Below are 72,089 nucleotides of genomic sequence, written 5' to 3'. Positions count from 1 at the left end.
AGGAAGTTTTGCAGATCCTGTATCAGCACCAGTTATATGCGAAATTTTCGAAATGTGAATTTTCACTTGAATCTGTTATGTTCTTGGGTCATGTTGTCTCTAGATAAGGAATTGAGGTTGACTCCCGAAAAATTTCAGCTGTGAAGAATTGGCCTAGACCTACTACTCCAACAGAGATTCGCAGTTTCTTGGGCTCCACTCTTGCCTCTCCGTTGACCAAATTGACGCAGAATGCGGTTAAATTCCAATGGTCAGATGCTTATGAAAGGAGCTTCCAAGAGTTGAAATCAAGATTAACTACGGCACCGGTGTTGACTCAACCAGAGGGTACGGATGCATTTGTGGTATAATGCGATGCTTCAAGGATCGAACTTGGGTGTGTATTAATGCAACATGGCAAGGTGATAGCTTATGCTTCTAGGCAACTCAAGAATCATGAAAAGAACTATCTAACACATGACTTAGAGCTTGCAACGGTGGTCTTTGTGTTGAAGATTTGGCGTAATTATTTGTATGGGGTCCATGTGGATGTATTCACAGACCATAAGAGCCTTCAATATATTTTCAAACCTAAGGAATTGAATTTGAGGTAGAGAAGATGGCTTGAGTTACTCAAGGATTATGACATCGACATCCTGTATCACTCGGGGAAGGCCAATGTTGTGGCGGATGCTCTTAGCCAAAAATCTATGGGCAGTTTGGCTCACTTGGAGGCATATCAAAAGTCGTTGGCCAAGGAGGTTCATCGGTTGGCTAGTTTGGGAATTCGTCTTGCGGACTCTAGTGAAGGAGGGGTGATTGTGCAAAATAGGGATGAATCGTCGCTTGTGGTGGAAGTCAAGGAGATGCAATTCAACGATCCATTGTTGATACAGTTAAAGGAGGGGATTAGAAAATATAAGACCATGGCCTTTTCTCTTGCCGTGGATGATGGTACACTAAGGTACCAAGGGCGACTATGTGTTCCAAATGTGGATGATCTCCAGGAAAGAATCATGACCGAGGCTCACACTTCTAGGTATTCCGTGAACCCGGGCTCTACAAAGATATATTATGATCTTAGAGAAGTCTATTGGTGGAACGATATGAAGAGTAACGTAGCGAACTTTGTGGCAAGATGTCCAAATTGTCAACAAGTGAAGGCTGAACACCAAAAGCTCGGTGGGTTGGCGCAGAACATAAAAATTCCAATGTGGAAGTGGGAAAAGATTAACATGGACTTTGTGGTAGGACTACCTCGCACTCCTCTCAAATTCGACTCGATTTGGGTTATTATGGATCGGCTCACGAAATCAACACACTTCGTGCCGGTTAAATCTACTGACACAGCGGAACAATATGCTCAGTTGTATATTAAGGAAATAGTCGGGTTGCATGGCACTCCAATTTCTATCATTTCGGATCGAGGGGCACAGTTCACGGCTAAGTTTTGGAAAATATTTTAGCAAGGTATGGGTACTCGAATCTTAGTACAGCCTTTCACCCACAGACTGACGGACAGGCAGAGCGCACTATTCAGATGCTTGAGGATATGTTGTGCGCTTGTGTTCTTGACTTCAAGGGTAGCTAAGACGATTATTTTCCACTCATAGAATTTGCCTACAACAACAGTTACCATGCTAGTATTCAGATGGCACCATTCGAGGCTTTATATGGTAGGAGATGTAGATCTCCCATTGGGTGGTTCGAGATTGGAGAAGCGGAATTGATAGGACCAAACCTCGTGCACAGGTTATGGAGAAGGTTAAAGTCATTAAGGATTGGTTGAAAATTGCTCAAAGTCGTCAAAAGTCCTATTCGGACGTTCGTCGCAGAGATTTGGAGTTCAAAGAAGATGATTGGGTATTATTCATGAAGGGTATAATGCGGTTTGGTAAGAAAGAGAAATTGAGTCCGAGGTATGTCGGGCCGTACAAAATCATTCAGAGGATTGATCAGGTGGCGTACAAGATTGAGCTACCACCTGAGATCTCATTAGTGCACCCGGTATTCCATGTGTCTATGTTGAAGAAGGTGGTTAGAGATCCGTCGGTTATTGTGCCAGGAGAGACTATTGAGATTAATGAAGAACTGACCTATGAAGAAATTCCAGTTGCCATTCTTGATAGGCAAGTACGAAAGCTAAGAAATAAAGAAATTGCCTCCGTGAAAGTGTTATGGAAAAACTAGCAGGTTGAAGAGGCCACTTGGGAGGCCGAGGAAAAATAAAAAAAGAAGTACCCTCATTTGTTTGAATAGCTATGTAATAGTTTCTATGAAATTGCTTCCTATGAACTATGTATCACTTGTACAATTTATGCTCAGGATATTTCCTTTCTGGTAATATATTGCTTATGAGGCCACGGTTGGTGTTGTTTCATATTATGTTGCATCGTTGGATTAGTACATGCTGTTAGGATTGGTTTCTGAGATTCTCTGACATGTGGAAAGGCCCAGTTACAAGGGAAACTCTGCCGAAAATTTTGGGAATTTGGGGAGTTAGTCAAAAATTGGGACTGTTAGTTTGTGTGAAGTAATAGTTGGGTCATGTTGAGTACTAATGACAGATTTAGACCCTCATTCGAGGATGAATGATCTTAAGTGGGGGAGGATGTAAGGCCCCAAAAAAATTTCACCTAAAACTTGAGGTTCTGTGGTGGCCGAACAGTGTGCTAGGGAGTTAAAGAAAAATATTGGCAAAAAAGACATTTCTGCGGCCCACTATGCGACTGCAGAATGGCCGCAGAGTGAAGCAGAAACTTGAACAAAATTTGTGGGCCATTATGCGGTCCATTATGCGGCTGCAGAATTACTTTGCGGGCTGCAGATTGCATCGCAGGATCGACATGAGGAATTCCGGGAGGAGATTCTGCGGTCCGCTTTGCGACCGCATAATCGATATGCGGACCACAGAACGGCCGCATACCCAGGCAAAGGTGCCCAGATCCGGAGGGCCATTTCGCGGCCCATTTTACGGACCACAGAAGCATTATGCCATCGCATATGCGACCACAGATTGTGTTTCGGAGCTTCATTTTTTTGATTTTTATAACCCGACCCCATTTCGTTATAGAGACTTTATGGACCATTTCTTAAGTAAGAACCTGACATTTTGAGAGTGAGAAGGTGCTGTAGAGAGGGAGAGAGTTCCTCAACCAATTGTTCCTCAATTCTTACTCAAATCATGGAAGATTAACAAGGAAAACACACTAGGTCTTCATCCTAGAGGTAAGATTCTACACCCTAACCCTCAATTTCAAAATTTAACTAAAAATAGGTAATTAGTAAGGCAGTTATTGGGTATGGGAGTTGTCCATGTTGCATGCATGTGTTATCTAGGGGTGTAGGAAGATTATTGGGCTAAAAATGGTAGATAACGGGTGGATGATGGAATCCACCATAGTAGGGCCTTGAAACCTTAATGCACACCTAGTGTTTGATAAAACGCTCAAATGAGCTGGAACCATGATCATCTTCCTAATTTTTGGTTCAATTTGTTATATTTCTGAAATAGATCGAAGTTGCTAAGATTTTTGTAACATTTTAGAGTTTAAGGAAGCTCAAGTGAGGTATGTTGGCTAAACTCTTCCCTTAGAATTGAACCCCACAATGTCATTGTAAGTCCCAAGTTACTCATTATGAATCGATTATTCCGAATAAACTTTGTGTCAAAAGACTTTTGTGTTCAATATGTATTCTCAATGCTCTTGTTAAGTTGTACTACTATTTGGTAATGTGCTCAAAGTATTGGTTGCTTAGCTAAATGGCTATGGCCTCAAGTTGCGTTTCAAATGATAGCTAATGCCAATTGTGTAAGAAATCTCAATGCATCTAAGACTCTTTTTTGCTTACATGTATGCTTAGTGTCTTGTACGTAAATGCCTTGTTGTTGAAAATCCATGATAATGGTTGAAAGTGAAAAGGTGAGCATGAAATATAAAATATGAAATAAGGCCAACACGCCACACAAAAAGGGGATATTACAATTGTTACCACTAGTGCCAATGAAATAAAAAGATGTGAAAGAGGTATGAAATAGGATGATTGATAGAAAAGGATGATGTCTCGGATGAGGTGGCCTAGCCGGTCGGGTCGTGATCGGACGCCATGTCGCACACATGGTGGTGATTGTGTTGGAAATTGAAATTAAATTTGTGATTGTGGTTGATGTCTCGTATGAGACGGCCTAGCCGATAATGCCGTGATCGGATTCCATGCTGCACACATGGTGGTCACTATGTTGGAAATTATAATCAAAATTGTAAACGGTGGTCTATCGGTATTAAAGGTCTCCCAACTTAAAATATGGAAATCACTTGAAACCTTGTCTTGTTCCTAACTTGATGCTTTGGGTATTGTTTGAAACTCCCATGATTTTACGATTGTTCATTCTTGTTTTATCATTCGTTCTATTGAGAGGGTGCTTAATCATTCATACTAGTACTATCCCACATGTACTAACGTCCCTTTTGCCAGGGGAGCTGCATCTTAAATGGATGCAGGTGGTTCCACAATATGCAGCTTTGATCATTGATAGCGGTACACCCTCTCCCCAGCTGACTTGGTGAGCCCCACCTCATTCGGGGTTGTATATCTTTTGTCCTTATGTATAATGTTTTGAGGTATAGTCGGAGCTTTGTTTCCGGCACTATCATCATACTCTTATGTATCTATTAGAGGCTTCGTACACATTGTGTGGGTGGTATATCGGTGTTGGGAAAGTCAAACTAGTAATTTTGGTAACTGCATTATATATTCCACATCAAACTATAAAAGTGTATGTATTCTGAAACTTATAGATGATGAAACTGCTGATAATGAATTGGTGTTATTGTTCACATGAATCTCCTCACTGTTATAGATCTTCTCTTTATTCATGGGTGAGTTCGGGTATAAGGTATTGTACAGACTTGCTCTGTCAAGTTATCTCGGTTGAGCGCCGGTCGCGCTCCCCGAGGTCGGGGCATGACAGTAAGTCTCTTGCCTAATCTTGTAAGAGAAAATTATCCCTGTAGGTGATTAACTTGTTATTTGTTACTAGTTGTGGGTGCTACATACTCACGATGTGACGAAAGTCCGTACGTAGCCAAAATCATGTTCCTGTCCAGGTGGACTTAGAACTTTATCATGCAATATTTGTATAGTTTTAACTCAGCCTGTTAGTTAAATTACTTACATTTATACTTGAACTGTGATTAGGGATTATGCTAGGTCAAGTTTTCTTACCTTGAGTTTTGGCAGAATACTTGATTATTGGTGAAAATTATGCTTTCTTTGAGTGCCATCCCTGTGCTGTAGTTGCTTGACCTGTAGTTCGAAGAGTTTCTCTATTCATGTGGATCGGGCCGGTATATTTGAGATGTATCCCTGGATCAGTCCGTACGACCTCGATAGTGTATGTACACGATTATTATGGATCAGACCATACGACATTGGCATAACTTGTGCGTAATATCTCTAGGAGTCAGAATATACATGATATTTCCTTCATAACTTGAGATTTGATTTTTTCTTGATGGTTCTTATTTGTTGAAATGGCATGTGATATTTGGGAAGTTTAAATTGATATTTTGCTAAAGGATCACGATATTTACTATTTCTTATTCCATTGTTACTGATGCTTATTTATAATTCTTGGATTTTATTTATTGACCACTAGTAAGTGTTGATGTCGATCCCTAGTTACTAATTTTTCGAGGTTAGACTAGATACTTACTGGGTACATATTGATTTAGGTACCCACGCTACACTTATGCACAAATTGTGCAGGTACTGAGGTAGGTTTATCTGGAGTCCGTTCAGGCGTGCATCCACATTATACGGAGACTTAGTGGTGAGATGCTCCCCCATGCTCCGATCCACAGCACCCGAAGTCTCCTTCCTGTTGCATTTTATATTTCTATCTATTTTATTTTAGACAATAGTTGTAGTGATTTGTATAATCTACTAGATTGCTCGTGCACTTGTGACACCAGATTTTGGGAAGTTAAAGTGGATGTTTATGGTTTTTGCCTAATATTATCACCATTTCATTTTTATTTTTTATTCACGATTTATATCACCATGGATTTCTATACTTAGTTTCTTTATTAAATAAAAATTTATGATTTCAAAAGTAATAAGATGAGCAATTAAATAGAGAGTTCGATGTTGGCTTGCCTAAAGAGTGACGTTGGGCGCCATTACGACCTATCGTGGGAATTGGGGCATGACAAATAGAGAGGTCAACCGGTCGAGGCAACTTGGGAGACCAAGCATGATATGCAGGATGGATATCCTCATCTTTTTGATATCCCAAGTATGATTCTAAACCTGTTCGAGGACGAACATTTATTTAAGAGAGGGAGAATGTAATGATTCGGTGTCGCTTTGTAGATTTGAGCCGTTTTCCCTTTTTGATATTTTTCCTATGTGTACTTGTTGTTGGGTGACTTGCGTGGGTGGTTGGTTTGGTTTCATAAAGGTTTTGGAGTGAATTGGAACACTTAGTTCTATGGTTGGAAGCTTAAGTTATAAGAGTTTATTAAGGTTTGACTTATGCGTAAACGACCTCGAATTAGTATTTTGATAGTTCCAATAGATTCTTGTGGTGATTTTGGACATAGGCGTAATTGGATTTGGAGGTTCCTACGATGTTTTGGCTCTTATTGTCAAAAGTTGAAAAGTTAAATGTTTGAAGGGTTCATAAGTTTGATCGGGAATTGACTTTGATGATATCGGGTTCGGATTGTTGATCTGAAACTTGGAGTAGGTTCATTATATCATTTGGAACTTATAATCAAAGTTTGGTTGCATTCCGAGTTGGTTTGATAGGAATCAGAAGTTTGGTTAGAAACTTAAAAGTTTAAGAATTTAAGAGAAGTTCAATTAATGGTTTAATCATCGATTCATAGATGTGGTGATCTTACATGTGTTTTGAGGCTTTGAATAGTCCGGTTAGTGTTTATGGACTTTTTGATATTTTGGATAGGGTCTCGGGTGAGTTTCGAACCAGTCGGAGCTTGGTTGAATTGCTGATGACTGCTGGTGTCTAGTGTCCTTCGTGATCGCAGAAGCTTATTTGGGTAGCTGTGCTTTTATTTTTCGCATTTGCGAACTGGGTGTTGCATTCGCGAAGTGTTGGGGTCATTGGTCTTCGCATTCGCGAAGAGGAGAGGCTAGTTGGGAGCCGACTGGGGATTAGCTATCGCGTTCGCATGATTAGGGTCGTGTTCGCTTAGACTTAGGTTGGCAGTGCACCGCATTCGCGGGTGGTAGGTCATATTCCCGATGGATCTTTTGAGGCAGGAGTTAGTTTGTGCTTCGCGAACGCAAGACATGGGCCGCATTCGCAAAGAGTATTGCTGGGCAGACTATATGAAGATCTAATTTCGGGGTTTTAGCTCGTTCTCTCATATTTTGAACCCTAGACTTGAAGAGGGGCGATTGTTTTAAGAGTATTTTCACACAAGGCAAGAGTGTAAGTGATTTCTACTTGATTTTGATATTATATCTTGTTTCCCCATTGATTATTATACATAGATTATGGGATTTGAAAGAGAAATATGGGGATTTTAACTATGATTTTGGAGAGTGAAAAAAGGAGATTTGAACCGGATTAGAAGTCAGATTTGGATAAAATTTGTATATTTGGACTCGTATTTGAATGAGTAGTCAGGATTTGTGACTTTTGTCGAGTTCGGGAAAGCGGGGCCGGGTTGACTTTTTGATTGACTTTGTGCAATTTGATAAAGATTGAAGCTTTATTATTTGGAATCAAGTCCTATAGCCTTGTTTGACGTTATTAAGTTATTTTTTACTAGATTTAATTCGTCCGGAGACCGATTTAAGAGGCAAGGGCTTTTTGGAGTACTGATTCTCTCGCTTTGAGGTAAGTATATTGCCTAGGCTTAAGGGTATTTTCCCTATAGACTACGATGCTTGCTATAAGTTAGGGGTGACACACGTACGTGGTGACGAGCTATATGCGTACATTGTGGTTATTCATGATCTGGGTAGACTTTACGTTTTTATGTGCCTTATTTTGCTATCATACCTCCTTATTATTGTGTTTTCTCTACTTGTATGACTACTTGAGCTATTATTCATGCTAGAAATTATGCCTAGACTATGTGCTTATCTGTTTAATACATGATAGGCCTATTTTGCTATGTGGAGATGTTTGTCTTAATTGTAGTCATACTTTTTAGTCATGATATCATATCTGCATGTTATATCACAATCTTTGTATACTTCTTAAATATTATCTCATATATTGTTAGTGTTCTTACTTGTGTGACACGGGTTTGAGTGAATTTGTGGTATGTTGGTATAATTTATATGGTATATTGATTTTTGATACTATAAATATGTTGGCATATTGAGATTTTAGCGGATTAATGACTGAACTTGGGCCATAGAGCCGTATTGATATTGATAGCAAGGTGATGCGTACGCTAGGCCCCATATTTGGTTGAGTGGTATTGATAGTGAGGTGATGCGTACACCAGGCCATTTAGGTTGAGTTATGATGATCGTTGACTTTTCATCCGATCAGCGGTTGAGCTAGGATCCACCCCTCCGGAGCCAGGTGATAACCCATGTTACTTTAGGCCCTATGAGTGCAGGTACTTGGTATGTTCTTAGTGAGAGGCTTTATGCCAAGCACCCATACAGTGCTAAGATTGTGCTTACTTGATGATTTAACTGTGAAGATGTTGCTCTTGGCTTGGATATTTGTCATGCAGGCTTAGAGTCGTATCTTTCTCGTGCTTATTGATACTTCATATCTTGAGATTGATGCCTTAAGTGATTTCTTTGGAAAGCATACCTATTTTCCTGTTAATGTGATTGAGTTTTGCTATTATTGAGATGCCTTACCTTTTGCCATTATTATTATGCTATTAATGTTATTGTTAGTTGTTAAAAGTGAGTAGCGGACTTTTGCTAATCTCGTCACTATCTTCAATCCGAGGTTAGGCTTGCTACTTATAGGGTACATGGGGTCGGTTATACTCATAGTACACTTACACGTTGTGTGCAGATCCAGGTGTTGCTAATAGAGTTGATTGCTAGAGGGCTGTATCAGTACGTCTTGGAGATTTTAAGGTAGCTCTGATGTTCTGTTCGCAGGCTTTGGAGTCCCTTTCCTTACTTCTTGTTATTGATGTTTAAGTTCTTCGGACAGTATTATATCTTTATTCATACCGTTGTACTTACATATTCTATAGAGCTCATGTACTCGCTGACATCAGGTTCTGGAATGGTATTTCAGTTGTATTGCTATTTGGCTACAGCTATTTTTCTTATTCCGCTTTGAGACTATTTCTTACTGTTATTGAAGTTTATTTATGTATATTGATTGTTGACTTGCCTAGCAATCGGTGTCAGATTCCATCACGGCTTCGTTGGAATTTGGATAATCGGTTTGGACATGGGAAGAATTCTATTGTAATTTTAACGTTTTTATTATTATAGTATTTTTGCTTGATAGATACAAAGCTCATGGAAGACACTTCAGAAGTTGGTATTAAAAATCTTTGAACTAACACAACTTAGTGCGAAGGAGTATCTTCTTTTGATAGATATGATTTTCTAACTTAAGTAGAATCTTTATTAGTTTCTGCTTATGAAGAGGAGTGTTAGACATCATTACGTGGAGATCACAAAACTAATTGAGGTTAGATTGTAATCGCAGGTCATAGATGTTTTGTTATGATTTGAAAGGGTATATGTTGCTATTGGATTTCAACTATAACTTGTATCCGATGTAGCATAGAATTCGTTTAATTAAAGTATTTAGTTTCTATCTAATATTACAATTATATCCTTGATTAAATTGTTCCGTGGAAGATACATTTAACTAAAAAGAATAAAATAGTCGATTATTATCTTACGGATATTTTTGACACTCAATATTTAGCTTCTAAATATTCGTGCTTTTATAATTGTATATATAGAGAGAGATTGACTCTTTGTAGCTTATGGTATGAAGCCATGATTCAAGGACGTTTATTTGTTTAAAAAAAGTGTAAAAAATCGTTTGAGTCTTTCTCACTAGAATAAATATTTTAGAGGCCATTCGGTCAAGCTGCCAAAAATTACTTCTTTTGAGAAATGCTTTTGCTTAAAAGTACTTTTGGAGAGTTACAATTTGTGTTTGACCAATTCATTTGAGAAGTACGTTTTACAATATTTGATAGATAAATTGTGTGCCACGACCCAAGTCCCACCATAGGGATCGTGATGACACCTAGTCTTTAAAACTAGGTAAGTCGATCACTAATCAGCATTTTACTCAATAAAAGCATGAATTAATAAAACAGAGCTTAACATAAATGCGGAATAAAGTTAATACAAGCCAAAACAACGATAAGCACAAGTGTATCCCCAAAATTAGGTAGTACAAAGTCATGATCTCTAACTGAATATACAGAAATATTTCAAAATACAATATTGTTCGGATAGACAATTGAAAGTATAAATGTAAAGAAAGGACTCCAAGGGACTGCGACAATCAATGTAGCTTCTACCTTGAATCCTCGCAGTCAAAGAAGCTATCAGTGCGGGGGTCCGCTACCTCCAACACTTGGATCTGCACAAAAATGTGCAGAAACATAATATGAGTACACCACGGTCGGTACCCAGTAAGTAATACAATCACACGATATACCACATAACCCACGTGCTCATAGTAATATCTCCCGACCATAATAGTTGTTAATCTAAACCCGGTACTGGTAATAAACCTTATATCAAATAAACTTTGTTCCAGGCCTTCACAACGTTGCTAGTGATGTAAGAAACACGTGAAAACTCATAACCACTCACCCAATCAACAAATCATGGAGTTCTCTCGCCTGATCAAAATCATTGCCAAACTCTAAGATGATTAATGACATTCTTATCCAAACATATCTCATCCAAGTCCAATCGCACTAATTCTAGGTCCAATGATCTCATCTCACCCAGTACAAGCTATTCGACTGACAAGCCACACCAAATGCCACCTAGTCACATACGATGCAATCCCTGCACTTAACAAGCAACAACTCGAGTATAACCAAAGATGGAAGGAGAACCAAATAAGAGAACCACCCTACCAGTCCCACAAACACCACCACAAGCACAATGCTATGAACCCATCTCACAGGGGAGAAGCAAAGCACACGAAGTAAGCACGAAGAATCATGTCCTATCATGACCCAGTTGCGGCATGTAGCCTAATCCAAACATACTTCAAGTCTCGGACCCATCCAACGCAAGCCCCAAGTTCTATCCATGCGCAAATCCGAGAATCCTTAAACACTACATATAAATCTTGAACTCAACAGAACCTTCTCGACAGTCACTCACCTCGCTCCAATATTTAATACGCAGCGAATACGCACTGAACAACTCGCGCTCCACCAGTACATGAATATTTAAAAGAACTAACCAAGTGATTCCTTTTTCTTGCACACTACATCCACAACAAGTATCAAACCTGAATCATCCCAAGATCCTTACATACCCATAAGGTGCAATACATCATACACCCAACCGATCTCTTGTTCAAAATCATCCTAGAAGTCATCCTTTTCAAGCCATAGCTAACGCACAAGTGTACCTTAGTCCAGAAACTGATATAACACATGATCATGCAATCTGATCATCGATAGCAGACTCTCCCACTTGGTTCGAAGCCATAGAACACATAGTCTATAACCTATAGTACTCTTCCTTTATAGCTGCCCCGATCCTATACTGTTAATTAACTAAATACTTCATAAACTTATGTAACACTGGTCATAAAACATTATAAAGACTTTGCCAAGTGCATATTCACCCTTGTGATAGTCGTGCGAACTTCCTCAAGCCCTCCGAAATAGTAGTAGTATGCATTTTTCTTAATAGAAGCCTCATATGAATTACAAAACCTCAAATCTTCTCGCATGAGATAACCCACCTACTTAGCCCCCCGGCCTATATCTCTCTATGGACCTACTACAGTCACAACCGATATGCACACAATCCTCCTGAGTCTATACTCGTCAACCATATATAAGAAACTGCTTCGTCCCAAAAATGAACAACTGAAGGATCTACTAACACATCTATATCTAAGCCTAGACAACACATCGAGTCGATAATCAAGCATCTATAACCCCCGTAGTGAACAAACAAATACGATAGACACGATCCACCGTAATAGATACCCCAACAGGTATAGACACATAGACAGAAGTATCTAGAGAATCACGAGTCATAACCAAATATGAAGTAAAATAAGACGACACATACGAATATGATCAATATATGTCTACGAGCCAACAATCCAATCAAGACTCGATTTGTCGTCCTAAACAGCATGGACAGTAATTTACGCAATTCTTGAATATCCGGTTGTCCATATGAGAATTTGAGAACTAAATCTTGACTAAATCCTTCTTCCTTTGTGTATTGATCAACTTCATCCCTCGTAAGTTTGATAGTTGGAATTTCATGACTAAAATTAATAGGTTTCTACTTGGTTTTTGTTGATTTTTGGACTGTTTGTGTTATTGTTAGTTGCATAGCATAAGATGCCGGCTAAGGTTTAACTCTCCCACATCCAAAGACTGGGGAGAGGCGTTGGCAGCCATGGCTGCCTAGTTCTCCTCCATGTCACTTAGACGGAGATGAGAGGGCATCTTTGTTTGGTTTTTTTTAGCGTATATGGTATTACTTATTGTTTTTATATACAACAACAACAACAAAATCAGTGAATTCTCACAAGTGTGGTCTGGGGAAGGTAAAGTATACACAGACTTTACCCCTGTCCTAGGAGGGTAGAGAGGCTGTTTCTGATAGACCCTCGGCTAGAGAGCAGATGAAAGTAAGAATAGGCCACAAGCAGTAACAACGACGGAAGGAAATTAATAAAATCAAAGCGAAAGACATCAATCAAATAGTAGGTAAATATAGCAATCTACGAGTAAAAGGGATACCATACTAATACTAATGCTACCGGTCTGAGAAAGAAAGAGCAAAACGCTCGACTACCTACTATCCTTTTACCTTATTTCTCGATTTCCACACCCTCCTATCAAGGGACATGTCCTTCCAGTTGTACCATGTCTTGCCTAATCACCTCTCTCAAATACTTCTTTGGCCTACCTCTACCCCTCATCACACCCCTATGGCCAACCTCTCACACCTTCGAACTGGGGCATCAATGCTTCTCCTCTTTACATGCCCGAACCATCTCCGCGTCGCCTCTCGCATCTTATCCTCCATGGGGCCACTCCCACTTTTTTCTAAATAACTTTATTCCTAATCTTATCAAATCTTGTATGCCTGCACATCCATCTCAACATTCTCATTTCAGCTACTTTTATCTTCTGAACACGAGAGTTCTTGACTGGCCAACACTCTGCCCCATACAACATAGTCAGTCTAACCACCACTTTATAGAACTTACCTTTAAGTGTAAGTGGCACATTCTTATCACACAGAACACCAGAAAGCGAGCCTCCATTTCATACACCCTGCTCCGATACGCTGTGTGACATCCTTATCGATCTCCCTATTTCATTGTATTACTGGCCCAAGGTACCTGAAACTTCCTCTCTTGGGAATGACTTGTGTATCGAGCCTCACCTCTATCTCGTCTTCCATTATTTTATATGATGATTTAAATATTTTTAAAATATTAGTCATTCCGTATAAATTAAAAATCTACTTCGTTTAATCATATGTAAAAGAAGAGATCTATTTATAGTGAGACTATTTAAAAGAAGAATAGGAGAAGGAGAATAAAAATACGATAGAAATAAAATAAATAAATAAAGGATGTTAGAAATAAAAAAGAAAAAAAAAGTTAAATTAATGAAGGATAATTTAGAAAATATAAATTTATAATAAGAATACTTTTTCTTAAAATAATTAATTTCTGCTTCTGCTTTTGCTTCTTGGAAGAAGCTAGAATTTGTAGCTTCTTCCTGATGAAAAATAAGTATAAACTGCTGAAGCAAACGGTCAGCATCACTTTCATATAATATAGACAATAAACAATACATAATCACAAATTTTAATCGAACATAAAATCGGTATTTATCTCTTGAAGCGTGACCGCGATCGCAAAAATACCTTCAAGCATGAGCAAAAATATCCATGAGAACATCCTCCAGTTCTATGGTCTTCTATTGTTACTCAAATAATACTAGAAATTGCGAAATCGTGTGGGCGAATTTTCTTCGTGTAGTAAATTCATAGCCTCCTTATGGAATAAGACCCCTTTATATAGCCACATATTTTAGGGTTTAAAATATTTTCCTAAACATGTTGGGTCTTCCTTTTCCACCAAGATATATGATTCTATTTAATTCCTAATTATTCAGGCACAACAAGGACCATATAAATTTTAATTAATGAGGCTTCCTATTACAGACTTAGTTCGAGATATTTGAATTAATATTACCATAATAAATTACGAATTACTCCACTAAAGATTCGTAATTGCACTCCTCAGTTCAATTTTAAAGTTCTTCCACTAGACCTTATTTAACTCCTCATGTTAAGATTCAGATACTAATCAAATAAATTAAATTACTGACAATTTAATTCATTGATTATTTTCTTTAGACATTTGCTTAACTTATTTCATGTGACAGATGCAAAATATACGTGCAGGATTTACACATTAAAACGTATAAGCTTTCATAAATGTGCATGATCAATCTCTAGTCCGAGACATGAATTTAATCAACTAACTATTACTTCACCAATGCATATGATTATTGTCCAATTTATCAGGCATAGTGACCCACAAAAGAATCTCGCCTTTTAATAAATCAAACAATAAATAATATACACAACTAATAATAATTATATCTGGATTAAGAGTAAAGTACATTTAATAGACTAGAGACTTATTTTATGAAGTCTGTATAGAATACTTGTCTCTACTTGGTCCGTTCGATACATATAAAATAAACTAGCATAAGAAGTCGGAATTATACTATTCCATAATCAAGATAAATTTTATTTAATCTTGTGATACAATCATTCAGATGGTTTGGCCAATTTCATCTTAGATTTTGAATATAACCTTTATACTTATAAGGTGATTTAATCTTTCGTGTATAAGCTAAACTCTATACACTAAATCATTTACTATATAAGTAAAGGACATAGATGAATACATAATCTTTTAAATCTTTATTAAAATTGAATAAATAATTTTTTCATAATAAATAGTATACCCAAATCTATGATTAATTGTATATACCCCAACACTTCCCAAAAACAGAAAAACTGGTAATGGTGCTGCTCAAAAGCACTTCTCCATTTTGGCCAAACATATCAAATTTTCAGAAAAGTATTTTTTCTAACAAAAAAGTACTTTTAACCTCCCAGTAACTCGGCCAAACAGGCTCTTAGATTTGCATTAATATAAAAGCCACATATTTTACAAATCTTGAATGACATTAAGCACCAATCAATTACCAAAAGTGCAATGGAAAATGGCGCGAGGAGTTAGAGAATAAATTGAGTTTTTAGTTTTTCAAATTTGCATAAATTTTAATATTGGTCATTGTGATTTTTGGTTAAACACAATTAATCTTAAATTAATTGATATGTATATTTTATCCCTTAAATGTGTATCTTTACAAATTTAAAGAATTATTAAGTGTTAAATTATTTAATTACTAATATGTTATATTAAATTTATACTATTACTCCTTTTTAAGATCTATATTATTTTAATAAAAGTTTATAATATCACATATTTCCTATATAGAGAGACAAAAAATATTCATTTTATTTATATAAATATTAGTATTTGTTTTTTTTACAGAATTATAGATTAAAAATATACTTAATCAAATATTACAAGGATTGAAATCAGAATTATCAATAACAACTGAAAGACCATCAGTACAATTATCTCTTTTATTCAAGTCTAATATCTAAATTTATTCCTAATCTGTCATTTTCTTAAAAGGAATTCGATAAATGATGTCTTCCTGCAAAAAAAAAAAGTAACACAAGCAATACTTGGGAAATAAATCAAACGACCGAATGTCAATCTTGCAACCGCAAACCAGTCGCAAATAGCGAACTGACTTGACATATTTTACACTGTCATTTTTGTGTATTTCAAATAGACTATTTGCTTGTTTGGCTAATCTTTTAAAAGCTTACTTTAAAAATACTTTTTCTTAATTTTTTTTTAAAATTATGTTTTTAAACATTTAAAAAATAATAATTTTTATTTGACTAATCAATTTAAAAAATATTTTTACCAACATTAGGCAGCAATTTGTGCAAGCTTTCAAAAGTGTTTTAGGAAAAAAATATTTTTCTTAGCTTCTCAAAAATAACTTCTTCTACTAAAAAAATACTTATTTTTTTCTTAGAAGTTATTTTTGTTTAAAAAAAAAGCACCATTGACTTCTCAAAAACTTCGCCAAACAAGCTACCTATAATATATTTTTGTGGAGACACGTGGGTTTGACTCAAAGCCAGAAATAGAATTTAAAGTGCATGAATTCTAAATTTTAAAAAAGGATCGTGCCCTAAAGCTAATATACAATAAGAAGTAAACTAAAGAATATTTTTAAAAAGGAAAAAGTTTATGTTTTGCTTATTAAAAAGGAAAAATGGTAATTCTAACGGAATCTTTCAATACAAAAATAGCCATTACGTCTGCCCAGTATTAACTATTAATAATGGAAAATTTTGTGTCAGGATTAAATCTCTACCCTTTGGAAACTCGGAAGTTTGTTTGACTGAACAGAGTGGCATTGGCAAGCAGAAGCAGCAGTATATAAATATTTCATTTAGAGATTCCTCTCCCCATTCCTCTCTACCCCCTAGCTCCTCTCCACATCAGGTAAGACTTTTTTTCAGAAAACCAAGATTTTTACTGTGTTAAGCAAATTTCGGGTTTTTTACTGGTTTTATAACAGATTATGGGGATTATAAAAGATGGTTCAGTATCAGGAATTTTACCCAGTAACAAGGTCTTTGCTGTTCATTACCCTGCTTACCCTTCTTCAATGGAACGTGCCATTGAGACTCTTGGCGGCATTCAAGGCATTGTCAAGGTATTACACATTTTGTTGTATGTACAACTTTTGCAAAATTACCCGCATTGGAATTTGAAACTTCAATTCTTAGTCACATTCTGTGCTATTATGAGTACCTTTTCTTTTAATTCTTTTTCAGTCAAGGAAGAGCAAGTTCATTTAGTAGTTCCACTTGTCTAATTCACTTTCCGGGAGCAGTGAGAACTTAGGTGTCCTTTTTCACCTGGTGATGGTGGAAATTTGAAAACATTCCTAACTGCTTTAGCCCAATAAAAGAAAAAAAGGACTGAGCCTGCCTCTATAAAGTTACTCAGCTGGTGGTACTAATGGTGCATGTCATAATGGATTCCTTTGAGATTGCTCATTAAAATATTGTTTCAAATTCTATTCCGCTTGCTACCCTTTTTCATTAAAAAAAGTTGAAAATTGATGTAAGTAGTCGTAGGTTTCATGCATTAAGAATGTAACTCATGAGTAGTGGAAATTTACTCCAAAAGAAGCACTTTATGGAGCACCCTGATGTTTGTGAACTAATATTTATACTAATGGCTGGCTAATTGGCTTTATAGACATGTGGTAATTGATGTCAATTAATCTTAGAATCTGATTGTTGCTCACACTCATTGTAATTTCAGGCTCGAACTTCACAGTCAAATAAGCTGGAGCTCCATTTCCGGCCAGAAGATCCTTATTCACACCCTGCCTTTGGGGAGCTTAGGCATAGAAATAATTTCCTGTTGAAAATATCCAAGACTAAAGTAAGGGATGTCGAAACCGCTGACAATAGTTGTGGAATATCGATGCAATCTTCAGGGAGTCCTGTTAATTGTGAACAAGAAATTTCTCGTGTTGAACATTCGTTAGCTGCAGAAAAGGTGAATGAGTCTAGATGGTTATCTGCTGGTGCTTCAAAAGAATTTGAAGTGCAGAATACTACAAAATTGCAGGTGCATCTCTCAGCTAATATTGTTTCTCATGTTGCTGAAGCTTATCATTTTAATGGTGAGAACTAATTTTTAATGTTAGACCACTTCATGTTCCCCAGTTTGTCTTTCTGCTTTTCTTTGAGCACATATTAACTTTATAATTTCTTGTTCCCCTTTTTTCTTCTGTGTGCACAATTGTGCTGCTTTCAAAGGAATGGTAGACTATCAGCATGTTCTTGCCGTTCATGCTGATGTTGCTAGAAGAAAAAAAAGACAGTGGGCAGAGGTGGAACCTAAATTTGGTCAGCCATTCTCTCATTATTCCAGCAATTTCAAAATGTGGGAAATCCTCTGTTCCAATACCTAATTTCTTTAGTTTACTGCTTGTAGAGAAGGGAGGTCTTATGGATGTCGATCAGGAGGATTTGATGATTTTACTACCTCCTCTGTTTTCCTTAAAAGATATGCCTGAGAATATTGTGTAAGATGCTCTGGCTTGTTAATCTGTTCTTACAGTTTTAACTAACTTTAGATATTGTATACCTATGCACACATTCTTGTTGCACCATGGTTTTAGCAATCCACCACTTCTTACCCTCTCTGTTATGTGTCTCTGTCTGTCTGTCTCTCTCTCTCAGTTGCTGTTGGTGGAAAAGTTTCTGCTTTTTCTTCTGTTCCTCCTGTATGCTCTGTTGTCTCCTACGTTATATGGACTTGGGTATGGGTATGTATTTGCTGCGGGCATAAGTATCCGTTGTGGGTAGATTCAACTTTTATCATGATTTTAGTGTATTTTGAGGATTTGCACGTATTACGCATAACAACTGATCGACACAGAGGCAAACGAAGAGTCCATGTAATGTTAGTTGTCTCACCACAATAGGTTATGTGATGCAGACCACTTTCCTTGTCTAAGTTAAAGCATTCTCTTTAAGAGAGGTATCTTCCTATTTGTAAATTTCAAACTTTTTGTAATTGCAGATTAAAATCACTTGCACCAAAAAGAAAACAAGAGGTGCTTTACCGGCAAAATTGGGAGGTAATTTTTTCTGCCGGCATGGAGGAATTTTCTCTTGTTTTAAATTCTTTATTTTCAGTCAAATATTTTCTGCAATTTTATTTTAATCTTTCAATCAATTTAACAAGAACACTGCAGATCTTTTGTCATGCTGCCTAGGCAGTAATACATTACTGAACAAGGAAAGCGTGTCTTCAAATTTCCATGTTTGAGTAATTTAGGGATCTGGATTACCTTTGAAGTATTCTCTTATCCTGTGTCTCCAGTCTAATGGGAATATAATTTTTTTTCCCTAGTGATATCTAGCTCTTGTTAGTAGGTCATTATTGATCTTCTGCATGTTGCAAGAACCATAATAGGTTAGATCCGTCTAATCTATATGTTAAATTGTCTCCACTCTTAATTCTAGCACTAATCTTACGGCAATAAACAACCGATCAATGCTGTAAAGTAGTTTACTCAATAGTATATTAGTATGAAACCGATGTAAATTCAGTTAACTGTTCTTTCTCAAAAAGAAAAAAAAAATCAGTTAAATGTTAGTGCTGATTTGAAATTAAAGCGTAAAAATGGATCTTTGGTACTTGATACTAAGTGGTGTCCAGGCTTGTGTGTGCCTCAATCAATTCACCTAGTACCTGCTAACTCCCACCATGGGTAACTCTACCCACTAGGGAACAGATGGGAAGAAATTATTCTTTTTGTCTCTGCCGAGATTTGGACCTGTGGTCTCCCAAATGTTTGATTTCTTCCGTAACACTTCGGCAGAGCTCCTTTTGTTTCGCATACTAACTGATATACCAAGATTCCTCTTTTGTACTGCGAATACTTACTCATGTACTTTATATGTAAGTCACATTTGCTCATGTAAAGAAAAATAAAGATATTAACCGGAAACAACACAATTTGTCATGAAAAGGAATTCAAATGCATTTTTCCAAATAGTTGAACCGAATATAAGTTAATCTGACACAATGGAAGACACCAGGGTGCGGCCCTTTCCCGGACCCTGCGTGAACGCAGATGCTTTGTGCACTGGGCTGCCCTTTTTTTTTCAATGGAAGAAATATAATTTTTCCCCAATAATGTTTGCTAACCTTGATGAGAAAGCTTCCAGTTCTTTTCTATATACTGAAACTAATCATGAGATATATGTAGAATTATGAAGATTGCAAGAGGGATGAGCACAAGTTAGCTGCAGATTCTTGATCCTCTTTAAGAACTTTTTTTTGATCAAGTAGACCAAAAAGAAGAAAAACCTAAACGAAAATATGAATCCCTGCAAAAGTCACCTAATCATCAATACAACAAGAAATTTCATGGGTGCACCAAAAGAAAATGAGGGATCGGATGCTACTCCTCAGCTGAGTAAAGCTCATCTCTACCCCTTCAAAAGCTCTTCTATTTGTCTCTCTCCAAACGACCCACATGATTGCAAGTGGAGCAACATTTTATGCCTTGCGCCTTCTCCTCCCTCTCCCACTCTTCCAGCTAGACATCAGTTCTTTTTACAGTTCTTGGCATCACGTATGAGGCACCAAACCAACTACACATATCCCCCATCACTACTGGACTGCAATGTAGAAGAACGTGATCCACATCTTCACCTGCCTCCTTACACATGTAGCACCAATTGACGCAAACAACCTTCCGCTTTCTGAGATTTTCGGCCGTCAAGATCGCCCCTCTGGCTGCTAATCAAGTAAGCACACCTTCCTAGGCACCTTAGGAATCCAGATCGAATTATATGGAAAGGCGTCCTCCTCCCTAACCAAGAACTTTTCATAGAAAGACTTAATAGAGAACACTTTGTTATTCCCCAAATCCCACCTGAAAGTATCATGGCTATCTAATAACGTACCTTGCTTATGAAGTAAAACTAGCTATCTTTGGAACTCAGTCACCTCCCAATTGTGGAAATCCCTTCTGAATTTCAAATCCCAAAAAACCTCTTCACCTTGTACCACCGAATTTGTTGGACTGTCAGCCCCTTTTAACATGAAACCCTGTAAATGCTCGGGAATTCCTCTTTCAACATGTTATCCCCACATCATTTACGCCCTCTAAAACTAACTCTCCTCCCATCACCTACCCTGAGTGATATATTGTCACTAAATTCTACACAGACCTTCATAATATTCCTCCATAACCCACACCCATAAGGCATATTGACATCTTTAGTTCTCTTTAAGAACTTTTAGTGGCTTCATGAACAATGCTAGATAATCAATTTCACTTACTTATACTCATTGATCCATTTATTGCTGCTCTATACACAACATAAGGGTAGTCAGTTTCACCTTGTTGTGTCTTTTTTCTCTATGTATTGACTGATTTTTTTGGATGTTTCAATTGTTTTTTCAACTCTTTCTTATTTGTCTGCTTACGTGATGAGGCCATTATGAATTATTTTATTCTACCTTATTTTATCTTCACTTCCCTTAGCATTTCCAGAGCTGCATACTTGACATACTCCATATTCTTTTACTTGACATGCTCCATATGTTCTTCGATCACACTAATATTTTACTGATGAATTTTTATTTATTTTTCAATGTAGAGGGAGATGGAGCAGAGTCTTAACCTTGATGTTAATATCAAAGATATCCTTAAGTGTCTGAGCAGTGCATCAGTATTAGTTCCGTGTCTGTTGTTAGACTCTGATAATTTCTTCTCCACCTTTCCATTTTAATGCATCTAGAACAACCCTTGCTCATAGAAGCACTTTCCATGACCTATATAAGGGAGATCTCAAAGCTTTTTTCAACTTTGATTATTTCTTTTGGGATGAGAAGAAACAACTTTATTCATCAATACAAGTAGGATTAATGAGGATTGAAACGGTATCTTGGAGTTACAATACATAGAAAATAGAAGCTCGTGAAAGTACCTTCCAATCTCCTTGAAAGTATCTATTAAAGCTAATCCGCTGAAAACTTTTGTTGCCTTATTTTTACCAAAGTGCACCCCGAAAAGGGTACTTTTCCTCTCCCTCCGTAAATTATTGTGATCGATGTTTTTAATGATATTTCAAATATACTGTATATCAATTAGGATCAGAAAAAATTAATTAGGATGATTAGTTTCTGTTAGAATAGTTATGTGAATATATATAATTAGTCTTAGTCCCTTATGTAATAGGAGTAAGTTATGTGTTATGTATAAATATAAATAGGGCTTATTGTAACATAGAAAATAAGCAATAATATTTTCGCCCGTGCTTTCTCACATGGTATCAGAGCATTAGTGAGAAAAGATCGTTGTGCGTCATTCCAACGATATCCAGGAAGAAATAACTCAGTCACCGTACAATTTCTCGGTGACCTAAGTGACTGATTTGCGTCATCTCACGTTTGGTGAGTGTTGTGCACAAACCAACACCACCATTAGACTCAGAAATCTCTGGCGACCAAACCCCAAAAAGATTCTCCAGCAACAGAAGCCCATGTGCCTCCACGCGCCACCAGATCCGCGATTCCACCGGCGCGTCTGTCCCACGCGCCGGCGCGTGCATGCTTCTCCGGCCATTTTTTGGCCAAGCTTCTTCAGGACAGCCTGGTCGCAAGGCAATTCCGAGTCCACCAGTACTATTTCCGACAGATTCCGACAACTTTGGAATTTTCCGGCGAGCTACAGTGTTTTCCGGCATAAAATAGTGCTCTTTTTCTCTGCTGTGAACAGTGTTTTCCAGATATATCTTCAGTTTTCAAGAAGTTACTTTTCACTATTTCAAGTTAACACTACAACTTTTAGTCAAGAATTTGAGAAATTAATTGTAGCGACATGGGATCCAATACTATGAATAGTTGGATGGTTTATTTACTGGATTATATTGAGTTCCTTCAGTATAAAGCTCGTAAACAGACATCTTCAGAGACAGATTCCGTTATTCAAACATGTAATAGCGTGACTTATGTCTCCCAATCTTTATCCTCCGATTCTTGGGTCATTGACTCAGGTGCATCTGATCATATTTCTGGTAACAAATCTCTTTTCACTAGTATTTCGTAATCTTAATCTCTTCCAACAGTCACAATGGCCAATGGGTCTCAAACCATGGCAACTGCAATAGGTCAAACAAGCCCACTTCCTTCCTTACCTTTAGATTCAGTTCTTTATGTTTCCAGTAGTCCTTTTAATCTCATAGCCGTTAGTCGCTTAGCCAAATCACTTAAATGCGCTGTTTTATTTCTTGATGACCTTGTTTTTATACAGGAACGCAGTACGGGGTAATCATTGGTAGCGGGCGTGAATCAAATGGACTTTATTACCTTATCCTTGCTAAATCACATAGACTCACATCTTGTCTTCCTTCAACAACTTGTCCTGTTACTTATTCAACATATTTATTACATAAACGGTTGTGACATCCCAGTTTGTGAAAACGTCAGAAAATGGTACTTGGTTTATCTCACTTGTCCACTCTAGAGTGTGAGTCATGTCAGCTCGGTAAGCATACCCGCTCCTATTTCCCCCGGCGTCTTGATAATAGAGCAGATTCACCTTTTACTTTAGTCCATTCAGATGTTTGGGGTTCTAGTTGAGTCAGTTCTACCTTGGGATTCCGCTACTTTGTCAGTTTCATTGATGATTATTCCAAGTGCACTTGGATATTTTTAATGAAAAAACGGTCTGAGTTGTTTTCTATTTTCTAGACTTTCCACGCTGAAATTCAAAATCAATTTGGGTTTTCTATCCACACATTTCGTAGTGATAATGCTCTAGAATATTTGTCTTCCCTGTTTTAGCAGTTTATGAACTCTCATGGGATTATTCATCAAATATCTTGTCCGCACACATCTCAACAAAATGGGGTAGCTGAAAGAAAGAATAAACATCTTATTGAAATTGCTCGTACCCTACTCATACAATCTCATGTTTCGTTGCGTTTTTGGGGGGATGCAATTCTTACATCTTGCTATCTTATTAATCGTATGCCATCTTCAGCTTTCCAGAATCAAGTTCCATCCTCTGTCGTGTTTCCTCACTTACCTTTGTTCTCTCTTCCATCCCGTGTCTTTGGAAGCACGTGTTTTGTTCATAATCTTACTCCAGGAAAAGATAAGTTAGCTCCTCGTGCTCTTAAGTGCGTATTTCTGGGTTACTCGAGAACGCAAAAGGGGTATCTATGCTATTCTCCTGACCTCCAACGGTACCTTACGTCTGCTGATGTTACATTCTTTGAAATCCAGTCATACTTCACAGGTCAAGGTAATCACTTATATATTTCTGAGGTGCTACCAGTTCCATCTTTTGGAGATTCAGTCACTATCTCTCATTCATCTTCCTCTACAACTCTAGCTCCACCACCTACAGCTCCAGTTGCAGCTCCATCACTTATAGCTCCAGTTCCATCACTTATAGCTCCAGTTCCACCACCTAGTCCAGTTCAACCTTCTGCAGCTCCACCACTCCTGACTTATCATCGTCGTCCGCGCCCAGCATCAGGCCCACCTGATTCACGTCCTGCACCTGACCCTGCTAATACTGTGGACTTGTCTCCTCTTAGTCAACCGATTGCACTACGGAAAGGGTATACGGTCCACATTTAATCCTAATCCCCATTATGTCGGTTTAAGTTACCATCGTTTGTCATCACCCCATTATGCATTTGTATCATCTTTGTCCTCTGTTTCCATCCCTAAGTCTACTGGTGAAGCACTGTCTCATCTAGGATGGCGACAAGTTATGATTGACAAGATGTCTGCTTTACATATGAGTGGTACTTGGGAGCTTGTTCCTCTTCCTTCTGGTAAATCGACTGTTGGTTGTCGTTGGGTGTATGCAGTCAAAATTGGTCCAGATGGCCAGGTTGATCGACTTAAGGCCCGTCTTGTTGCCAAAGGGTATACTCAGATATTTGGGCTTGATTACAGTGATACTTTCTCTCCCGTGGCTAAAATAGCATCAGTCCGCCTTTTTCTATCCATGGCTGCTGTTCGCCATTGGCCTTTCTATCAGTTGGACATTAAGAATGCTTTTCTTCACGGTGACCTTGAAGATGAGGTTTATATGGAGCAACCACCTGGTTTTGTTGTTGAGTGGGAGTCTAGTGGCCTTGTATGTCGGTTGCACCGGTCCCTCTATAGTCTAAAGCAGTCTCATCGAGCCTGGTTTGGTAAGTTCAACAAAGTTATCCAGGAGTTTGGCATGACTCATAGTGAAGCTGATCACTCTGTGTTTTAAATGCCTCAAATCTGTGTATTTATCTGGTCGTTTATGTTGACGATATTGTTATTACCGGCAATGATCAGGATGGTATTACTAAGTTATAGCAACATCTCCTTCAGCGCTTTCAGACCAAGGATCTGGGCAGGTTAAAGTATTTTTTGAGTATTGAGGTTGCTCAGTCTAGCTCAGATATTGTGATCTTACAACGGAAGTATGCCTTAGACATTCTTGAGGAGACAAGAATGACAGGTTGTAGACCTGTTGACACTCCGAATGATCCGAATTCTAAACTTCTGCCAGGACAGGGGGAGCCTCTTAGCGATCCTGCAACATATAGGCGGCTGGTTGGTAAATTAAATTACCTCACAGTGACTAGATCTGACATCATCTTTCCTGTGAGTGTTGTGAGTCAGTTTATGGATTCTCCTTGTGATAGTCATTGGGATGCAGCTATCCGCATTCTTCGCTATATAAAATCAACTCCAGGCAAAGGTTTATTGTTTGAGGATCGAGGCCATGAGCAGATCGTTGGATACTCAGATGCTGATTGGGTAGGATCACCTTCTGATAGACGTTCTACATCTGGATATTGTGTCTTAGTAGGAGGTAATTTGGTGTCTTGGAAGAGCAAGAAATAGAATGTAGTTGCTCGGTCTAGTGCAGAAGCAGTGTATCGAGCAATGGGTATGGCGACATGTGAGCTAATTTGGATCAAACAGTTGTTGAAGGAGTTGAAATTTGGTGAGATCAGCCAGATGAGACTTGTGTGTGATAATCAAGCTGCTCTTCATATTGCATCAAATCCAGTGTTCCATGAGAGAACTAAACACATTGAGATTGACTGTCACTTTGTCAGAGAAAAAATACTCCCGGGAGATATTGCTACAAAGTTTGTAAAGTCGAATGATCAACTTGCAGATATTTTTACCAAGTCCCTCATTGGTTCTCGTATTAGCTACATATGTAACAAGCTCGGTACATATGATTTATATGCACCAGCTTGAGAGGGAATGTTAGAATAGTTATGTGAAATGTATGTAATTAGTCTTAGTCCCTTATGTAATAGGAGTAAGTTATGTGTTATGTATACATATAAATAGGGCTTATTGTAACATAGAAAATAAGCAATAATATTTTCTCCCGTGCTTTCTCACAGTTTTCTGTAATTATGCAATTCTTGATTTGCTTTCCTAGTTTAGAACATGTATGCTTTACTATTTTAAAACTCTATAGCTTGAGGGAATAATCAAACAAGATTAGTAGACACTGTATAGTAATCTGTGACATATACATGAGAGAGATCCTGTTGTCATGGAATTGTCCGGCAACTAAATGCATCTGTTCGAGGTTACTATACTTTCTAGGGACATTGTGCGTGTAGGAGTACCACCAGTAGACTCATAACTTCCTGCAACCCTAGCCAAGAAAGCCCACTACCATAGGGCCCTCCATGCGTGGCATATGCCTGCGCTGGTGCATGCAGGCTTTTCCAGCCACATCCCAACCACGGTTTTCACTCTCGGGGGGTCGCGTCTTGAATTCGACTCCGCCCGCCCAGGTTTCAGCTTGTTCTGTTGCTACAACGAGGACAAGTTTCGCTGTTTCGCCGAGATCAGCATTTTTTTCTTCTTTTATGCACTGGTCAGGCATCCTCTATTGTTGAAGTGCAGCGAATGGGAAAATAAGCCCTCGTACTTCATGTTTTAAGGATGGAAGAGTTTGCTGGCTTGGTAAAATCGTGGTGGGAGTCATCAGCAAATTATAATTGGGAAGCTGTTTCATTACTAACTCTGCTGCCACTCATTAATTGCACTTTTCTTCATCCCTGAAGAGAAGTCTACTGAAGATTATATTATCTTGAAAAGACGGATACTTGACATCTTATTCAACAAAGACAAACACAACAATAAAGTCACTCTGCAGTATGATGGTATTGCAGCTTCCTGGTTGTTCTGCTTAACATTCATACAGATTCCTAAACCAGTGGATTGGGAAAAGCACATACTTCAGGGCTCAGAAGATTGGAGACGGCAGAAGGTGGTATCTGAATTGTTTGAAGAGCGTCAAATATGGGTCAAAGAGTCATTAGCTGAGCGCTTGCGTGATGGGGGTCTGAAGCTTGGAGAGAGCAGGATCAAAAGGTAGCATATGAAATTCTTATACAGTCTTCACTTCTATTAGTTGGATTAAGTCTTGGAAATGATACTGTTCATAGTATAAATTTTTGGTCTATCTCCGTCATTATGCAGGCTTCTCTTTAGAGTAGCATATTACTTTTCGAGTGGGCCTTTCCGTAGATTCTGGATAAGGAAAGGTTATGATCCTCGGAAGGATCCTGAATCCCGCATGTAAGAATGAAACAGTAATCTTTTCTTGTAATCTTTAACTGCTACTTATCAAAGAAATGTTTTCCTTGTGAATTTCACTTAGTTATATGTATTCACTAATGATGCTTTCTGAACTTTGTCCCCCTTGTCCCTGATTTATTAGAGTTTTTGTCTCATATGTCATCGAAAATGTATCTTTCCACTTGCTTGTTAATAGTTCTGTTGTATATACCCATGCAAACCTTGGGAAATCAGTAAATTTTTGCTTTAAGAGGTGGCATCTGCAGTTGAGAGAGAGGTTAGGAGAGGGTGACAGAAATCCTATGACTGCACACATTTTAGTTCGAGTAAAATATTTTTGAATATAGATTACGAAACTGACCAAATTTAGTTGATTTATCCTAAAGATGGAATTTCTATCCATTTTCTCCTTTGTTCCCCTCTTTATTTGTCCCTTCCCATTTGTCTTCTTCCTCTGACATAGAGCTGATTCCTCTTCTCCACAAGTGGGATCAACCAAAGGTGTGTGATCCATTTGTATCTTATTTGCACTTTTCTTGTTCTTGTGTTGCTTAAGGTACTTAGAATCAATTCTAACACGTTAGTTTTAGGTGCAATTTTTTCGAACTCTTCATTATGCTTGTGCTTACTTCTTATAATTTGTAAAAACAGATACCAGAATATTGATTTCCGAGTGCTCCCTGAATTACGAAGCTACTGTGAGAGTCATGCGTCTTCTGGGTACTGAATCTGTTCACAACTTCATATCTCTTATGCGTTTCTTAGAATTTAAATATCTCTATGAGCTCTCGGTAATTAAGAATGCTGTAATCTTCATCTCACATTGAACCTTATCCAGTCTTTGAATTTATATTTATCTAAAACTAAAAGAAGCTTGCTTGGTGCGCGAAGTGCACTTTCTGGCTTTTTCAGAAGTACCTTATGTCCTATAGGTCTGGTTTCAGATGGGAAATGTATTACAAGCTCTTTAAATAGTTAGGTTTGGTTTCAGATGGAAAAGGTATACAAGTTATTTGAGTTGTGTTCTGCTGACTAAACTGGAGTAAATTTTGGCGAGTTATAAAGTTAAGTAGATTGATAAACATTAATTTCCTTTAGCTTATTTAGCTAAAGTTAACATGAAAACAACAATCATGTGGCTAGCCGTATGGTGCATTTAGAATTGCAATCATTTCCTGTCTTCATGATCTATGAATCATTATGAGGAGCCATATGTTTAGAGATTGCGCTGTGAAACTGCCCCTTGCTTTTACAGTGGTCATGGCCGCACTGAGTTTCGGTTCAGAGAGCATCTAAATTACATTCAAATGAAAATGGTCAGTAAGAGATATTACCTCTCAAAATCAGTCCATAGACTTTTAGTTCTCACTCGTTACATCAAGTAAGGGGATAGGAGAGATGCGGTAGGAAATACGAGTCTCGCCTGCCACCCATCGTCACCCAAAATTTTTGTTATCGGTTAGTAGCGGTAAAAAGTCAGAGGACCATAAGGATACAACTCGAAACGACTTGCTTATCTTTTCTTTCTCCATCTTTTGATCAAACTAATTTCTTGTGATTAACTCAGAAGTTGAGAGAAAAATAATTTCTCTTTATTTGTATATTTAGATCTTGCTTGAGTTGGTCAAACCATCAAAGGGCGTACTAAAAGGATTATATAGTTATTGACATAGAGGGATCTTGTAATTATGGGAAACTTCAAATGTTCCAAGTAAAAGTCTCTCAAATTTTCTTTTCAGTTAGTCAAATAGCATTTCATTTATGCCAAAAGAGTGCCAAAAGATATATGTACAATGTAAGACTGCATGCTAGTCTTGATCTTTTGACAAACTGTTCCTTTTTACACCAAATAAGTGAAATGAAAAAAGAAAGAACCCTTTACAATCTTTGAATTCTTGTTGATAAATGGACCTTGGGCCTAACTGAACTCCAAAAGCTAGCTTATGAGGTGAGGATTGCCCAAGACCATATAAGGAGACCAAGAAACCCAAATCCCACCGACGTTGGACTCAACACCCCCCTCTCCCTCGCGCCCAAGCTTGCAAACTGAAGCGTGGACATTATAAATGGAGGCCCAACATCGGTAACAATAAATTGGGATGGGCTTGGCTATGATACCATGGCAAATGGACCTTGGGCCTAACTCAACCCTAAAAGCTAGCTTATGAGGTGAGGATTTCCCAAAACCATATAATGAGACCAAGAAACTCAAATCCCACTGATGTGGGACTCAACACTTGCCATTGCCTTGAAATATCCTTCTCTTCTTTCCGTTCCAAATTGTCAACCAAAAAGGCATAATGGCTACTAGAATGTCCCCTGTTAGTTGAGGGAATGAGCTGTTGTTTCCTTACATGATTTTGGGCAATTTTCACATTAAGAGATAGCTTTTAGAGTTGAGTTGTACCTAATGTCCATCTTCTTTACAGATACCGCAGCCAAACGCATCACTATTATGGATTTACCCAATGTTGAGTTCTCGTGTCATATTCTCCATGCTCCAGATGCCATCCCTAAGCATTCCAGATGTGGTAGAATGTCCCGCTTAGTTGAGGGAATGGGATGTTGTCTTTTTGTATGGTCTCGGTTGATTCTTAGTTTATGAGCTAGATTTTGAGGTTGAGTTAGGTCTAAGGTCTATTTTATAATATGGTATTAGAGCCGACCATTCCTAATCTTGATTTACCTAATGTTAGGCCCTCATATTATATCGTCCACACTCCAAATGTCCAGTTCCGGGCATGCAGGGGGTGTTAGAGTGTCTCATATTTGTTCTGGAAATGAGATACTGTCTCTTTATGTTATTTTGGACAATCCTCACCTTATGAGATAGTTTCTCAGATTGAGTTAGCCCCAAATTCCATTTTCTTAACATGATATTAGAGCCATACCCATCCTGTTATGTTTCAAATTTTGGGCTTTTATGTTATGTATGTTCTAGTTGTCCAGGTTCGAGCGTGCAAGGGGTTTAAAATGTCTCACTTTGATGGAGTGAATGTATTGTTGTCTCCTTATACAAATTTGGGTAAGTTTTACCTCATGAGTTAGTTTTTGGGGGGAAAGAGTTAGACCCTAGGTTCATTTTCTTTACAATGGTATCTTTATTGCTGCTTTATGTGATCGAGCTTCCTTAACCTCCAACTTGCAATGTGTTCGGGTGAGGTATGTGTTTCAGTTTTATAATGAGAATACCACTGCCCAAAGTTGTGAGGCCACTCTATGATGCAACAATAAGTGATCAACATCTTTCCCTTATTGTTCACCCGCAACACCAACTTTCAGAAATTCGTTTCTCTAGAATGTTTAATCAATGGATTGCATTTCACTAACATGTGAAGAAATTAACTTATTTCATTTTTCCTTTCAATTTGCCTTATTTGGTCTCACTTCAGGTTCACATAAGTATTTAGGTGTTACTTGGGAAGTGGTTATGGAGATTTGGGGTACAGGAGAATGCTTTTGGAAGAGGTGATTGCGGAGAAATGTGGGGTTTTGGGATGAGGAGGGAGAACTAAAAATATTACACTCTCATATGGGTGTGGGTTATGGAGGAATATTTTAAAGGGTTAGGAAGAGTTCAATGAGAATGTATCATATATGGTGGGGATTGGAGTAGAGTGAGTTTTTGGGGGACACAGATGGTGTGAAAGTAACATTTTAAGTATTACTTCCCCTAACATGTACAATATTTCATGCCAAAAGAAGTTGTGAATCCATTGCATACTTGTTGATTAGTATGATTTCAAGAGTTTTGATTAATTTAGGAGATTGTTGATTAGCATGATTTCAGGAGATTTGATTATACTTAGAAGATATAATTTGATTTGATTTGATTTGATAGCTGGACTGATTGTATAGATTTGTTTTTCCTTAATTAGCATTAGGAGCTTTGTATAAATTTCCTTGCTCATGGAATGTAAACACACACAAAAATACAATAAGCCTTTTATTCTTCTCAAAATCTACATGGTATCAGAGCCATTGCTGCCTTTTTGAGGTGAATTATCTCCCTCGCAGCACTAGGGTTTTGTTTTTATCAAAGAGGTCGAGTTTTCTCTCTCTTAATGGCTGTCCGCAACACAAACTCCTTATGGTCAGTTTTTTTTGGAATTTTCTTTTCTGTTAGGATCGCTGGAACATTCCGAGCCTTTCCCAACCAGTTTTGATTTTACGTTCACCGGAGTTAAGGTTCCGTCGAGACAAATTTGGTTTCCGGCAAGACAGATTATTTTTCAGCAATTTTCTTCAAATTTCCTTCTTATTAGGCAGAAAATATGGAGACATTGAGACTGCTTGTACACTTCTCATTGAGTCTCATGTTCCATTGCATTTTTGGGATGATGCAGTTCTCACAACTTGTTATTTGATTAATCGGATGCCTTCATCTCTCATCCAGAATCAGATTCCGCATTCAGTATTGTTTTTCCGGTCACCCTTATACTCTCTTCCCCCTCGTGTTTTTGGGAGCACATGTTTCGTTCATAACTTAGCCCCTAGGAAAGATAAATTAGCTGCTCGTGCTCTCAAGTGTGTCTTCCTTGGTCATTCTCGTGTTCAGAAAGGATATCGTTGTTACTCACCTGATCTTCGTAGGTACCTTATGTCAGCTGACGTCATATTTTTTGAGTCTAGACCTTACTTTACCTCTTCTGACCGCCTTGATATATCTGAGGTCTTACCTATACCAACCTTTTAGGAGTTTACTATAGCTCCTCCTACACCCTCAACCATAGAAGTCTTACCTATACCAACCGTTGAGGAGTCTAATGTTGCTCCTTCTAGATCCCAAGCCACAGGAACACCACTCTTGACTTATCGTCGTCGTCTGCTCCTAGCATTAGGCCCAACTGATTCACGTCCTGCACCTGACCCTGCTCCTATTGCGGACTTGTCTTCTCCTATTCCACCGATTGCACTTCGGAAAGGTATACGGACCACACTTAATCCTAATTCCTATTATGTTGATTCAAGTTATCATCGTCTATCATCACCTCATGATGCTTTTGTGTCTCCCTTGTCCTCTGTTTTCCATCACTCAGTCTACATGTGAAGCGCTGTCTCATCCAGGATGGCAACATGCTATGATTGACGAGATGTCTGCTTTACATATGAGTGGTACTTGGGAGCTTGTTTCTCTTCCTTCAGGTAAATCTATTGTTGGTTGTCGTTGGGTTCATGCAGTCAAAGTTGGTCCGGATGGCCAGGTTGATCGACTTAAGGCCCGTCTTGTTGCTAAAGAATATACTCAGATATTTGGGCTCGATTACAGTAATACTTTTTCTCCCATGGCTAAAATAGCATCAGTCCACATTTTTCTATCCATGGCTGCTGTTTGCCATTGGCCTCTCTATCAGTTGGACATTAAGAATGTTTTTCTTCATGGTGATCTTGAGGATGAAGTTTATTTGGAGTAACTACCTGTTTTTGTTGCTCCGGGGGAGTCTAGTGGCCTTGTATGTCGCTTGCGCTAGTTACTTTATGGTCTAAAGCAGTCTCATCGAGTTTGGTTTGGTAAGTTTCAACACAGTTATCCAGGAGTTTGGTATGACTCGTAGTGAAGCTGATCACTCTGAGTTTTATTGGCATTCTGCTTCAAATCTCTGTATTTATCTGGTGGTTTGTGTTGACGATATTATTTTACAGGCAATGATCAGGATGGTATTACTAAGTTGAAGCAACATCTCTTTCAACACTTTCAGACTAAGGATCTGGGCAGATTAAAGTATTTTTTGGGTATTGAGGTCGCTCAGTCTAGCTCAGGTATTGTGATCTCACAACGGAAGTACACCTTAGACATTCTTGAGGAGACATGAATGACATGCTATAGACCTGTTGACACTCTGATGGGTCCGAATTCTAAACTTCTGCCTGAACAGGGGGAGCCGCTTAGCAATCCTGCAAGATATAGGCGGCTGGTTGGTAAATTAAATTACCTCACAGTGACTGGACCTGCCATTTCCTTTCCTGTGAGTGTTGTAAGTCAGTTTATGGATTCTCCTTGTGATAGTCATTGGGATGAAGTTGTCCGCAATCTTCGGTATGTGAAGTCAGCCCCAGGCAAAGGGTTATTATTCGAGGATCGAGGCAATGAGCAGATCGTTGGATACTCAAATGCTGATTGGGCAGGATCACCTTCTGATAGACATTCTACATCTGGATATTGTGTTTTAGTAGGAGGTAATTTGGTGTCTTGGAAGAGCAAGAAACAGAATGTGGTTGCTCGGTCTAGTTCAGAAGCAGAATATCTAGCAATAGCTATGGCAACATGTGAGCTAGTTTGGATCAGACAGTTGCTCAAGGAGTTGAAATTTGGTGAAATCAGCCAGATGGAACTTGTGTGTGAAAATCAAGCTGCCCTTCATATTGCATCAAATCCGGTGTTCGAGAACTAAACACATTGAGATTGACTGTCACTTTGTCAGAAAAAAGATACTCTGAGGAGATATTGCTACAAAGTTTGTAAAGTCGAGTGATCATCTTGCAGATATTTTCATTAAGTCCCTCACTGTTTCTCGTGTTAGTTACATATGTAACAAGCTCGGTACATATGGTTTGTGTTAGTTTACAGCATGTATATAGTGTAGTATTGTCCCACATTGGTAGAGGAGTAGTATGTCCTTGTATAGTATAGCTATTAATAAGGACCTCTTGTATTGTATTGTTTATCCAATATCAATAACATATTTTCTCCCGTGCCTTCTCACATGGTATCAGGGCAATTGTGAGATACTTATCGCTGTGCATAAATTCCAGCGATTCCGGGAAAGAGAAATCAGTACTTTTTTAAGGCTGTTTTCTATCTGCTTCATTTCTGTCAGTGTTGTGCAAAATCCAACACTACCACAAGAGTCGTCACTGTCCGGCGACCAAACCCCAGTGAAAAGTTCCGGCAGCAGCCTCCTCACGCGCCTCCACGCGCCACCAGAAGCTCACGCGCCGGCGCGTACGACCACTTCCGACCATTTTTTGAAAATCTTCCTTCAGAACAATTGGGTCGCCTGGTAATTCCGTTCCTACCCCTACTGTTTTCATTTCATTCCGACAACTTTGAGTTTTTTTCCGGCAGCTACAGTACTATTCCGATAGCTACAGTAGATTCCGGCAGCTACAGTATTTCAGTATTCTGTTTCTGTGTTTCCGTACACTGTTTCAGTGGATTACAACTGATTCTTTCTCTTATTTGGTAATAATTTGCAACAATGTCTTTGGGATTTGATGCTTTTGGGTCTAGAAACATGAGTTCTGGAAGCTCTAGTGCTATTATTACCTCGGAACCTTTAATGGGAGGTTCAAACTACTTAGCTTGGGCTTTATTTGTTGAGTTATGGTGTAGAGGTCACGGTGTTCAAGATCATCTAATCAAACAGTCTAGCGACGGAGATGAAAAGACAATAGCACTTTGGGCAAAAATCGATGCTCAGTTATGTAGCATCTTGTGGCGATCTATTGATTCCAAGTTGATGCCCTTGTTTCGTCCATTCTAGACATGTTATTTGGTTTGGGCAAAGGCACACACCTTATACACTAATGACATATCTCGTTTCTATGATGTGATATTGCGGATGACAAACTTAAAGAAGCAGGAATTGGATATGTCTACTTACTTGGGTCAAGTACAAGCAGTCATAGAGGAATTTGAGAAGTTGATGCCAGTTTCTGCTAGTGTGGAAAAACAACAAGAGCAGCGACAGAAGATGTTTCTCGTTCTTACCCTCGCTGGACTTCCTAACGATCTTGATTCAGTACGCGACCAGATTTTGGCTAGTCCGTCTGTCCCGACAATTGATGAATTATTCTCTCGATTACTCCGCCTTGCTGCAGCACCAAGTCCACCAGTGATCTCATCACAGATACTTGATTCCTCTGTTCTTGCATCCCAGACAATGGATGTTCGGGCATCTCAAACTATGGAGTATAGACGAGGAGGAGGTCGTTTTGGAAGATCTAGACCCAAGTGTTCTTATTGTCACAAACTTGGACACACTCGTGAAATGTGCTATTCCTTACATGGTCATCCACCCAAAAATGCTTACATTGCTCAGACCGAGACTCCAGGTAACCAAGGATTTTCTTTATCTAAAGAAGAATATAATGAGCTCCTTCAGTATCGAGCAAGTAAGCAGACATCTCCACAAGTAGCATCAGTTGCTCAGACTGATACTTCTGTTACTGGTAATTCTTTTGCTTGTGTTTCCCAGTCTAGCACTCTTGGCCCATGGGTCATGGACTCCGGCGCTTCTGATCACATCTATGGTAATATATCACTTTTGTCAAATATTGTATATTTACAGTCTCTTTCCACTGTTACTTTAGCCAATGGATGTCAAACTAAGGCAAAAGGAGTTGGACAAGCTAATCCCTTGTCTTCTATCACCCTAGATTCCGTTCTTTATGTCCATGGCTGTCCTTTTAGTCTTGCATCTGTTAGTCGTTTGACTCGTGCCCTCCATTGTGGTATATATTTTATTGACGATTCTTTTATTATGCAGGACCGCAGTACGGGACAGACAATTGGTACAGGACGTGAATCAGAAGGCCTTTACTACCTTAACTCACTCAGTCCTTCCACAACATGTCTAGTTACAGATCCTCCAAATCTAATCCACAGACGTTTAGGACATCCGAGTTTATCCAAACTTCAGAAGATGGTGCCTAGCTTATCTAGTTTGTCTACATTAGATTGTGAGTCGCGTCAACTTGGGAAACATACCCGAGCCTCCTTTTCGCGTAGTGTTGAGAGTCATGCAGAGTCTGTCTTCTCCTTAGTTCATTCTGATATATGGGGTTCTAGTAGAGTCAGTTCATCCTTGGGATTTCGTTATTTTGTCAGTTTCATTGATGATTATTTAAGATGTACTTGGCTTTTCTTAATGAAAGATCGTTCTGAGTTATTTTCTATATTCCAGAGTTTCTGTGCTGAAATCAAAAACCAATTTGGTGTTTCTATTCGCATTTTTCGCAGTGATAATGCCTTAGAATATTTATCTTCTCAATTTCAGCAGTTTATGACTTCTCAAGGAATTATTCATCAGACATCTTGTCCTTATACCCCTCAGCAAAATGGGGTTGCTGAGAGAAAGAATAGGCACCTTATTGAGACTGCTCGCACACTTCTAATTGAATCTCGTGTTCCGTTGCGTTTTTGGGGCGATGCAGTTCTCACAGCTTGTTATTTGATTAATCGGATGCCTTCATCTCCCATCAAGAATCAGATTCCGCATTCAGTATTGTTTCCCCAGTCACCCTTATACTCTTTTCCACCTCGTGTTTTTGGGAGCACGTGTTTTGCTCATAACTTAGCCCCTGGGAAAGATAAGTTAGCTCCCCGTGCCCTCAAGTGTGTCTTCCTTGGTTATTCTCGTGTTCAGAAGGGATATCGTTGTTATTCTCCAGATCTTCGTAGGTACCTTATGTCAGCTGACGTCACATTTTTTGAGTCTAAACCTTTCTTTACCTCTGCTGATCACCATGATATATCTGAGGTCTTACCTATACCGACCTTTGAGGAGTTTACTATAGCTCCTCCTCCACCTTCGACCACAGAGGTTTCATCTATACCAACCGTTTAGGAGTCTAGTATTGTTCCCCCTAGTTCCCCAGCCACAGGAATACCACTCTTGACTTATCATCGTCGTTTGCGTCCTCTATCAGGCCCAACTGGTTCTCGTCCTGCACCTGACCCTGCTCCTGCTGCGGACCCTGCTCCTAGTACACCGATTGCACTTCGGAAAGGTATACAGACCACACTTAACCCTAATCCTCATTATGTCGGTTTGAGCTATCATCGTCTGTCATCTCCCCATTATGCTTTTATATCTTCTTTGTCCTCGGTTTCTATCCCTAAGTCTACAGGTGAAGCGTTGTCTCATCCAGGATGGCGACAGGCTATGAGTGACGAGATGTCTGCTTTACATACAAGTGGTACTTAGGAGCTTGTTCCTCTTCCCTCAGGTAAATCTACTGTTGGTTGTCGTTGGGTTTATGCAGTCAAAATTGGTCCCGATGGACAGATTGATCGACTTAAGGCCCGTCTTGTTGCCAAAGGATATACTCAGATATTTGGGCTCGATTACAGTGATACCTTCTCTCCCGTGGCTAAAGTGGCTTCAGTCCGCTTTTTTCTATCCATGGCTGCGGTTCGTCAATGGCCCCTCTATCAGCTGGACATTAAAAATGCCTTTCTTCACGGTGATCTTGAGGATGAGGTTTATATGGAGCAACCACCTGGTTTTGTTGCTTAGGGGGAGTCTCGTGGCCTTGTATGTCGCTTGTGTCGGTCACTTTATGGTCTAAAGCAGTCTCCTCGAGCCTGGTTTGGTAAGTTCAGCACGGTTATCCAAGAGTTTGGCATGACTCGTAGTGAAGCTGATCACTCTGTGTTTTATCGGCACTCTGCTTCAAGTCTCTGTATTTATCTGGTAGTCTATGTTGATGATATTGTTATTACTGGCAATGATCAGGATGGTATTACCAATCTGAAGCAACATCTCTTCCAGCACTTCCAAACTAAGGATCTAGGCAGATTGAAGTACTTTCTAGGTATTGAGGTTGCCTAGTCTAGCTCAGGTATTGTTATTTCTCAAAGAAAATATGCTTTAGACATTCTTGAGGAGACGGGGATGATAGGTTGCAAGACCTGTTGACACTCCGATGGATCCGAATTCTAAACTTATGCCAGGACAGGGGGAGCCGCTTAGCGATCCTGCAAGCTATAGGCGGCTGGTTGGAAAATTAAATTATCTCACAGTGACTAGACCCGACATTTCTTATCCTGTGAGTGTTGTAAGTCAGTTTATGAATTCTCCCTGTGATAGTCATTGTGATGCAGTTGTCCGCATTATTCGATATATAAAATCGGCTCCAGGCAAAGGGTTACTCTTTGAGGATCGAGGTCATGAGCAGATCATTGGATACTCAGATGCTGATTGGGCAGGATCACCTTCTGATAGACGTTCTACGTCTGGATATTGTGTTTTAGTAGGAGGAAATTTGGTGTCCTGGAAGAGCAAGAAACAGAATGTAGTTGCTCGGTCTAGTGCAGAAGCAGAATATCGAGCAATGACTATGGCAACATGTGAGCTAGTCTGGACCAAACAATTGCTCAAGGAGTTGAAATTTGGTGAAATCAGTCGGATGGAACTTGTGTGCGATAATCAAGCTGCCTTTCATATTGCATCAAATCCGGTGGTCCATGAGAGAACTAAACACATTGAGATTGATTGTCACTTCGTCAGAGAAAAGATATTTTCAGGAGAGATTGCTACAAAGTTTGTGAGGTCGAATGATCAACTTGCAGATATTTTCACCAAGTCTCTCACTGGTCCTCGTATTGGTTATATATGTAACAAGCTCGGTACATATGATTTGTATGCACCGGCTTGAGGGGGAGTGTTAGTTTACGGCATGTATATAGTGTAGTATTGTCCCATATTGGTAGAGGAGTAGTATGTCCTTGTATAGTATAGCTATAAATAAGGACCTCTTGTATTGTATTGTTTATCCAATATCAATAACATATTTTCTCCCGTGCCTTCTCACAGTTTGTATGCACCGGCGTGAGGGAGAGTGTTAGATAGTTATGTGTAATTAGTCCTAGTCCCACATGTAATAGGAGTAATAGGGCTCATTGTATCATTGTTAATACATCAATAATATTTTTCTCGTGTATTATTTCTTCCGGTTGCTAACTTCTTTTCTGCAGGGCTTCTTTCTAATACTTTTTTCTTTGATATTCACATCACTTAACTAGGGTAGAACTAAATTAGTGCTGAACTAGCCAACATGATCTTCATACATAAACCCGATTTGATTTGGTCATATGGATAATGACAGCCAGCTAATCGGCTTTTTTATGTCGTATTTTCTTTTTTTTCTGCAGATTGAAACATAGATGGGATGATATATGTGCCTTCCGTGTTTTTCCGTATAAATGTCAGATATCATTGCAACTTTGTGAACTCAAGGACAACTACATTCAACAAGAAATCAGAAAACCCTCAAATCAAGAAACTTGTGATGTATGTTATCATTCAGTAAAATATTTCTTTTCAACAAGCTATTGTATGCTAGACACGTTGATGCATGGATGGTTTGTGGTGCTCGTGATGCCCTTGCTTTCATCAAATCAGAAACCCCATTACCATTTAGTTGTTCAGTAGGATTGCAGTGTATGTTGTCCACTATGATAATGGAAGTATGTAACTTCTTGCTGTATACATAGTAAATTCTTGTCTACTATTTGCTTGGGATAATAAATTTATGATAGTAGAAAACTAATAAAGTAATGAAGTAGTTTCTTAATTAATGGATATGTTGTTCCATATTTTCTTTGTTTCTCACTTAGGGACGAAGCAGAGTGATGCTTCGACTATTCACTTTATCTCAATAATTTATTGTCTCTTTGAAAAGGCAGGACAATAATGTTTCTAGAGTCCCGCAGTAGTTCTGCATATAGACTGTAGACTCTTTCTTGAATCTAGGACTTCTAGATACGTTGATACCATGTTAAGAAAATGAATTTTGGATCCAAATTAACCCCAAAAGCCAAAATTTTTGCATATTTGGCCTATGGAAAAGAATCAAGGCCCGCATGCGGGGAAACGTGTTGAAGATATCATTAAATAGATAAAGTGTGTCATAGATGGGTTGGTCACACACTTCAACATGGTATCACAGCCAAACACGTCCCCGATATTGTGTTACCTTTTGTTCTTCGCCGCTTTCTGGTGTGCTATGGTGTTAGAGTGCCAAATTGGTTGAGTATAAATTGTAGTCTTTTTATATGGTCTTGGACAATCCTCACCTCACGAGCTAGCGTTGGGGGTTGAGTTAGGTCCTATGTCCATTTTCTTAATATGGACCAGAGTAGACAAAAATCCTAAGTTCTAAGTCTTCTTGAAGATCGGGTTTAGTTAGCTAGCTTTTGGGCTATCACACACAGTTGGTTACATGGCCCACTTGAAGGCATGGGTTGCTTGGTTTCTAAATTGGGGCGGAATACGTGAGGCTGGGTTCACTAAGTCAAACTCATCCCTGGTGTTGTGTTACTCAATGTTAGGCACCACTATGTTATCCATATTCCAGATGCCAGTTTTAATGTGCAGCTTAGGGTAGAAGGGGAGGGAGTGTTAGAGTCCTACATTGATCGAAGGTATAGGTTGTAGTCTCTTTATATTGTTTTGGACAATTCTCACCTCTGGTGCAATTTTTTTGGAGTTGAGTTAGACCTGTGGTCTATTCTCTTAAGTCTAAATAGCTCTCATATAGCAAATTTCATGTTTGCCTTTCCCGATGAAAGTTCAAAAAGACTTGCGATTCATCTTTGTCAATACCAATTGAGTGAGTGGAGAAATGAAAACGTGCGGACTATCTTTGCGATAATAACATATTTGCGTGTGCGCACTCACACTCATTCATTCTAAAAGTCATATTTCTGCTCATGAGATCTCTTGTGCTGAAAGATAATCAAATCTAACTATTGACTTGACAATCTTGAGGATTAGAAGTCAATCTGGTTCAGGAGAGAAGCAAACAGATTTGTCCACTAGAGACTGATTGTTTAATGTTTTTATTTTCTTATGCCTACGATCATGTTATCTCTTGATACTTCTTTTTCACCTTGGTCTTTTTCTTTATTTCTTTATTTTTGGTTTTCAGATTGAATGTATTACTATGAACATTTCAAGTATATCCTAAATGCTCTGCCTGGTGCCTTTTTCCTTGTAATTTCTCTGAGAGGATGTTAACAACAGATGATAGGTGGAAAGGACAGATAATTTTGCCTCTTGGGGGGTTGGGCCCTGGGGGTTTTCCTTTAGTAACTCACTTCTTATGTACTTAAAACAATTCCGATTTGCATAAATGTAGTTATCTTTGTGTATTCTGACAAATACTTGAAGCAATCACCAATGGTACTTTTCTTCTGATAATTTTATTTGCAGAATACAACAGGATGGTTCTCCTCTCATATTCTTGATTGCTTGAGACTGTGCATTGCTGTGAGATTTATGTCAGTATGCCCTCATCCCGATGCAGAGTCTTTACTAAAAACTGTGTCTGCCCGCTTTGAGAAGTCGAAGAGGATTCACACTTGTGTGAAAGTTACAAGATCTGAAGAGCAAGGAAAAGTCCATAAAGGTTGAAAACAGTTGGAGTTATTTGTAGTCTATCATGAATCTTAAACATTGACGTAATTATCTATCATGAAATTTAATTGTTAATGTAACTAACTGTCGTATTTTCTAAAACTCCTAAACTGCAAATATCAAAGCTAAAATTATCCCTACAGCTGATTTGCTCTGTGGAGTACTTTCAGGCTTCCAGATTTTACCTTACTTTTGGTATATTTTTATCTTCCAGCTAGTTGTCATTATAGTCACATCGGAGCCTTTACTCAAGTTTTTCTCCTATAAATTCCTTGAAATGTCAGAAGCTGAAAACAATGAAGTCGATGACCAAGCAGAAAACAATGAAGTTGATGAACCTGATTATTTAGAAGATGATGAAGATGACTTTGAGGATGATAATGTTGAAGATGAGATGGATGCGTACGAACCTCTTGACCTTGTAAGATGATATTTATATTTGAGATGCATTCATAAGCAATTTGTGATAAGCATCTTTCTCATTGTGAAGTCAACTAATGCCTTGTCTTCTTAGGTTGGCCAGGAAGGGGATGTCTCTATACATGATGATCCACGTATCCTTGGAACAAAACCATACTCAATCAGATTTATTATGTCATTCTTGTCTTATGCTTACATGCTGATGGATGGGATTAGTAGAATGATCAGCAAACCTGCAAGAGATTTGCACGAAGTATAAAAACGATTCTTCTAGGAAAATTTGCAGATACTCATCCTTAATAATTTTGTTTTTTCTTCTCACAGCCTGACAAAAGAAGCAGGAGAGCAATTAATAAAGAAGAACTGGAGGGTAGAATTGTTGTCTTAAAAAGATACTCCCTCCGTTTCAATTTATGTGAACATATTTCCTTTTTAATCCGTACCAAAAAGAATGACCCCTTTCCATATTTGGAAACAATTTACCTTTATGCAATGATTTATAGCCACACAAAATATATGTGCCTCATTTTACACCACAAGTTCAAAAATCTTCTCTTTTTTCTTAAACTCCGTGCCCAGTCAAATTGGTTCACATAAATTGTAACAGAGGGAGTATAAGTAACTATCTGCAATAGTTTACATGATATTGAACATAAAGGTAGATGGGAGTAGCTAGTTTCTATTGGAAAGCTTAGCAACCGGTCTAGTCAATCTCTTTTTTCTTAAAAAAAAAATGAAAAGATAACAGTGGGGTTTGGATGAACTTGCACACCTCTGGTATATCAACTACCTCAACCAACACAGGTGTTGGATAACTCTGTCCAAGGCTTCGGTGGATGGGAAGATTTCACTTAGTGACACCTATGTTATTCAAACCTTGGTTGAGATTGTCACTCTAGCTCTTCCATCTCCTTGGGGCCCAATCTAGTAAAATCTTGTAGAGTCCTGGTTTAGAGCCTAGTTCTGACAACCAGAAGAAACTGGGGAAAAAACGTGACACGACCCAAAATCCCACCAAGTCGTGATGGCACCTAAGCCAACCAGCTAGGTAAGCCAACCAAGATATAATACAATTTGAATTGAAGGTCATCAAGTAAACAATTTAATAAAAATGCAAAAATGAATACAACTATCCCCAAGAACTGGTAGTACAGTCATGAGCCACTAAGACTTAGATTTACAATGCTAGTACGAAGAAAATACATCAGTTTGCATATACATAAACATGAGTACAAGTCCTAACTACCATGAACAAAATGGTAGCTTGCAATTGGAACGCTATTACATCTTCAAAGCTATACTCCGTCTTCCACAACAGCTCAGCTCCAAAATCTGCACGCAAGGTGCAGAAGTGTAGTATGAGTACAACCAACCCCATGTACTCAGCAAGTATCAAGACTAACCTCAACGAAGTAGTGGTGAGGTTTAGTCAAAAGATACTCAATTTATATAACCTATGCAACTCATAAGCATATATAATAATAGAGATATAACCAAGAAATAACCAAGGAAACAACGGATATCAATAATAAAAGTGCACAATCGAAGAAGAATATAATAAGCATGCTTTTCCAATTAATCAGGTCAAAGCAAATACAATGCACCAATTTTGCGTACAAAAGAGATATGCACCAAGTAGCATTTACTCTTATACTTCACCATGAATATAAAGTGTCTATACATGACAAAGATTCAATCCCATATCAATTTCCAAATAGCATTTATGTGAAAACCTTTACATGAGTACAACATGTCAATGTATGATGAAGACTCTTCCTTTACATAAATCCGACACCCTCCAATTGTCCATCAACTCACTAACAAGTCCCATGCATATGTAAAATGCATCAACTAGTATGTGTAGAAGATATGCATGAATAAAGCATGAAAATGCATGAATACACATAAAGAATTCACTTGGATGGTCAAAGCTTCTACCTTTATGCTCAATAACTCATCACATCGGATCCCTCATCACAATCAATCAGAAACTCGTCAGTTTTTCACAATCTGCGCGTACGCTATTAAGAGAGAAACATGAGAGGGCGATCCTATGGGGATGGATCCATATCCACACGCTGAACGGATCGTGACTAGCACGTCCAATGCACGACAAAGACTTCGTGCCAAAACAATCTCATATCACAATCATCGCACGACAGAAACCTCATGCCATATCCATATCATAACAACCGCACGGCAAAAACCTCGTGCACTGCACGACAGAAACCTCATGCCATAATCATCTCAACTGCGCGGACAACTCACGTGTCATAACCTCAGTACATACTAGGGAACCATATGCAGCGATGTATGCATATGAATAATAGATGATCTCTATGTATGATATATGCATGTATGTGACGTATTACTGCAGCTCCAACATGTAATCTATCCTCCAAATGATCATTATGTCCAATTAAGCATCAAAAGCCTAAACATGATCTCTAACATGAATAAGGAGACTCAAGTAGTCGTACAACATTTTAAGGCATATCACAAGAATAACAAGTGCAGATGTGTGCTCACATTATAACTTGTGACTATGACCAAATCAAGTATATCAACATATCTCAAGAATAGGTATACTCAGATATTTGGGCTCAATGTGTTTGGTGAGATCAGCCAGATAGAACTTGTGTATGATAATCAAGCTTCCCTTCATATTGCATTAAATCCTGTGTTCGATGATAGAACTAAACACATTGAGATTGACTGTCACTTCGTTAGTGAAAAGATACTCTTAGGAGATATTGCTACAAAGTTTGTGAAGTTGAATGATAAGCTTGTAGATATTTTCACCAAGTCCCTCACTGGTTCTCGTATTAGTTACATATGTAATAAGCTCGGTACATATGATTTGTATGCATCGGTTTGCGGGGAAGTGTTAGATAGTTATGTAATTAATATGTAATTAGTCCTAGTCCCACATAGAATAGGACTAGGATATGTATTTTATATAGTTATAAATAAGGCTCATTGTATTATAATCAAGTGATTAATGATATATTTTTCTCCCGTGCTTTCTCACAAAATTCATCTCCAAAATCGCCTCCTCTCGTTCTCCGAAACTCAAAATAGTGAAAAATGAACATTCTCAAAATTTTGGACATAAAATACCCTGGAACTAAATAATGCATCGAGTTCGCGATCGCATGGGCGCACCTATGCGACCACAAAGTGTCACTGGCAAACACCTATGCATTTGCAACCCTGCACACCCGATCGCAGAGAGTAACACCTCCAGTCCCAGAAGTCTACTACACGATCGCGTAATAACGCTCGCAACCGCGAAGCTTCACCAATCGACCCTACGCGATCACGGATAGCTTCCATGCGATCGCGGTGAACAAAATTCCACTTGCCACTCTCCCTCTACGCAATCGCGGTATACACCTCGCGATCGCGAAGACCATCACTGACAATAGAAAAACCAACAACCAACTTAGCTCAAAATGATCTGAAACCACCACGAAACTCACCCGAGCTCCTTCAGTCCCCGTCCAATCATTCTAACAAGTTCATATACCTTACTCAAACTTATCGAAAGGCTCAAAACACGAATAATAACATCAAAATCAAGAATCAATGATCAATCCAAATTATGCAACTCTCTTAAGTTCATAGATTTCAACTTTCAAATAGAAGTGTCGAATCAATCCCGAGCCACCCGAGGCCCGAACTAAAAATTCTTACGAGTTCCAAAATCATCATAAGAACCTACTAGAATCTTCAAATCCACAATCCGGAGTCGTTTACACAAAAGTCAAACCATAGTAAACTCTTCCGACTTAAATATTCCTAAATTAGAATTTATCTTCCAAAACATTCCCGAACCTCTCGAAAATCAACACCAACCATATACGCAAGTCATGAAACATCAAATGAGCTTACTCAAGGTCTCAAATCACGAAACGAAATGCTAGAACGCAAAGCGACTAGTCGGGTCGTTACTGAGCATTGTGTTGTAAAGTGATGATTTCCTTTTTGTGTGATAAAAGATAAGTTATTTTTGGCCCTGTCGAATTAGTTGAGGTGCGTGCAAGCTGATTTGGATATACCATGGTTATCAAAAAAAAAAGAGTTCTTTTTGGGTCATAAATAGACATTCCTCTCGTTGCATTGTAATGAAGATGGAAATTGCATGGAGTGATCAATATGTTACTTTTTATGCTCAAGTACCTCTAGGGTCTAATTTTGTGGTTTGGAGCAATTTTCCTTTCTCCTTTTCCTTTCTAGGGTCTTCTAGCCATGAACTTCTGGTTTATAAACACTGGGAATTGGGTGCCAAGGTTTTTGTTGGAGCCGGATATTAGTTACCCAAAATTTTAAGTTTCCTATATGCTGCCCAGATACAAACCACGATAATGTTTCAAGAGATTACTTGCAAGAGCTCTTTGGTAATTTTCCATTCAGTACAGCGGGGGTGGATGAAGTGCAAGATGATCAGAGTCTTGGAGAATATCAGATATATGACCAATACATCGATGGCTCTTATTCCGAAGATGAAGACTACTAAGATGTCTTGTGAGTTTTCTTATCTCTCTTTTACGAATCATATCCTTTCCTATTTTGGTGGATCTAACAGTAACAGTTTTCCATCACTATCAACCATAACCTTTTCCTTGCCAATTGTTGTGGGTGTTGAACATTTTAATTCATAAGAAAGTATTTTTTTCCATGCAAGTAATTTAGTTTTCTTTTGGACTTGAATATAATACTTTTCCTTTTAGCCTTTGATTAATCTCAGTGAGGAGTGTACTAAGTATGATACTAATTCCATCCTGTTGTTTTTGAATCACTTCTACGGCTACTGTAGGCTAAGTAGTATTTAGTGGTTGACTGAAGAACCAATGCTGCAGAAAAGGGTTTGGAATAAAGTATATTACCTGAGCTCAAGTCCAGTAAGGAAAAATTTCTCAATGTGCACAGCTGCTGCTATCCATTATTATATAAGACGGATGTTTGGGAAGGCTAGAGATTTCTGTACCATATTCATTAGGAAGTTATAAATAAAAGCTTATAGCGTTGCCTTTTGTTTGTTTTTTTCCCCTTTTGGTTTTGCATTTCCATCATAGCTGGCTGATTAAGCTGACTGAATGCTGAAGACATGAAGAAAAACCATGGTTTATCATACTGCCTAAGTTACATGATGCTCTAATCCCACTTCGGTATTATTTGGAATATATTTTGGTGGCTGGGCCGAGGGTCCCACCCAGGGGCGGCTCAACTAATTTTGTGGCCTAAAGCCAAAATATATTAAAAGGCCCTTAAATTTTCATAATATTCATATGATAATAAGACACAAAAGAAACCCACATGACTTTCTGTGATACGAGCCCAATGCGTGATGATGCTAGGCTCACATCACGGTTTCGAACTCTCCCGTGGACAAAAGTATGATATTTAGAAATAGGTAGAAGATTCAGCTCATTATCCATTGAGTACGAATCTTGCGCTACTGTCTTCGAGAATTTCTTTATTAAAACAGATAGACATAAAAGAACTTGCATTCTGATGTATGAATAAATAAAATATGACAAAAAGAACTAGCTAATTCAGAGAATCCGAGTTAAAATTAGAGAGTGAAATCATCAAAAACATGAAGAGAAGAAAGAGTATACAAAGAGGAAGAAGAATTAGAATTGATGAGAAGGTAAATATACTTTTTTTTAATGCGAGAAAAAATTTATCATTATTTACTCGCTCAATAGGAACCTTCAATCAAAATTTTAAAAATGTAAAAATTTGAATTTTTTTATTAATAATATTTGTATAAATTTTGGTATTATATATAATACTAATATAGTATTTTGTAATTTTGGGGCCCTTACTATTTGGGGGCCTAAGGCAAGGGCTTTATCTGCCTTACCTTAGACCCGCCCTTGGTCCCACTTGGGGTCCACAAATTTAAGAGTTCCAAGATGTAGAAATAAGTTGGTAAAAGAAGAATTCCCTTTGGTTCAAGTAGTGAAGAAAATAGTACTTCCTTTGTCCCATTTTATGTGGCACACTTTCCTTTTTATCTGTCCAATTAAACTTAGCCACATAAATTGGAAGTTCGAACAATGATGTTATTTGGATTTGGTAGTTTGTCCACTTTAAGCCATTAGTAATTCTTCTGTTTTGTGGGTTGCTGCACAGGCTTGGCAAAAAAAAAAAAAAAAAAAAGGAATGCCGATATTCATCAGAATTCCACTCATGTCCCTTCGTTAAATTGGTATTCGACAAATTGTCCCTTATTCCCTCTCCGTCTACAGTGGTGTGTCAGGAGTAAAATGGTCGGTTGAGAAACTGGTAACTGGTTATCACGAGGGTGGTGCATAATTATTTTTGGTGTGCTTCACATTCCACACCCAGTTTTCTGTTTCTCTGACTGCATAATTATTGCTTATATAAATCAAGAGTGAGATTTATTTGTTGTGTTTGTCAACAAAAGTTATAGTTAATTTAAAGGCCAAATACATAGATAGCCCCTCAAACTTGTCACAAAATTCCATCTAGGCACCTCATCTTAACCAAGTTCCAATTGAACACTTTAAGTACCATTAAACTGTACAATTAAACAATTATGATGACATGGATCAATGTTTGTTTCTCACTTTTATCTAGCGCGCGTAAAATGACTTTAACAAATATAAAATGGGCCCCATTCCTTAAAAAGTTGCCTTTTGCTTTTTTTTTTTTTTTTTACTGCACATCTCCTTTTCTTCTTTCTATTTTCGATCTCTTCTTGACAGATCACTGCTTTCTTCCATTATTTTTTAATAAAATAAAAAGAAAGAGGAAGTTGAGCTATCGAAAGAGAAGTTTTTTAACAAGCCTGTGAGATCATTGTGTTCAGAAAAAATTTTGAGAACTTTTGAAAAGTTTTATAGGAAATCCAGAATCTCGGTCCCGTTTCATTCTTGGCAAAACAGGTAGATAATATACAATTGGAGTTTAACCTCTGTAAGACATCAAAAAATGGACCAAAAGCTAACTTTCAATTTGATGACAAATTATTAAGCTTATTATTATTATTATACTTCAAAAATGCTCTGCAATGATCTTACAACACCCTACCCCAATAATAAAATATTTATCACCTAATGAAATCTGCAGCACAATTGCGGTACCATATTTGTCTTCTGTCTTTATTCTTAATTTTCATTGTGGTCTATGATAAAATTCTAAGACCCATATGGTGCTCGTTTTTCTCAACAACTTACAGAGATGGTCTGCGAATTGGAAATAGAACTTTGAAGTGGTGGTGTTGAGTCAATAGTAGATGGTGGAGAAAAAGGGTTGAAGGGTTTTGATGTCGGAAAGGATAAAAATCTGAGTTGATGGTGGAGAAGATGATACTCAAGAAGGGGGTTCTTAAAAAATAATTTTCTTTCGTTTTCTTTAGGCTCAAAGGCTTTTCTTCTTCTTATTTTTGGCATTAGTTTGATTAAAAAGCCATGTGGTGTTTCCTTATTTGTTACATTTGACAGGTCACTGTGTGTAAAGTTCACGCACACTAATTTTTTTACGGCTATCATTTAAGGGTTTAAATGACACAGTTTAGGTGTACATGAAGTGTTCAATTGGAACTTGGCTAAGATGAGGTGCCAAGATGGAATTTCGTGTCAAGTTAGAGGGGCTGTATATGTATTTGGCCTAATTTAAATGAGCACATAGAGGTTAGGAAAATTGTCATTCTATTAAGTGGCTGGCTAAGCTAACATTCAAGGACCTTAAACTGTATTGCGTCCATCTCTTTTTCAAGCCCACCAAAAAAATATTGATGTAACTTTGACGCCTAAGGCCATTGCATACTTAAAACATACTCTCCTACCATAAAGCCACTTGACTTTAAGGAGAGGAGCTCCAGCTACTCTACTACCACTGCTGCCAGTGCAAAAGGATGCCGTCGAAACGACATTTGAGAAGCTAGTGTCAATAGACATTGAAGAAGGGATGGTTCTAGGGGTGCTTATCGGGCGGATAATTACGCTTAACGGTTCGGCTTATCGGTTATCGGATTATAAATGTAGTAATCCGCTAGCCATCCAACAAGACAACGGGCGGATTGGTATCGGATTGACAATTATCGGGCGGTTATTGGGCGATTTATCGGCTAAACCAAATAGAAATTTTTTGAAAATCAATACCAAACGGCCAAATGCATAGTTCAAACTGTCTCTGTCAGTTGTAGTAGCTTTTCCTGATTAGAAGCCAAAGACGACTGCCATTAGCTACAGACAGACGACAGTTCTATTGAGAATTAGAAGGGATTTAGCCATTTAGGTTTTAATAATACTTTATATACATAGGGGTAAAAGTATAAATATAAAAATTCTTAACGGTTTACCAGATAAGAAAATTGAGTAATCCGCCCACAAACCGTTAAGCCGTTAATTATAAAATCTCAATCCGTTCACAATCCATTACCCCGATAATTCGATACCAATAAGCCAATAAGACATCGGTTCGGTTAACGGTTTCGGTTCGATTTTGATCAGCCCTAAATGGTTCCGGGAGATGATGTTAATAGGTATTGGTGACTCAGTTGTCATGCACTTTTAAATTTAAATAAAACTTTCTAAGTTTTACTCTTTTAAAAACGGATTATGTTGGCTCTTCGATTGAACTGTGTATTTCTTCTACACTTCCTCATCATGTAAAGGTTTTCCAATCTGAAAACAAAAGTCTACATATTTACTTTCTAAAACTAGAATGACAGGATGAGTATTCTTTTCTTTCTTGATTATTTGCTAGATTCATTTTGTTTGGCTTCCATCGGTTAAAAGTTATGCTTTATATGCTCATTATGAGATTATACTATTTCCTGATTTTCTAAACACTGTATTGTTTCTTTTATAATCAAACACTTAAAAATATATATCCCTAGTAGCTTCTTGCACTTATATCTACTTTAAAGACTGTTGTCTCATAAAAGCGCTTAAGGTCTTAAATATATGTTTACGCCAAGTAGGCTCATCCTTATATATCTATCACATTAACATACAGATGTAAGCAGTGCATCTGAAAACAAAAGTCAATCAATTTACTTTCTGAAACTAGAATGAGAGAATGAGTATTCTTTTCTTTCTTGATTATTTGCTAGATTCATATTATCTGTCTGCCATGGGTTAGCAATCATTCTTATTTGATAATTAAGAGATTATACTATTTCCTGATTTTCCAAACACTAAATCAACATGTGAGCTCTAACTTCAACAATCTCGATGGTTATTTTTGTTGTGGACTCTCTTTAAAATACTTAAGAGAAGGTGAACTGGATTTTTGACAAGCTAAAAGCTGCACATTCCTTTTGCAATCTTGTTATCACTTCTGATTATCATAGCTTTTCTTTGTTTATCCTCTGAGTAAGTATTGATTTGTAGGCACATTCATTTTTGCGCAAGTACATCATAGGGTTGGGAACATGTTAGACGGTAGAATGCCTTCTGGAGAAAAATTCATTTTGCCAGACCTTTGAGAATACAATCTTATACTAGACCTTTACTTTCCATCTAGCTACTGCTATAGTTCCATTCAATAGCCTCTCTCTTGCGCCTTTTGGACTGTCCAAATGTTCTAAAATACTGTTTATAGAGCACTTTTCCACCATGTAAGAAAATAACAGAAAACTGGATATAGGGAAAAAAACCCAGTTCTTTCCTGTTCCAATCAATGATTCCGTTAAAGATTGGAAATTGACATCCTATTTGCTATCGTAGCATGATATTTTTTCCCTCAATGCTATTCCTAATAGGTTAGCTTTTGTAGGGGTTAATTGCTTCCAGTGAGCATAATTCAAACAATTGCATTAGCAGCAGAAAAACATAAGAGATTGTGTTTTCTTTCTTGAGATAGTATACTGATAACAGTAATCCTGTGACTATATGAATCAATCTGGGTGAGAGCCTTGCTCTGAACTCATCTCCCCTGAATCAAAGTCCTAGTAGGTGATTTTGTAGAGAATCAAGGATAATTATAGATGTAATTTAGCTACCTTGGTTTTCAATTTGTCAAGGAAGTAGACCTTGGTTTTACTTCAACGAACAATATCAAAGATATCTGAGCTGATTAGTATGTCTTGGAACAGTTTGATTTGCTCTTGCATTATAATCAACAAAATTATAACTTGGTCCGGTCTCGGGTTCTTCGTTTTCTCCTTCTTCCTTTCTCCACCCTGCATTCACCTCCGCTGACTAAAACTTTGATGTTGAGCATCCATGCACGAGAAAGTGAAGTGAGTATTCCAAGCAAACATTTCTTTATCACTTACCTTTTGGCACTCGATGCTTGCTCTGACTTCCAATACAAAGAGAAAAAGGATATATAATACACTACAATAATGGCAATCTGGCACTGAGGCGCATCATTTGTGGAAAGATGATGTGACGGGTCTATCTATTGAATATTTACAGCTTCTGTGTACTGCTTGTGAACTGATATTTGGAAGATGATTACAAAGTCTACATTAAGGCATAGTGTTTATGGGCTCTCTAGATACAGTTTTTGCGTAGTGTTTGATGGAGTCCAGCTTTTTGTAACATTTCAGTACCTCGTTGTGTACTGTTTTATCAATAATATTTTGCCGTACCTATTAAAAAAAGTCTACATGAAGGCATAGTAGGATTTCTTGAATATTTTCATATTGGTTCCAAAGTTTGAGGAGACTTGTGATTCAGTATTGTATTTAAACTGGTTGGTTTAGTACAACCTAAGTTCTAGATTTGTCATATTAATTTGAAAATTCTTACGTATTAGAGGACTAATGTATATCCTCCTTAATGATTTGGTGATTGGAACAATCCCATTTAGTTAGTTTCCTTCAAAAACCAGTATCATCTTTGTTCTTAACTTGAAATATGAGATAACTTACAGCTTAAGTTCGTAAATAGTGAGCTAGATAATCCGAGCACTGATTCACATTCTCTTTCTTGATTGCAGTTGTATAAAGATAAGAAGCAGTCAAGAGCAATACCAGAAAGGAACTGCACAGAAAATAGCTGCACTCGCACTCGCAGTTGCTAGAGGGAAGCTTTTCGGTAGCCTTCTTCAACTTCTATTCTGCTTCAAGTTCTGCACAAGTTTACTAGAATTGGATAATTTGTGAAGTTTTCATATTTATGAATATTTCTAATATATAATCTTAGTATTCCTCATTTGGTAATCTCAACAAATGTACTTCCTATTTAAATTAAAGCTTTGGAAAAATAACCCCGCGTTAGAATTTTAAAGCATGTCGGTCAGAATTTTAAAGCACCAGAAATCTTGATGATTACTAGAATTTTAACCCACAAGGCGAAATTTTTTGTTGATCGGTTAGAATTTTGTAGCCAATTGCACAAAAATATGGCAACAGTTAGAATTTTGTGACTATCACCATAACTTGCTAAAATTATGACAATAGTTAGAATTTTGACAAATCACCATAAGATTTGTCCAATAATTTCTGAAACCTACGTGCTTAGATTATTTTTCCAAGGCTTTTTTTACGGGAATCAAAATTTAAACGGTGGTGCCAAATGATTATATTGTGCCATTCTCCCAAAATGCTAAGCTTTCGACGTAACAACTAACACCAAAAGCATGCCTTTCGGGCGGGCTATCTTAGCTAGTGCTTTATTTGGAAAGACTGAAGTACCTCCACTTATTCTACCATGGGTCTTTTATGTACACATTGTACAGAAATAAGGAGGATCATATAGACGTTCTTCGATAATCTATCTATATCTATCTATCTATATTATTATAAAAGCACGAATGTTTATGCTAAATGTTGAACGACAAAAATATTCTTGTAATATTTATCAACTTTTATATCCTTAGAACTAAATTATTATTTCTTATAAATAACTCCATATTGGATAAAATTGTAAAATTGAACATTTGCTCATAATATTTAGGACTTTGAAATCAATTCAAACTTTACTAAATTTTTTGTAATGGAACGTATTGAAAAATTGATCTTACAAAGGAAGACTTTGTGATGGAACGAGATTGAGGAATTTGTGGTTGCAAAGGAAACGTCCTGCTGAGTCTCAATTTAATTAGTATTTTGTACAAAATATCGCTGACTTTACGTATTTAATCTCGTCCGCCAATATCTCTTTTGTGGCCATCTCTCCAACTCCAAGATACGCAAGCATACTTTTTCCTTTTTCCTTTACAACCTCACAACTTTTTGTTTTTGGATTCATAGAGAAAGTGATATGTTCGAGTTTGTTTATAGCACATATAAAACAACTCGCCATATGAATATAGCTTAATGATATGTTGAAGAAAACTCAAATTTGTAAAACAGTAGATTGTGAATCAAATTCTATCTACTTTAGCACTCATATCATCAAGTTCATCAACACCTGTAGAAAATAATTCTTATTATTTGCGATCTTAAATATTTAAAATTATATTATCGTTTGGAGATTGTTTCTTTATTAGTCCTTTCTTGAATTATTTGGTCATGATTTTTGTTGTAGGATCTACTTGAAGATTCGAAGCGGAAGTAAAAGAAGAAGTAAGTAAGAAAAAACAAATTTTCCTGTACCATTCTAATTATTTATTCCAATTGCATGTGAATTTCTTTTCCTGTACTTCCATATAAGTTTTCTAAAGAGTTTGTACATCAATTTAACCTCTTTTTTTTACTTGACTGAAACTGATGTCCAACAGGCCTTGATATGTAGGGTCTTATTTTTGCAAGAAAGGAAACAAAGCCAATTCCATTTCGATATTATATTGTTCAAGAATTAAGCAGGAAATTTACTTTGCCTTTGTTTTTTTCTTTTTGTTCTATGTTTGTGAGATCCACTTCTTGCAAACAAAACTTGGTGAAAATTGGTAAGAATATGATGCAACAACGGCGTATGCAACAATGATTGTTATATCATTGAGAAGTAAATAGTATGCTCTATCTTGTCCAAGCTAATCAAGCAATAGACAAGGAAAGAATAAATATTTTGGTGAATTGATATCTGAAAGTATGTTAATTATTTATGGGAAGCTAACTTCGTGAACTTTATTATTTAGACTCATGAACATTAGTTCTACATAGTCGACTAAAACAATAACTTTTGCTTACGAATCAGTAGGCCATATTAGTAGTGATGCTCATCAAGGTTTGATATGTGGCGTGCGAATCTAATTTTGATTTTGACACATGCCTAGAGCGCTAACACGTGTTCAAGGAAAATTCAGTCTAAGCCAAAAAAGAGAACTTTTCATTAAAGTATATTTTGCTCCTTGTAAGATAAGATCTATATAGCAGAGAGCCGTTCACAGAAGTTGGAGTGTGCTTCATCTGACATCCACGTCGCATGATTTCTTGCTACTTCCAAGAAGTTTTTGTTGCACAATTTCCTTACACTTGTTTCTTTAATTCCAAAGTCTGATTTTAATAGAGATTATAAGTTTATAGGATAAGAAATTCACTATGTCGATAGGAAGTTATTACTACATACTTTCTCTAATTGTACTCTCAAATTTTGCCGTAGAGCCTATGTTCACAAGAAAGGATAAATCAATTTGGTAAAAGTTGTGCATGTTCAAGTTAATGAGTTGTGTTTGACGATTAATATTTTACTATCTTTTGTACAAATTATACAATTTTTTACTTGAAATATACGTGTAAAGCACGTACATAGAGACTAGTACTATATTAAAAGCACGAACACCCTTAGCGAAATGTCGTTCGCCTTTTTTACCCTTTAAAAATAGAGTTCACACTAAACAAAATAGTCATTTAATAATTTTTTTTTTAATATTTAGGACATTGAAAATAATTAAAAATATAATTATTACATCTTTCCTTATTTGAAATAAGTAAAAAGTCCTAAAATTGAGGACTTTAAAATGTATTAAGATTTTACTATATCAAAATTCTTTTCTTATTTAAAGTATGTTACCAAACTATATATACGACGTCAATTAAGATGTTTATTCATTAGAAATTTTGTCTATCGTGGCACAAGCATTCTTAGACGACTTTGAAGTCAATTAAGAATTTGTTTATTCAACGAAATTTTGTCTCTCGCACAAGTTTTCTTAGACGGAAACTATGGCATATTTGTCTTTAATTTAGATTTTAATTATGTTTAATGCAGGGGCGGAGCTATAGTATGAGTTTCGGGTTCGGATGAACCCAATAGTTTTTATTTAAACCCTATATTTGTATTAAAAATTCATTAGATATGTATAACTATTTAATCGTGAACCCAGTAGCTAAATGAGTTATGAATTCGATGACTAACTTAGAACACATAAACTTTATATTCTGACTCCGCCTCTGATTTAATGACTTCATTATTGCTTTAAGAGTCAATTTTCTGGGAAAGAATCTTGTCTCAGATTCTTTTTATATTTTTTGGTATCGTTTTATCCAATTTTAGGTTGCGGAATCTAGGTCTCAGAAGCTTTTGGAACCTTTGAAGCTGACACAAGTAGGGCTGTGCATAATTTGGTAAATACCGAATTACCGTACCGAAATCGAAAATTTTAGTATTTGGTATTTGATTTTTTGGTATTCGGTATGGTATTTGGTTTAAGTTTTTAAAAAAATATGGTATTTGGTATTTTTAAATGAAATACCGAAATACCGATACTGTACCGAAATATTTATTATATTACACAAAATACATATTATTAATTATAACATAAATATAAAAAATTGAAATTTTACTTTCCTTTATTCTTTAAGTTCATCAATTAACTCTAAGCAAGTAAGAAGACATTTCTAATGATCAAATTTATTCCTTTATGTGCAGTTTTCTCTCTCTAGGTTGATATTTGCTTGTTTTGGACAAAACTTTTGTCAACAAACGTTTTCTGTTTTGTACTTTTAAGTACATTAATTAAGAATATTATAGTCTATGATTCTATGCACTTGTTAGTATTCAAACCGAATAAACCGATGTTAGCGAACCGAATAAACCGAAAAGAGAAAAATCGAACCATACCGAATTTAATTAGGTACGGTATTGGTATAGCATTTTAAGAAACCGAATACCGAAAATACCTAACCGAAATATCGAAATACCGTACCGTACCGACCGACGAACACCCCTAGACACAAGAAAGCATATTGAGGTAACTTATTATTTTCTTATGTTTAGCGATCATGTGTCTAATATTTATTTATATAAATTATTTACTTATTATTTGAATAATGTGAAATAATTATAACTCTTTAATTAATTTAGTTCATGCGTAGTGATTAAAATAATTATAACTCTTTAATTAAATGGAAAATTAGTAGATTAAAATATATTTTTTAGTTGGTTTAATTTTTTTTTCTTTCACAAAGTTGGATAAAAGCTAACAGTTGCAATGCTGAATCTTCATAAACTGGTCCAGAAATTAAAAAAAAAAAAAAAGTAAAGATTAAGCGAACATTGAAACTGAAAGTACTAAATTACTTTTCAAGTAGTAAAGAGCATTTGAATAAGACCAAGTCGGATGCCCTCCATATTAATTATTTCTCCTCTTGTAACACACTTTCTTTTCTGTATGAATATATTCAAGTTTTCTATCTCATTTAAGTTGTGATTATTTTTTTTATTGTTTTGTCAATTAACTCTTGAAAATTCATTATTTCTTCATGACTTTTAACCATTATTGGATTAAATTAATGTATAATATTCTCAAGTAATTTTCTCTACACTCTTTGATAAATTTTCTGACACTAATCCTACCTCAAAGAAATAATTAATGTTTTCGAACCAAAATTAAAAAAAAAAACATAATAATAGTAATTTAATATGAAATGCCAACTAGCTACAACCAAAGATATTGAAAATCGGTGAAAAGATGCTCAACATTTAGTTCCACAAAAATCACAAAAAAATATTTTTAAAGATTTAACGTGATCGCTATAAACTGTTGAGCTCGAATTTTCTAAAGGCAATCGCTCTAACTGTCACGACCCTAATTTTTCTCTGTAGAATGTCGTGATGACACCTAGTTTTAGGGACTAGGTAAGCCTAACACTTACTGAATTAATGGCAAACTCAACCAAAAACTATTAAACATGAACAAAAATTTTCTATACAAAGCTTACAATCCCAAAACCGGTAGTACAAGTCATAAGCTCTGCTGCGTTTACTAGAAAAGTCTTCTAAGTACAACTGTTTCGGAATAGAAATAAACAATACAAGTACAATATCAGAAGGTGACTCCGAGGCTTGCCAACGCGACGACAGGTATACCTTGAGTCTCCACAGCAAAGTGCGAACAACTAGCTAATGATCAATCAACTTCGTAGGACCTGGATCAGCATAAAAATGTGCAGAAAGCGTAGCATGAGTATACCACAGCGGTACCCAGTAAGTATCAAGACTAACCTCGGTGAAGTAGTGATGAGGGATAGTCAAGACACTTACTAGATCAAATAACATGTACAAGTATGAATACGAAACTAACAGGGAACAATATCAGAATAAATCTAAGCATGATAACAATAACAAACAGTGCTTGTAATAGAAAACTAAGAACAACAACTAACAGCAGGGAAACAAATAGGTAATAATGCCGTGGGGTAAGTTGAATGCAGTTAAAGTCCGGTGAAACTAAGTAGAGGTCACATTAATAATTCAATAGGAGCAACCGCTCCCACACAAGATTTATTTAAAGATTTCTCCGAGGTACTTCACCCCGTAGTCACATTTCACGAGTCCCAATTCGTGAACCCTAATCACTTGGCATCTCGTGCCCACATTTCAATTCATAACCGCGTGGATGACTCACGTGCCAAGGGGGTGATCATATCAAATATCCGCACGGATAACTCACATGTCAACAATAATAATGATTCATGACCACATGGACAACTCACGTGCTAATAGAATAACTCTCACATAGAAGGCAAGTAAACGAGAGTACATGTAAATGGTCAATAACATCAGGATTCATCTTCTTAAATAGATATGGGTGATTAATTACGTGTATGCTTGTGTAAGTATTCTATCCCAATTCAAGTTAACAAGTAAGAGTAGAGACAATGAAAGGCACATAAGAAACAATCACCACAAAATGTACAAGGTATAACTCACATAAAGTAGGCACACCACTGTTTCACCCTATTTTGTGCTAGTCAAGACATGATTCAACTTGTGGTTCCTCTGTTGTTGATAAAAAGAGAATCGCCACCTAATATTTAAAGGTATACTAGGGTACCTATCTAATCTGCTAACCGGTAAGATTATGGGTAAGGGCTCTTATTCTTCTAAGGGGAAGGTGTTAGGCACCTCTTAAAATCTACCTAAGGTAGCTCCATAGGATTTAGACTAAGTTTGGGATCAATTATTTATAAACTTCTTTGACTAGTGATAAGGAATGCTGCTTACTGTATACCTAAGTATGATATTGATAGAAAGAATGAGAGGTTGTAAAGGGATATGAGTTTATGAAGAGGTTCATAAGAGTATTGAAAGAAATTGAGTTATAAAAATACTTTGATTTGGGGGGATGGTTATTTACATAACTCTAAAAGGATGTTTTGCAAGAAAGTGAGCCTAAAATTACCTCAGATTCAGAGGGTTTTCAAAGAAGAGGTTATTTTGCCGAAAATTCCTTAAGGCCGACAATTCTTGAAGTTAAGATTTTTCTTTTGAAAATGAAGCTGAGATCTGATTTTCCCCTTTTGAAATAGAGCTGCTGTTTTGCTAAGTTCTGGATTTTAAAAATTTTTAAAAGAGAGAAAGGTGAGCGAAAAACATAATAATTTGCGAGCAGATTATAATTAGTGAGTTAAGGATCTACTTCTAACTAATTTTTCTTTTAAATCCTATATTGTTTAAGGCTTGCCTAAGTTTATATGATACTAAAGCATAAAAGAAAAGTATGTAATCTAATATATGAGTGTTATATACATGAAAAATAAAATAACAATAAAGACATAACAAATACAACTAACATTAATTTTAAACTAACATAAACAATGAATTGCACTAACGAGATAGTAAATAACGATAAAGAATTGAGGGAAAGAGGACTGGGCTCTGTGATTGGGTCTCAAGAAGGTAGTTCCATCAGTAAAGAAATGCGAATACAGCTGACTTTGGGCTCCTCGACGAAATGCAATAAGGTTGGAACTAGGTCTGAGTTCATCAGGAACTCAGAGGCCCAAACAGATGTACATGTTAAAAGACTTCTTAAGGGCAGCAGACCAAACGAATTCTTTTTGTTGCTCAAGATCCCAGAACCTTCGAGCTTGAACCAGCAAAAGAACTCGACAAAAGAGAGGGAAAACAGTAAGAGAGCTAAGACCAGAAATTCTAATTTTCTTAGTGTTTTCTTTTTGCGTGATTAGTGTGTTCGTATCTGTGTATATCCGTTCGTGTTAGGTGAGAGCATTGAAGACCCTTTTTTATATTGCCATTTAAGGCTTTAGGGTTTCAGATTTCAAACTAAGATAGTAGAGAGAGACGATGAGTTGATGATGTGAGCAAATCGAAAGAAAATCAAGAGACAGAGAGTGAATTCAGTATTTGAGTTTACCTGAGTGGAGAACAGTCGATCGCTGAGGGCAAAGGACTGATGGACAAATCCTAAAACCCATAGGTCACTGTGTTTGACCTCTAGGTATAGAATATTCATGATGAACTCTGAATCGTGCACATACATGCTTCGATTTGGCAGAATGAGTGAGGGAACCAGATGAAATGAAAACTCATCAGTTAGGTCTAGGGTTTTGAATTGGGGTTTTTGAATCTTAATAACGAGAATGGAAAACTGAGCTTACTGGCTTTATCTCCTAGGAACAAAGAAAGTAAATTTGCGAGTAAGGAATAATGGAATGATGCTTCGATTTCAAGGAGCCAGGTCCTGGTGTTTCTGATTTGGCGAACAAAAGAGGGAAAGTCAACAGGATTCGTGGATAATGAAGGCAAATGGGATGATTTGAAGTTAATTTCACGACCTTGCACTAATTTGTGCAAGGTCTGTTGATTAATGGAGCCGGGCAGATGAGAGAAAAGAGAGAAGAAAGGGAAAGAAGGGCGGATGGGCAAATGACAAATGATTTAGGGTTTCTGGGGTATTGAGGCGTCTCTAAGGTTAAAGTCAAAGGAAGGGATCTAGGCCGTTGGATCGTTTGATCAACGACCCTGATAAATCGAGGTGTTACGCATTTAAGAAAATCAATTTTGAGAAAATACGGGGACCGTTGGATATGTGTGATCCAACGACTGAGATAATGTCTAATATTGGGTCGAGATTAAACGGAAAATAGGGATAATTTATGACCGTTGATGATTTGAATCACCGACTCAGATTGCTTATGTTTGTTTTATAAGTGGGATTAGAGAGTGGCGTGGCACGACATGGTTGGTTCGCAAGGAGTGGCATGGATTGCCAACTTGGAATGAGATGGGGTATTTGGACTGGGTCAGGTCCGAATTAGGTTTGGTATTTGGGCTGATTTTGATTTAATGAATAGCCACTTCATTTTTAATGAAGGAATAACAATTGTAGCCTTTTAGTTTTTAACCCTCTTAAATTTAATTTAAATAAGCTTAACAATTTTAATAAAATATGGTAAAATTATAATTACTATATGTTACTAATTATTTTAATTAATTATGTATAAATAACACATATTTCGAATTATAGCATTAATTTCAAAATATTAACATAGTAACCTAATCCACTGAAAATTAAGGAGTAGTTTTGTCAAATTATAAAATTTATGTAATGTATATACAAAAATTATTTTTATAATAGTAAATATATTTGTAATTACACAATATCAGTACTACATGATTAATTTTAAAGCTAATACTTAACTAATTTATAAAATAGATATTCATTAATAGAAAATATTTTTAAAGTACTTATTGTAAATTGTTAAGCGTAAATAAATTAATTTTAAAAGGGAGGGTCAAAATTGAACGTCAACAACCACTACACAAATATCAACATTAACACTGCCCACAGGCCATCACAAGTCATCACAAATCATTTCTCGACATAGCCCACCTTGTCTCGCCACGTGCACAATAATAAAGTAAATGCTCGTCTTGTCTAGCCACACGCGCATAATAATATTCCCACCTTGTCTCACCACATGTACAAACTCACATATATAGCCCGCCTTGCCATGCTGCATGTGCAAATATAAATAACAATAATAACACAGACAACTCACGTGTGAACACCCCGACAATCCTCTCAACAATATCACGTGTGCCAAAACAATACAACACAATATGAGGTCATTCACCACACGTACCCATATGCCACAACTTTTCCTCAAACCAAATTTCAAGACCACAATCACGCCTAGCTCTCGGCTCAATAACACTGAGTATAACAACAACAACAACAACAACAACAACAACAACAACAACAACAACAACAATAACAACGATAACACAAGAGTACAGCAAGTAAATCAACACAAGAACTTCAGAACACAAAGAAACGAAAGAACGAGCTCACAAAGAAAGACATAACAGGAAATAATGGTCTCAACAAGAATAGCTCAACAAGGGAGAGATAATGTGTAACAATGATTCCACAAAAGTACAATTCGACGATAAGAGAAATAACATGAATCAATGACCCCAAATAAGAACATGTCAACAATGGAAGGGATAACAAACTTCAATTAAGGCTAAGCAATTACAGAAAAGATAATAATAACTTTAATTAAGGTTACTCAATTACGGAAGAGATAATAATAATTTCAATTAAGGTTAAACAATTACGGAAGAAATAATAACAACTTCAATTTAAGTTAAGCAATTACGAAAAAGGTAATAATAACTTTATTATGGTTACTCAATTACGGAAGAGATAATAACTTCAATTAAGGTTAAGCAATTACAGAAGAAATAATAATAACTTCAATTAAGGTTAAGCAATTACGGAAAAGACAACAAGGCAATAAAGAGGCAACAACATCAATTAGGGCACATACGAGTTTAATTTGGAAACAAGGACAGAACATGAATCAATCAATTCTAAATAAGACACGTACGGGTAAATTTAGTAAATGGAGGATTTAACATGCTAAGACAACTTCACATCTAATGAACGTAAGAACCTAAGAGCCCTAAATAGTCAAATTTTCACAAATAATCCCGAGTACGTACTCGTCACCTCGCGTACACGGCCTTCACATGGCACAATTAGCACAAATGACTCAAATCCTATGGGGTAGTTCCCCCACACTAGGTTAGGGCAAGATACTTACCTCGAAAGTCCTCAATCAAATTCTCAAAAATAGCTTTTCCTTTATAGTTCACCTCCGTTCGGCACAAATCTAACCAAAATCGACGTAATAACATCAAATAATGTAAAAGAAATCAACTCCAATAATTAAAGCTATGATCTTAACACAATTGCTTAAAAGTCAACAAAAGTCAACCCGTCCCTGGTCAAAACCCTGATCCAGGTCTACCCATAACCCCACGAGTTCATATATGTGATTAGTTTCAAAATGCGAGCCCAAATCGACTCTCAAAACTCAAATTCTTATTTTTTTTCAAAACTTGACAAAGTTTCACAAATTTTCACTTTGATTCACATGATTTTGATGTTAAAATCCAAGATATAATGATGGAATATGATTAGAATTAAATTAGAATCACTTACCCAAAGGTTGTAGATGAAAATATCTCTTCAAAATTGCCTCCTACAGAGTCTAGGGTTCCAAAATATGAAAATGAGACCAAAATCCCATCCCTCAGCTCTTATGCCCAGTCGCAGGTGTCGCAATTGCGACCTGGGGTATGCAAATGCGACTCCTGCAAATGCGAAGCTCTTCACACCCCTGCTATAGTCGCAAATGCGACATTTTGTTTGCAATTGCGAACATCGGCACTTCGCAAATGCGATCCCTATGATCGCAAATGCGAACACCAATCACATGCCCTTCCTTCGCAAATGCGAACTTAACAGTCCACAGCTAATATCGCAATTGCGATCCTAGTCTCGCAAATGCAAGACTTAAGGCATCAGATCACACCAGCAACTGTCCAACCTCTTCCAAACATTCCAACACACGTTCGAAACTCACCCGAGCCCTCGGGGCTCCAAACCAAACATCAACATAAGTCTAAAAATATAACACGAACTCGCTTGCGCAATCAAATCATCAAAATAACATCTGAAACTGCGAAACAGACCTCAAAACACATGAATCTAACATGAAACTCAAGAACCTCCAAAAACACAACAACGCGTCCGTTTTCTATCAAATCAACCCGGAATGACGCCAAACTTTGCAGACAAGTTCCAAATGAAAAAAAGGACTTATTTCAAGTTCCAAAATAGAAATCCAAACAGGATAGCTATAAAGTCAACCTACAGTCAAACTTACGAAAATTTGAAGCCTTAAAATTACCAACTTTCGGCAAAACATTACAAATCAACCTACGGACTCCCGAATTCGATTCTGGCGTACGCCCAAGTCCAAAATCACCATACGAAGCTAGTGGAATTATCAAAATACCATTTAATACTCGTCTACATAAAAGTCAAAACTCTGGTCAACGTTTTTCACTTAAGCTTGTAAAGCAAGAATCCTTCTTCCAAATCAATCCCGAATCATCCGAAATCCGAACTCGACCACCCACGCAAGTTATAATACATAATACAAATCTGATCGAGACCTTAAGCCACCGAACAGGATGCTAATTCCCAAAACGACCGGCCGGGTCATTACATCCTCTCCCTCTTAAACAAACGTTCGTCCTCAAACGTGCCACGAACTATTCCGAAGTCATCAAATCACTGAGTGAACTTACCATACACACTCCTGTGGGTGACCCTACCTCACCCCAATCCACATAAGCCCGACAACGCCATCTCAACTGAAAATTATTCGTTCCACCCACACTGATAAACCTTAGAACCAATTTTTTCACGATCCGATCATTTCTCAAAGACCCAATTCCTACATCGACGCATGGCATCAACTTTAACCAGCTGCAACAACTCATGCCTACCCCCCCACAAGGTACAACCACACGACGTAACACATCACACATATGCCTAAAACAACATCTTTGATCACAATGGCTGCCCATAATCAAATCCAACATTGACAATTTGCCCCATATCAACTAGAACCGTGATCCAAACCTTCACAACACTCACAATGATGCAAGAAACGTGAAGACCTTGTAACTATTCACCCAAATAAACAAGTTACATCTAACGCCACCTGGGCACATACCTCACGAGCTAAAACCCAATAAGCACAATGCGGATATAATTAAATATGCAAAGGGAAACACATGAGGGAACTATCAAACAAGCCCGATAGGCATAACTCCCTATCAATATCATATAACAAATCAATTCCACAAGGGAGAATCAAGGCATATGAACTAATCACAAGGATCTCACCCTAATATAACTTCACCGCGGCACGCAACCCGGTTAAAACTTATCAAAACACATGAAAATGCAAGGACCCCATCCTCAGCTCTGAATCACAAGTAGTATACACATCATACCAACTGAAACCTTCCACTAATTCAAATTCCGCTAGCAAAGTCACTGTACATACTGAACTCCCACACCGGTAGAGAATCTAATTCACAAATCGTATCCAACCACCCAGAAATCACATCAAAACCTATTGTATTGGGTGATAGAAAGTCACTTCTAGTCACATAGCTCTCAAGGGTGAAAAAATAAAACAACAGACACGGGCTACCACTATAGAATCTTCCAACAGGGGTAAACACATAAGCAAAGTACAAAATCACGAAACTCACCCATATGTGAAGCAAGATAAGAGGACTCACACCGATAATCAGAACCAAATCAAATTAAGAATGATTCCCCTCTATAACAATCGAAACCATACCTGTAACGACATCATCAAGTGCAGCGGTCTCAGTCCCATCAAAGAAAGCATATCAACGGGTCGCGCCTCCCCCTCTTGGGTGCCCTCTACCTGCGTGAATACTCCGCTGTGATACATCTGTCGGGAGTCTGGGACAATCTCTCACCATGTGGCTGGTATCTCCACACTCAAAGCAACCCCTCTGTTGGCGTGGCTGCGGAAGCTGTCCGATACAGGCACTCTGAGACCCATGGATATCTGAAGCACCGTGCAAAGCCTGAAGTGCAAACTGAACTGGCTGAACCACAAAACCTCTACCATGGCATACCCTGCCTCCAAATAGGGACTAGTAGATCCTCCCGATCTACGAGGTTTCTTAGCCTCCCTGTCCTCTCTTTCCTGGCCACGTATGCCCTCTAATCGACGAGTGATCTTTATCGCCTGCTGAAATGGAACATCCGTCTCCAACTCTCGAGCCATGCTAAACAAGATATCATGACTGAGCCCCTCATTGAATCTACGGACTCGCTCTCTAACTGTAGAAACCAAAGCAGGTGCATGTCTGGACAAATCACTGAATCTAACAGCATACTCTGATACTGATATATTGCCTTGCCGCAGCTGCTTAAATTCTGTGCGCCATGCATCCCGAAGGGTCTGGGGAACAAACTCTCTCAAGAACATCTCTGAAAATTGAGTCCATGAAAGTGAAGCTTCATCGGCCGGGCTATCCAACTCGTATGCTTGCCACCACTGATATGCCACTCCCTTAAGCTGGAACGTAGTAAAAACAACCCCACTTGTCTCCATAATACCCATAGTGCGGAGAATATGGTGACATTCCTCTAGAAAACCATGTGCATTCTTTGAAGCCAAACCACTGAAAGTAGGAGGGTGATACTTCTTGAACCTCGCAAGTCTAAGTTGTTCTTCCTCACATGTTGCTTCCCTAACCACAGGCTGAAATGGAACAACAGGCTGTGTCGGCATGACACTTGAAACCTGACCAACGTGGACTCGCTGCTCTGGAGTACGAGCGGCGGGAGTCTGAGCCCCTCCCCTGGCCTGTGAAGTAGCTGGCGCAACCGAAATCAACCCCGCCTGAGCCAATATGTCAAACATGCTCAAGAACTTTGCTAAAGTCTCCTGAAGTCCAGGGGTAACAACAGGCGCCTATGGTACCTGTCCCCCAACCGAAGTTACTGGCGGCTCCTCAACTGCTGCTTCGACAGGTACCCTAGTTGCGGCACGTGCTCCTCCTTTGCCTCTGCCCCGACCCCTAGAAACACCGGCTCTGGGGACAGTGTGATCAGTAACTGTAGCTCATGTCCTCACCATCTGTGAGAGAATAGAATGACAAAGGATCAAAATCCTAGATCAATAAATTCGCACGATAGGAATGAAAGAAATGAAACTGTCCTAATAGTTCTGTAGCCTCTCGAAGATAAGTACAAACATCTTTGTACTGATCCACAAGACTCTACTAAACTCGCTTATGACTGGTAGCACCTATGAACCTAGAGCTCTGATACCAACTTGTCACGACCCCAATTTCCCTTCGTAGGATGTCATGATGGCACCTAGTCTTAGGGACTAGGTAAGCCCAACACTTACTGAATTAATGCAAACTCAACCAAAAACTATTAAACATGAACATAAATTTTCTATACAAAGCTTACAATCCCAAAACCCGTAGTACAAGTCATATGCTCTACTGAGTTTACTAGAAAGGTCTTCTAAGTACAACTATTTCGGAATAGAAATAAATAGTACAAGTACAATATCAGAAGGTGACTCCGAGTCCTGCGAGCGCGACAACTGGTATACCTTGAGTCTCCACAACAAAGTCCGAATAGCTAGCTAATGATCAATCAACTTTGTAGTACTTGGATCTGCACAAAAATGTACAGAAAGCGTAGCATGAGTACACCACAGTGGTACCCAATAAGTATCAAGACTAACCTCGGTAAAGTAATGACAATGGACAATCAAGACACCTACTAGATCAAATAACATATACAAGTATGAATGCGAAACTAACAGGGAACAATATCAGAATAAATCTAAGCATGATAACAATAACAAATAGTGCTTGTAATAGGAAACTAAGAACAACAATTAGCAGTAGGGAAACAAATCGGTAATAATGTCATGGGGTAAGCTGAATACAAATAAAGTCCGGTGAAACCAAGTAGAGGGAACATTAATAATTCAATAGGAGCAACCGCTCCCACACAAGTTTTATTCAAAGATTTCCCCGAGGTACTTCACCCCATAGTCATATTTCACGGGTCCCAATTCGTGAACCCTAATCACTTGGCATCTCGTGCCCACATTACAATTCATAACCGCATTGACGAATCATGTGCCAACAATAATAATGATTCATGACCACATAGAGTTAATATGGCAACACAGGAAGAACATGAATCAATCAATTCCAAATAAGACACGTAAGGGTGAATTTAGTAAATGAAGGATTTAACATGCTAAAAATACTTCACATCTAATGAACGTAAGAACCTAAGGGCCCTAAACTGTCAAATTTCCACAAATAATCCCGAGTACATACTTGTCATCTCGCGTATATGGCCTTCATATGATAAAATTAGCACAAATGACTCTAATCCTAAGGGGTAGTTTCCCCACATAAGGTTAGGCAAGATACTTACCTCGAAAGCCCTCAATCAAATTCTCAAAAATAGCTTTTCCTTTACAGGTCACCTCCGCTCGGCACAAATCTAACCAAAATTAACTTATTAACATCAAATAATACAAAAGAAATCAACTCCAATAATTAAAGCTATGATCTTTACATAATTGCTCAAAAGTCAATAAAAGTCAACTCGGGACCCGTCCGGTGAAAACCCGGGTCCAATGGTAGATTCCATCTACCTATGACCCCACGAGTTCATATATGTGATTAGTTTCAAAATCCGAGTCCAAATAGACTCTCAAGACTCAAATTCTTATTTTTTGTTTCAAAACTGGACAGTTTCACAAAGTTTCATTCTGATTCACATGATTTTGATGTTAAAATCCAAGATATAACGATGGAATATGATTATAATCACTTACTCAAAGGTTGTATATGAAAATCCCTCTTCAAAATTACCTCTTACCGAGTCTAGGGTTCCAAAATATGAAATTGAGACCAAACTCCCGTCCCTCAGCTCTTCACACCCCTACTATATGAAAATACCATCACAAATGCAAAGCTCTTCACACCCCTGCTATAGTCGCAAATGCGACATTTTGTTCGCAATTACGAACATTGGCACTTCGCAAATGAGACATTTTGTTCGCAATTGCGAACATTTGCACTTTGCAAATGCGACCCCTATGATCGCAAATGCAAACAACATTCCCAGGTCCCTCCTTCGCAAATGCGAACTCATGGTTCGCAAATGCAAACTTAACAGTCCACAGCTAATATCTCAATTGTCATCCTAATCTCGCAAATGCGAGACCTGAGGCATCATATCACACCAGCTACTGTCCAATCTCTTCCAAACATTTCAACACGCGTCCGAAACTCACCCGAGCCCTCGGGGCTCCAAACCAAATGTCAACATAAGTCTAAAAATATAATAGGAAATTGCTCGCACAATCAACTTATCAAAATAACATCCGAAACCGCGAATCAAACCTCAAAACACATGAATTTAACATGAAACTAAAGAACTTCCAAAAACACAACTGCGCGTCCGTTTCCTATCAAATCAACCTAGAATGATGCCAAACTTTGCGGATAAGTTCTAAATGACAAAACGGACTTATTCCAAGTCCCGAAATATAAATCCAAACACAAAAGCTATAAAGTCAACCTACGGTCAAACTTAAGAAAATTCGAAGCCTTAAAATTGCCAACTTTCGGCAAAACATTACAAATCAATCCACGGATACCCGAATTCGATTATGGGCATATGCCCAAGTCCAAATTCACCAAACGAAGATATTGGAATCATCAAAATATCATTTCGGAGTCGTCTACAAAAAAGTCAAAACTCTGGTCTACTCTTTTTACTTAAGCTTCTAAAGCAAGAATCCTTCTTCCAAATCAATCCCGAATCATCCGAACTCGACCAGCCACGCAAGTCATAATACATAATACAAAGCTGCTCGAGACCTTAAGCCACCGAATGAGATGCTAATTCTCAAAGCGACCGACCGGGTCGTTACACTAAGGCTTAACAAAAGTGCGTAGGTGAATTTGAATAACTACTTGTTCAAAACATATACGTAAAAGTATTGTTTTCATTTGTGAAAATATTTATAAAAACAAATAAAGCAATATCATGTCATAACTGTCATGACCCAAAACCCAACCTTAACAAAATGACCGACCGGGTCTTATATCCTCCCCTTCTTAAACAAATGTTTGTCCTCAAACGGGTTTAGAAACATACCTGGAGTCTCAAATAGGCGTGGATCTCTGCTTGCATCTACCGCTCGGTCTCCCAAGTAGCCTCCTCAACTAGCTGACCTCTCAACTACACCTTCACTGAAGCTATGTCCTTTGATCTCAACTTTCGAACCTGCCGATTCAAAATGGCCACCGACTCCACATCATAAGTCAAATCATCATCCAACTGAACCGTGCTGAAATCCAAAACATGAGACAGATCGCCGACATACTTTCGGAGCATAGAAACATGAAATACTGGATGAATACTCGACAAACTAGGCGGCAAAGCAAGCTTGTAAGCCACCTCCCCAATCCTCTAAAGCACCTCAAATGGCCTAATATACCGCGGGCTCAACTTTCCCCTCTTCCCGAACCTCATAACACCCTTCATGGGTGAAACCATGAGGAGTACCTTCTCCCCAACCATGTAAGCAACATCACAAACCTTTCGATCGGCGTAACTCTTCTGTCTAGACTACGCTGTGCGAAGACGATCCTGAATCAATTTAAACTTGTCCAAAGCATGCTGAACCAAGTCAGTACCCAATAGCCTAGCCTCACCTGGCTCAACCATCCCACCGGAGACCGACACCATCTCCCATATAAAGCCTCATACGGAGTCATATGAATGCTCTATTGGTAGCTGTTGTTGTAGGTAACCTCTGCTAGCAGCAAAAACTGATCCCAAGAACCCCCAAAATTTATGACACAAGAGTGTATCATATCCTCCAATATCTGAATAGTGCGCTCGGATTGCCCGTCCGTCTGAGGGTAAAATGTTGTACTCAACTCAACTTGTGTGCCCAACTCTCGCTGCACGGCTCTCTAAAATGTGGATATAAATTGCGTGCCCTGATCTGAAATGATGGATACCGGCATATCCTGAAGGCAAACAATCTCGCGAATGTAGATCTCAACCAACCGCTCCAAGAATAAGTAGTCCCAACTGGAATGAAGTCCGCTGACTTGGTCAATCAATCCACAATCACCCAAATAGCATCAAACTTTCTCAAAGTCCGTGGGAGTCCAACTACAAAATCCATGGTGATACACTCCCATTTCCACTCCGGAATCTCAAGCCTCTGGAGAAATTCGCCTGGTCTCTGATGCTCATGTTTCACCTGCTGACAATTTAGGCACCGAGCTATAAACTCCACTATATCCTTCTTCATCCTCCTCCACCAATAGTGTTGCCTCAAGTCATGTTACATCTTCGCGGCACCCGGATGAATGGAATATCGCGAACTGTGGGACTCCTCAAGAATCAACTCATGTAACCCATCTATATTAGGCACACAAATCCGACCCTGCATCCTCAACACCCCATCATCCCCAAAAGTAACATCCTTGGCATCACCGTGCTGAACCGTGTCCTTAAGGACAAGAAAATGGGGATCATCATACTGGCGCTCTCTGATGCGATCTTATAAGGAAGACCGAGAAACCACACAAGCTAGAACCCGGCTGGGCTTCGAAACATCTAACCTCACCAACTGGTTGGCCAAGGCCTGAACATCAACTGTAAGCAGTCTCTTACCAACATGAATAAATGCAAGGCTACCCATACTCACCGCCTCTCTACTCAAGGCATCAGCCACCACATTGGCCTTCCCGGGATGATACATAATAGTAATATCATAGTCCTTTAGCAGCTCCAACCATCTCCGCTGCCTCAAAGTTAGATCCTTTTGTTTGAACAAGTGCTAGAGACTCTGATGATTTGTAAATACCTCACAAGACACACCATAGAGATAATGCCTCCAAATCTTTAATGCATGAATAATGGCTGCCAGCTCCAAATCATGGACATGGTAGTTCTTCTCATGAGGCTTCAACTGACGCGAAGAATTAGCAATCACTCTACCC

At 37.9% G+C, this 72,089-nt stretch overlaps 1 protein-coding gene across 11 annotated transcripts; it reads left to right on the top strand.

Annotated features, from left to right (window-relative positions):
• The first annotated feature begins 16,658 nt into the window (after nucleotides 1-16,658).
• Nucleotides 16,659-54,752, top strand: LOC104117922 (uncharacterized). 11 transcript variants are annotated; one of them, XR_011408535.1, is made up of 18 exons: nucleotides 16,659-16,816; nucleotides 16,893-17,030; nucleotides 17,648-18,014; nucleotides 18,151-18,240; nucleotides 18,329-18,419; nucleotides 18,920-18,977; nucleotides 21,517-21,560; nucleotides 27,098-27,268; nucleotides 27,377-27,475; nucleotides 28,127-28,195; nucleotides 39,354-39,492; nucleotides 41,416-41,611; nucleotides 41,904-42,040; nucleotides 42,134-42,173; nucleotides 46,392-46,566; nucleotides 52,969-53,066; nucleotides 54,501-54,538; nucleotides 54,694-54,752. XR_011408535.1 is itself a non-coding variant. In XM_070177302.1 (17 exons), exons 2-16 carry the CDS (start codon nucleotides 16,896-16,898, stop codon nucleotides 46,556-46,558), a joined length of 1,731 nt encoding a protein of 576 aa, XP_070033403.1. In that variant the 5' UTR covers nucleotides 16,659-16,816; nucleotides 16,893-16,895; the 3' UTR covers nucleotides 46,559-46,566; nucleotides 52,969-53,261. The 11 variants fall into 11 exon arrangements, 8 of the variants coding, with proteins under 8 accessions (XP_070033403.1, XP_070033401.1, XP_070033399.1 ...); XR_011408534.1 differs by having other exon boundaries at nucleotides 54,501-54,752; XM_070177302.1 differs by lacking the exons at nucleotides 54,501-54,538; nucleotides 54,694-54,752 and having other exon boundaries at nucleotides 17,648-17,887; nucleotides 17,960-18,014; nucleotides 52,969-53,261.
• Nucleotides 54,753-72,089: the final 17,337 nt, after the last annotated feature.

Source organism: Nicotiana tomentosiformis, chromosome 6 (genome assembly GCF_000390325.3).
Source record: "Nicotiana tomentosiformis chromosome 6, ASM39032v3, whole genome shotgun sequence".
In the NCBI taxonomy this organism is placed as follows: Eukaryota; Viridiplantae; Streptophyta; class Magnoliopsida; order Solanales; family Solanaceae; genus Nicotiana; species Nicotiana tomentosiformis.
Note: the sequence above shows the minus strand (reverse complement) of the source record. Positions and strands in the feature narration are given on the sequence as shown.

What these genes read in the sequence shown, in the direction of transcription:
- LOC104117922 (XM_070177298.1), top strand. Translation starts at nt 16,896, where the DNA reads ATGGGGATTATAAAAGATGGTTCAGTATCAGGAATTTTACCCAGTAAC. An exon ending in TGAAGCTTATCATTTTAATG is followed by an intron (nt 18,015 to 18,150) that starts GTGAGAACTAAT and finishes CTGCTTTCAAAG; the next exon opens with GAATGGTAGACTATCAGCAT. An exon ending in AGAGGTGGAACCTAAATTTG is followed by an intron (nt 18,241 to 18,328) that starts GTCAGCCATTCT and finishes TACTGCTTGTAG; the next exon opens with AGAAGGGAGGTCTTATGGAT.